This window comes from Carcharodon carcharias, chromosome 30 (assembly GCF_017639515.1).
Source record: "Carcharodon carcharias isolate sCarCar2 chromosome 30, sCarCar2.pri, whole genome shotgun sequence".
Classification (NCBI taxonomy): Eukaryota; Metazoa; Chordata; class Chondrichthyes; order Lamniformes; family Lamnidae; genus Carcharodon; species Carcharodon carcharias.
This window is the reverse complement of record NC_054496.1, coordinates 13,138,145-13,206,774: the sequence shown is the minus strand read 5'-3', so window position 1 is coordinate 13,206,774 and position 68,630 is coordinate 13,138,145. Positions and strand designations below refer to the sequence as shown.

At 43.4% G+C, this 68,630-nt stretch overlaps 3 protein-coding genes across 3 annotated transcripts in view; 1 reads left to right on the top strand and 2 right to left on the bottom strand.

Annotated features, from left to right (window-relative positions):
• Positions 1-7,437, top strand: part of LOC121271382 (synaptonemal complex central element protein 2-like) — a 12,862-nt gene extending 5,425 nt beyond the window's left edge. The window contains exons 3-4 of the mRNA XM_041177356.1: positions 6,014-6,218; positions 6,867-7,437. Coding sequence (XP_041033290.1) covers positions 6,014-6,218; positions 6,867-7,061 — 400 coding nt within the window. The 3' untranslated portion in view covers positions 7,062-7,437. The remainder of the gene's footprint in view (positions 1-6,013; positions 6,219-6,866) is intronic.
• Positions 7,438-13,340: 5,903 nt separating this feature from the next.
• On the bottom strand, positions 13,341-34,013 carry LOC121271370 (glutaryl-CoA dehydrogenase, mitochondrial-like). Its single transcript, XM_041177339.1, has 11 exons — positions 33,693-34,013; positions 28,608-28,646; positions 28,206-28,349; positions 26,415-26,477; positions 26,032-26,202; positions 25,805-25,934; positions 22,690-22,906; positions 21,414-21,517; positions 19,646-19,771; positions 19,057-19,217; positions 13,341-16,250 (listed from the first exon to the last, which is right to left on the bottom strand). Exons 1-11 carry the CDS (start codon positions 33,790-33,792, stop codon positions 16,177-16,179), a joined length of 1,329 nt encoding a protein of 442 aa, XP_041033273.1. The 5' UTR covers positions 33,793-34,013; the 3' UTR covers positions 13,341-16,176.
• Positions 34,014-48,136: 14,123 nt separating this feature from the next.
• LOC121271344 lies at positions 48,137-64,800 on the bottom strand. Its single transcript, XM_041177287.1, has 7 exons — positions 64,728-64,800; positions 63,568-63,696; positions 63,300-63,437; positions 62,099-62,223; positions 61,002-61,227; positions 57,985-58,165; positions 48,137-48,839 (listed from the first exon to the last, which is right to left on the bottom strand). Exons 2-7 carry the CDS (start codon positions 63,694-63,696, stop codon positions 48,598-48,600), a joined length of 1,041 nt encoding a protein of 346 aa, XP_041033221.1. The 5' UTR covers positions 64,728-64,800; the 3' UTR covers positions 48,137-48,597.
• Positions 64,801-68,630: the final 3,830 nt, after the last annotated feature.

Below are 68,630 nucleotides of genomic sequence, written 5' to 3'. Positions count from 1 at the left end.
GTTTCCTGTCACTGATCCAATTTTGGATCCAACTCGTCACCTTTTCCTGCATCCCATGGGATCTCACTTTTCTGACCAGTCTGCCATGTGGGACCTTGTCAAATGCCTTACTAAAATCCATGTAGACACATCCACTGCACTACCCTCATCAATCCTCCTTGTTACTTCCTCAAAAAATTCTATTAAGTTAGTAAGACACGATCTTCCCCTAACAAAACCATGCTGCCCGTCCCTGATCAATCAATACCTTTCTAAGTGACAGTTTATCCTGTCTCTCAGAATTGATTCTAATAATTTGCCCACCACAGAAGTCAGACTGACCGGCCTATGATTTTCTGGCCTATCCCTCGTACCCTTTTTAAATATTGGTACAACGTTCGCAGACCTCCAATCCTCTGGTACCTCACCTGTATCTAGTGAGGATTGGAAAATGATCCTCAGAGCATCTGCTATTTCTTCCCTGGCTTCCTTTAACAACCTGGGACACAATCCATCCAGCCCTGTGATTTGTTCACCTTCAAGGATGTCAGATCCTCCAGCACTTCCTCTCTCATTATGCTTATTTTATCTAATATTTCACACTCTTCCTCTTTAACTAGAATTTCTGCATCCTCCCTCTCCTTAATGAAGACAGAGATAAAGTCCTCATTGAGAACCTTGCCCACATCTTCATCATCAATGCACAAGTTACCATGTACATCTCTGATAGGCCAATCCCTTTCCGTAGTTATCCTTTTGCTCTTAACATACTGGTAAAACATCTTTGGGTTGTCTTTGATTTTACCTGCCAATATTTTTGCTAACCTCTCTTTGCTTTCCTAACTTTTTTTTTTACTCCACCCCTATACTTTCTATACTCCTCTAGGCTTTCTACAGTACTAAGCTTTCTGTGACTGTGATAAGTTTTCTTTTTCGGCTTTATCTTACCCTGTATGCTTCTGGATAACCAAGGGGCTCTAGATTTGGCAGTACCACCCTGTTTCTTTGTGGGGACATGTCTATGTTGTGTCCGTAGAATCTCGCTTTTGAGTACCTCCCACTGACTTGACACTGTTTTCCCTTCTAGCAGCAGTATCTAGTCCACTTTTGCCAGTTCACCTCTCACCTTTGTAAAATTTATCTTTCCCCAATTTAGAACTTTTACTCCTGTTTTACCTTTGTCCTTTTCTATAATTATGTTAAATTTAACTGTATCATGGTCACTATCTCCAAGATAGTCTCCCACTGCTACTTCATCTTTTTGCCAGCTTTATTTCCTAAGACTAAATCTAGAATTGTGCCCCCCTCTCATTGGGCTTGCTACATGCTGGCTGAAAAAGTTCCCTTGAATGCAGTTCAAGAATTTTGTGCCCTCTGTGCCTTTCACACTGTTCGTATCCCAATTGATATTAGGGTAGTTGAAGTCCCCAACTATTACTGCCCTATTGTTTTTGCACTCAGTAATTTGCCTACATTTTTATTCTTCTAACTCCCTTCCACTATTTGGGGGTCTATAGTACACTCCTAGCTATGTGGCTGCCCCTTTTTTATTTCTGAGCTCGACCCACATGGCCTCATTTGCTGCTTCATTTAGCATTATCATCCCTCCTCACAGCTGTAATTGTTTCTTTCACTAATAATGCTACACCTCCACCTTTTTTATCCCTCTCGCTATCCTGCCTGATAATTCTATATCCAGGGATGTTGAGTTGCCATTTGTGGCTCTCTTTAAGCCAAGTTTCCATTACAACGATGATATCATGCTAGCATATATCTATCTGTGCCCTCGGCTCATTGGCTTTATTTGCTATATCCCTTGCATTTACATATACACCTTTTAACACCGCCAAATTCCTGTGCTTCTTCTGTCTTTCAGAGTCAGTCATTAATTCTCCATTTCCCATTCCCTGCTCTGAATTTGCACTCAGGTTCCCACCCCCTGCCAATCTAATTTAAACTCCCCCCCAAAACAGCACTAGCAAATCTCCCTGTGAGGATATTCAACCCAGTCCTGTTCAGTTGTAGACCGTCCGGCTTGTATGGGTCCCACCTTCCCCAGAACCGGTCCCAATGCCTCAGAAATCTAATGCCCCACCTCTTACACCAGCTTTCCAGCCACGTTTTCAATCACTCAATTCTCCTATTTCTATACTCACTTGCACATGGGACTGTGAGTAATCCTGAGATTACTGCTTTAGAGGTCCTGCTTTCCAATCTCCTCCCTGGCTCCTTGAAATCTGCTTTCAGAACTTCATCCCCTTTCCTACCTAAGTCATTGGTACCAATGTGGACCATGACTTCTGGCTGATCGCCCTCTCACAGAAGAATAACCTGCAGCCTCTCCGTGACCTCCTTGACCCTGGCATCAGGGAAGCAACATACCATCCTGGAGTCATGTCTACGGCCACAGAAATGACCATCTGTTCTCCTAACTAACGAATCCCCTATCACTATTCTCTTCCCCTCTTCTTTCGCCCCTCCTGTACAGCAGAGCCACCTGTGGTGCCTCAAACTTGGCTCTGTCTGCACTCATCCGAGGAACCAACACCCTCATCAATGTCCAAAACGGAAAACCGATTGGCAGGTGGGACCCAGGGAACTCCTGCACTACCTGCCTGGTTCTCTTGGATTCCCTTCCTGCCTCCAGGCCCATAAGTTGTGGTGTGACCACCTCTCTGAACGTGCTATCCATGTAGCTCTCCACTCAGGCACAGTGCCACTGCCCGCCATTAATAGAAATAGAAATAGAAATTTACAGCATTGAAGGATGCCATTCAGCCCATGATGTGAACGACAGCTGACAATTAGCCATTCAGCCTACCCCTCTTCCTGGCTCTTGATCCATAGCCTTGTAGTTTACAGCATTTCGTGCATATCTAGGTACTTTTTAAGTGTAACCTCTCCTACCCTTTCAGGCAGTGAGTTCCAAATCCCATCCCCTCCTCACCACTGATTTTTCCCCTCAAATCACCTTTACACTTCCTACCCTTATCCTAAATTTATGGCCGCTGGTTTTGCACCCCTCAACCAAGGGGCATAGGACCTTTCTTCCACTCTCTCTAGAGCCCTCATAATTTTATACACTCCCCCCAGCCTCTTATGTTCAAAGAAAACAGCCCTACTCTATGCAATCTTTCCTCCTGATGAAATTTCTCCAGTCCAGGCAACATCCTTATAAATCTCCTCTGTAACCCCTCCCCCTTTCTCTCTATCTCTCTCTCTCACCCACACTGCTGTCACCCCTTGACTGACTTGCACAAAGTCCAGCACAGTTACCAGTGTCCTTTCCTAGTGCCACAGGCTTTTCATATTTCGGAATGTCAATTTTCAAAACCCTCTGCCCTGTTTTCCAACCTCCCCGGGGCTTTGCTGCACTGTGTTTTCCATTCCCACATTCACCTTCCTGTCCTCGAACACTGCTCTACTGCTGGCAGCTGCTTCTTCAGCTACGGCGCTCCTGCCCTTAGGATCTCCCTGCTCGTTTCCTCCTACTTCCTACCCTGCAATTACCTCCCAGCTTTCCATAACTGCCTCTAATTTTCTGCCTTCTCATACCTTGCACCCATTGTATTCTTCCCCCCATACTGTAGAGCTTCCTTGCAGCATATTTCTGCATAAGAGGAACAAGTTTTTATTGTTATCATGATTACTTGGATCTTCTAGATCATAAATTTATGTAAATATATAACAGACCCTAATTATAAATTCATGTCACCTTCAAGGTGACAGGCAACCGTTAAAAATATCTTAATTGTCACATCTTTTTAACTGTGGCAGTAACAAGCATCAGTGGTCAAGGGCTGGAGAGAGAGGGGGAAAGCAAGCATGACTTGTCCCATCACATTTACTGGCATTGAATGCGATTTATCACTTTGTTTGCCTGTCCCACCATCTTATCAGTATCTCTTTGTACATTTCTTTGGTCATCAGGTATATTAGCTGGGACATCAGCACATGCGTGCCATAATTAGCTGTTTTTTTTGTCATTTCTGCCAGTACAATTGTGTATCAGAAAATGTGTAGGCATTGTTTTGGAGGTCAGCCATTAAATTTGGTAAAATAAGAAGGCGTTGAATCCATTTTTCAGATAAGGAGGCAAATGTTGTCCAGAATGTTCATCATTTCAGGCACAGTACATTAAGTAAAGTTTGGTTATGTACTGTGTGCATGTGTTATACTGCCCAACCCTTGATCATTTGGAATATGGAGCTCTTTAAATATCCAAGACAAAGCAGCCGCTTGATTAGCACCCCATCCATCATCAACATGGACTGCAGTGATTCAAGAAGGCAACTCACCACCATCCTTTCGAGGGCAATTAGGGATGAGCAACAAATGCTGGCCTAACCAGAGGTGCCCACATCCTGAATAAAAAGAAAATGGAGTGCCTGGGACACTGAGACTATTGTGTGTAGGAACAGGTGACTGATGTACAATTATTTATTGCTTTTGATGTGCACTGTATCTATTCTAAACCAGTGTGATTCAATAGTTGGATAAATAGCCAAAGTACTTACTATGGCCTGGAAAGGTGCCCTATGATTGAGAGTGTATTGATGCTTATTGCATTCCATGTGAAATTTTTTTGTTACTTTAATGGAGGTGTCAACCTTACATTTAAGGGAAAGTTAGAAAAGTACATGTGGGAGTAAAGAATAGAAGGATATGCAGATAGAGTTAGATGGAAAAGGGTAGGAGAAGGCTAAGGTGGAGCATAAAAACCAGCATGCAGTCTTTGGGTGGAATGGCCTATTGGTAAATTCAATGTGACCTGTTTTTGTGCAAGGCAAGCCACAATTTTAGCAGGAGAGAGTTCTTCCTCTACTTCCACTGTGAAGACTCAAGGCCCCAGACTTCACATCATGTGTGTACCCTTGAATCAGCAACTGGCTTGTGCTAAATTGCACACTGGAATAGCCTACAATCTTGATGCCGTGTGTGTGATTCAGACTTGCACTCAACTGGGGACATTCAAATTTCAACCATACAGGAAAGTTTTCCTACCAGGAGACAGATTCCAGATTGGGAACCAAAGTGACTGTGAGAATCTACCTCAGTGTGATAGTAAATGATGATCCTTGCAGTTCTACATGCCAGATTGTCCATTGGGTTTATTAGCCTGAGCTTGGCGACGCAATAGTTTATGAAACACTCATCAAGCCTCCTTAAACCAGCATCTTCCAAATCCACGACCACTATCATCTAGAAGGACAAGGGCAGCAGACACATGGGAACACCACCACCTGGAAGTTCCCCTACAAGCCAATCACCATCCAGACTTGGAAATATATCGCTGTTCCTTCACTGTTGCCAGGTCAAAATCCTGGAACTCCCTCCCTAACAACACTGTGTGTGTATCTACACTTCATGGACTGCAGCAGTTCAAGAAGGCAGCTCACCATCACCTTCTCAAGGGCATTTAGGATTGGGCAATAAATGCTGGCCTAGTCAGCCATGCCACATCCCATGAATGACTTTTTAAAAATCTCTCTTACGCTAGGGAGAATGGGCATTAATGGGGATGCTCAGTGATGGAACAAGTCACGTTGGTTGAGTTGCTTTTACCTTTCCTTCTGCCCATGGCTCTTGACTGTTGAAGTTTGGGACAGGGTAATGCATTGGCTGAATATCCTTGGCTGCCATATTGAGCCAAATAAACAGGTTGAACTTGGTGCAGTTTGGTTGACGATTCAATCCTCCCAGTCCAAGTCCAGTCCCTGTTTATGTGTAGTTCTTAAATTGTTCTCTTTTTTGAGAGAACTTCCTGGGTAACTTGAAAATTTCTTGTAATTTTACTCACAGAGAACAAGAACTAAATATGACTGGCTAGAGGTGCCTTTGTACAATACTGGAAGGTGGTATTCCTTCCTCTAAAAGGGACAGATGCTGCAGCCGTATTCTGTACTCTAGCTGGAAGGTTTGGGACATATCTGTGCTTTACCTACCTTCATTTTAATAATGATTTATCAATAGGTGTCGTGGTCACTGACTGATCTGTGATTTTATTTTTTTATTGTATTTTATTTTCCTGTAGTTTAGTTGATGAAGTAACGGCAAACTCAGATTTTGAGGATTCTACACTTGATTTCAGTAGCAAGCCCCCAAACTGTTTTGCGGCATCAGATTCCAGTATTGATGCACTATGTGAACAAACAAAACAGCTGGTAAACGAAATAAACAAAAGTAGGATAAAGGACCACAAGTTGATGAGCAACTTTAAGGACACTCTTATTCTGAAGGTATTTATGCATTTCTGAAGCCAATCAACCATTGAAAAGCTGTAATTTATGTAAGACAGCTTTTTTGTGTGAAGAATGTTGTGTGTTTGTGAGTCAAGATAATTATCTCTTTCACAGGACTTTGCTTTTCATGGAATTCTATAGCTCCTGTGAAGAACAGCCTAGATTACTGACCAGCTGCTCCTTGTGGGTGTCTTATGCAGCAAAGGTTCTAATGCAAACGAAGGGATTTCCATCCATGATCGTTTATCTATATATAGGATTGTGGTTAGGAGATGTGTAGAGCAGTCTGTTCAATTCCAGTTCAGACCAATGCTGAGTTTGCTAATCTTAGCTGTTGCAGATGCTACAGCCTCAGTATTCCTAGCTGAGAGAGAGAAAAAATCAGCCAAATCTATCTCCAGATCATTGTCTAGTGTTTCCCTTCTGGAAAGTTCATGTGTGATTGTTGGATGAAAACTTGACTGGTATCAGCCTTGATGATGGCCACTCACTCACTATCAAGACTCGCATGTGAAGACTTGCCACGTGAGTGAGAGGCACGAGGACTGCTGGCAGGGGTAAAATGATTGCCTAGGCTTTAGTGCTGGCTGTGAGAACTGTGGAGAAAATTGGAGAAAGGATATATAACATTTTGTAATTTTTAAGGTTTCAGAATTTTCGAAGAAGATAGAAGAAGGGTTGTTTGAAATCTACAGCAATGAGAACAAATTGATTGAGGACACGTTGCAGGAGCTGTTGAACATCCTAGATAAGATCAGATGTTTAGAGTCCGAAATTAAACAGACCTGCAGTGCCGTGGCGACAGTCTACAAGGACATGTGTACCCAACCAGAAGTATAAGTGATATCTTACGAAATAATGGGCTCTGCAGATTAAGTATTCACATCTTTTCTTTCCTTTTTTAGAGTTCAGTGTCGTAGGTAGAAAAAGAAGCAATTGCCGATAGATTTCTTGATGGCCAGTTGGCTTTCTATCAATTAATGGATTCTTTTTTTTAGAATGCAGTAGAGTTATGCTCTGGACCACAAACTCTGCAACGATCCAGGGCCATGGATCTCTTTCAAAATCCATCCACTTGCACAGGGTTAAACTTGGGCCCCTGTGCCTGGATATAACTATATTTAACTAGCACTCACTCAGTGTGGAATTATACAATGGTTTCTGCTTGGCAGATTTTCCTGTACCAACAATTGTAAAATAAATTCTTGTTTGAAAACTGCATTAGAGGTAGTTGCATCTAAATGAAATACAGAGGCAGTTGCATTGTTGACTTAAACATTGTGTGCAGTGGAATGGTTGATGCACGATCAGAGCCACGATTCTTGCATGGTCTGGTTCCAATCATGACCATGTTGTCAAGGAGTTGTAGATAAATGGATGGCAGCTACAACACCCACACACACACCAGGTACCATGGTAATTTGGGAATTATAAGGGAGGTTACACATGTTAAACTATATAGTAATGATTATAAATTCTGGTGTGTAGCTTGCTTTAAATTAAAGATGTATTAAGAAGAAACATCTGTGTTTTAGAATATTACACGGTCACTAGGTAGTACAGAACTTGAATGTTGCAGAAAAGAGACATGTTGCTGAAGCTTTTCGTCTTGCACTCAACAGGACAAATGCAAGAATGTCAAACATTTACAACAAATTATACCACAGGAGAAAAGGGCGCTGATTGGTTGGCAAATCAACTCCAATTGCAGAAAACAATGGGGAACTATAGGCTGCCTAAACTCCAGGGCAATTCAAAAAAAGTACAAGGCTTGAACATATTCCATTTATTTGCAGAGAATGGGACCCTGTATATGAATATATGTCACTTTTAGTTAGTGTAAATGAGCTTCATTATGACTTGACTGATTATCTTAAATTGGTTATTAGTGTAGAAGCAACATATTGTCTAGAGTTACCTTGGTGGGTCAGTCTCCATGCAGGTGAGATATGTGATACAAAAAAAATTGGGTAAGACCTCTAGAACAATAACAAAAACAGAATTACCTGGAAAAACTCAGCAGGTCTGGCAGCATCGGCGGAGAAGAAAAGAGTTGACGTTTCGAGTCCTCATGACCCTTCGACAGAACTGACAGAACATGAGGACTCGAAACGTCAACTCTTTTCTTCTCCGCCGATGCTGCCAGACCTGCTGAGTTTTTCCAGGTAATTCTGTTTTTGTTTTGGATTTCCAGCATCCGCAGTTTTTTTGTTTTTATCTCTAGAACAATATCCTATTTCTATATAAAATGAGAGAACATATTAATAGTAATCTCAGTAGATTTTTCTTTCTGTTGCCCTTTCCTCTTCCATTTTCATTTATCGTGTTAAATTCTCTAGCAGTTTAGTTGTGCACATGATAGGAGGAGAGATGCAAGCTGGGTGACAGATTTAATATTGCATTGTAATGATGATCATCATGGATGACTTAACTATTCAGTCTATAAATCTGCTAGCATCATCCAGTGGCAATGGTTGGGTACTACAGAAGCAAACTGTTAATTGACAGAATATTACATAGAATTTACTGCACAGAAAAAGGCCATTCGACCCAACTAGTCTATGTCAATGTTTATGCTCCACACAAGCCTCCTCCCAGCCTATATTGTCGTATCCTATGTTAAACTATCTGCAGTAATACATTAACTTCAGCAGAAGTAATATTAAGAACTGTCCTTATGTTAAAGTCAAATTTGCTCATTGGCCGCTGCACTCAGTAATTGTTTCAAAGCCTGAATGCATGTAGCTAAAGAGTGTGCACTACAGGTGTACTTTTGTCTCATATCATTTATACTTGTCTATCAAATTTTGAGGAACACTTTCCAATGTTCCCTCAGACAATGCACAGCTTTCCCTGTAAGTTGCATCCATGTGATGCCACAGTTTGTGCAGATGAAATGTTCATCTTTTATCCTATTCTATTTTCTCACTCTCCTGAAGGTGCTGACACCATTCCTAGTACAGTTCTACAGAGTCAGTTCCCTATGTTAATAGTTCGTTTCTGTTTTATACTATTTAAATAATGAGAACCTCCTGTTGTGAACTTGCATAGTTCAAAGTGACAGAAACACACCAAGTTAAGTATCTATGCAGAAGTTCATTTAACAGCCTTGAACTTAGTTATTTTTCCAAACCAGTTCTTACTGCTATGCATCTTATCTAAATCTTCAGTATTCACTCCAAAAATGAATGTTATCCTCAAGTTGAAAATAGAATTCCGTCCACCTTTCAAAAGCATTTGGTACAGTTGGATTATTGAATGAGATATTGATACTGATATACATCAACTCTGGTAAAGAGATTCTGGTGAATTATCTGGAGGAGTACCAGTGGAATAATTTAGTCGGTTGGATTTGTAGTTTACAGTATTGAGCACAGTTGCAGCATTGATCTTCCCTATTCCTCCCACTTTTAAATTACAAATCCTACTTGTATTGACATGAGGACGCAGAGCAGAAGCTTGCTCAGTGTGGTACTGGCAGAGACCCAAGAGTCATTTTATCACCTTACCTGCAAGAAATGCAAAACCCAAATGAACCGAGGAGAAAATAGTGGTATGTTGTATTGTTAAACAATTATACTTATGAAATTACTACTTTCTTCGTAAAATAGCATTCTGAGAGTCTGGATCACGGTGCAAGCCCTCATGGATCTGTCGCTTGGAGCTTGTGACATTCTTTGAATTTAAAGTGATTTTGTTTTAAAAGAATTGTCAGTCAGCTGGTTTCAGTTTTGGGTCAGATACAACACAAGATGTAATAATGATCTTCTTTTTCCCTGAGCCACTCTACATATCCTGTTACTGGTGATTCAAGAAGGAAGACCTGCCAGAGATCTACATTTGAGACCACCAGGCTTTAGACTTTGGATCTGAGATGTAACATCAGGCTGTTGGATGATGAACATTGCAAAGTTGAGATGTATTAAACCCATCTTATCCAAGTAAAGCACTACATAATGGTTGGGCACCCAAGTCAGATTTGAAAAGAAGTACAAAGTAGTAAACAACCTATTTTTTGACCTATTACTTCCTCCCCCATTTGATCTAACGACAGACCCAGTGTGGTACTTTGTCTCTTTACCCCCAGAATCTACTCTTGGTCCTTTCCTTCCTGGGCTGTTATGTCACAAGGAGGGGTTGTCATAAAGCAGCTTAGGTGCTATAGTTCCACAAAGGCAAGGTTAAAAATACAGCTCTGATAGTGACATATCTCTCTCAGACACACAATGTTTGTCAATAGGAACTGAAAAACTCAACACCGAAGGCCTGCCCTAGAATAAATTTCCAACCAAAACCCAAGCTCCAGTCAGGCCAACATGAAAAAAGCTTCTTGATGCCATTTTTGGTAATAAATAAGAAATTCATGGGTAAGTTTATTGGAATTGTGTCCATGCCATATACTCAGTGTTAGCTGTGGCTCAGTGGACAGAACTCTAGCCTCTGAATCACAGGTTGTGGGTTGAAGACCCACTCCAGAAACTTGAGCACAAAATCTAGACTGACACCCCATTGCAGTACTGAGGGAGCACCTCACTTTTGGAGGCACCGTCTTTCAAATGAGCTGTTAAACCATTTACTCTCAAAGGGGCATAAAAGATCCCATGGGGCTATTTTGAAAAAGAGCAGGGAAGTTCTCCTTCACGTCGTGATCAGTATTTTCCCCTCAGTCAATATCACAAAATCAGGTGATCTGCTCATTATCATATTGCTATTTGTGAGAATTTCCTGTGTGCTAACTGGCTGCCACGTTTCCTACATTGCAACTGTGATTACACTTCGAAAGTACCTCATTGGCTGTAAAGCATTTTGGGTCATCCCAAGCCATGAAAGGCTAATGCTACCTTTTTTTAAAAAACCTGTGTGGAAGGTAAAGGAATGTGGAGATATTCATGAGCCACATGAGTGATTGGTTTGGTTTCCTGTCATCTGAGAATTTTGATGTTGTGTCTCCGATATCCAAGTCCAGATCGCTTACAAACCAGATACTTTCTGCTGTTTGTGCAAGTGTGGGAAAATACCTCTTTTGTACAGGAAGGAATAGGATCTTTGCACCATACAGTTTGAAGTTTAGTGATGACTGATTCTTGACTTGTGCAATGAAGGCAAATATATGGAGGACAGTTTGTCATTGCCAGGCAAAAACAAATAATGCCAGTACATGTCAATCTAACAATTAAGCATACAAAATACCTCAAAGCACAAGAGCGGCCCCCAAGCTTACTGTACACATTGGTTAAACCATACAAATAGTCCACTGAGATAACCTGACTTCTAAATGACAGATGGGTAATATTCCCTTTTCAGAGGCACATGCTTGTATCACTAGTGGATGTTACTCCTGTTTTTCCCAAATAATCAGAGACTCACCACACAAATAGAAGAGGTTGTTGCAGTTCAGGCTTTCTCCCACTACTTTTCTGTTAATTACAAATTGTAGGAACATAGAAGCAGGGGTATGCCATTCGGCCCCTCGAGCCTGCTCTGCTATTCAATTAGATCATGGCTGATCTTCTTTAATGCCATTTTCCTGCACTTTCCCCATAACCCTTGATATTTTAATATCTATAAATCTATCGATCTCTGTCTTGAATATACTCAACGACTGAGCCTCCACAGCCCACTCGGGTAAAGAATTCCAAAGATTCACCTCCCTCTGACTAAAGAAATTCCTCCTCACCTTAGTCCTAAATGGCCAACTTTTTATTCTAAGACTGTGTCCCCTGGTTCTAGACCCTCCAGTCAGGGGAAACATCCTTCCTGCATCTACTCTAAGAATTTTGTACACTTCAATGAGATCACCTCTCATTCTTCTAAACTCTAGAGAACGCATTCAGTCTCCTCAATCTCCCACCCTAAGAATCAGTCTGGTAAACCTTTGTTGCATTCCCTCAATGGCAAGTATATTCTTCCTTTAAATTGTACACAGTATTTCAGGTGTGGTCACACCAAGGCTCTATACAACTGCAGCAAGACGTCCTTATACCTGTACTCAAATCTTCTTTCAATAAAGGCTAATATACTCTTTGCCTTCTTAATTGCTTGTTGAACTTGCATATTCACTTTCAGTAATTTATGAACAAGGACACCCAGATCCCTTTGGATGTAAACACTTCCCAAGCTCTCACCATTTAAGACATTTTCTGCATTTCCTTTTTCTGTTTTTCCTACCAAAGTGGATAACTTCACACTTTTTCCATATTATATTTAATCTGCCGTGTTCTTGCCCAGTCAGCCTAAGTTTCCTTCAAGTCCCTTTGCATTCTCTACTCATATTCCCACGTCATCAGTAAACTTGGAAATATTATATTTGTTCGCCATATCCAGATCATTGATATAGAAATTGTGAATAGCTGGGGCTCAAGCACTGATGTTTGTGGTACCCCACTCGTAACAGCCTACCATCCTTAGTATGACCTATTTATTCCTACTCAGTTTTCTGTCCATTAACCAATCCTTAATCCATGCCAATATATTACCCCCAATCCTATGTTCTCTAATTTTGCTTACTAACTTCTTGTGTGGGACCTTATTGAAAAAGTCTTCTGAAAATCCAAATATTCCCACATTCCATGGTTCCTCTTATCTATTCTGCTAGTTACATCCTCAAAAAATACTCCCAACAGGTTTGCCAAACATGATTTATTTCCCTTTAATAAAACCACATTGATGCTGCCCAATCCTACCATTATTTTCTAAGTGCCCAGTTAACACATCCTTTATAATAGATTCTAGCATTTTTCCTACTACTGATGTCAGGCTAACAGGTCTGTCTATAGTTTCTTATAAATTGGGGTTACATTTGCAACTTTCCAATCTACGGGAACTGTTCCAAAAATCTGTAGAATTTTGGAAAATGACCACCAATACATCCACTATTTTTAGAAGCAGACAGAGTCTCATACTGAAAGTTGCAGCCTTATTCTTAACTTAACTCTAATTATGGCCATAAGCTATGAAGAACTTGCAGCATCCCTTGTATAACTTTCCTCTCCTTCAAAAGTGGGAAAAGTACCACACAATTGGACTGATGTGTACAGGTTAAAACAAATAGATTTTTTTGCAGAAGCAGTGAGATACAGTGTATAATATTTAGAAAATAAAAGCAGAATTAGCCTGCAATGAGTCAGAATATCCTGTTTATTTCATATACTGCACAATAACCAGCAGCAACTTTGAACAATAGTCTTTTGTTGACCTTCACAGTGTCACGTTGTGCATGGGAGGTCAGCTGAACCCCGTGGAGTTCACGTTGGTAGTCAGAATTATAGAAGAAAATACTCACCAGGGTTCTTTCTCTTCTACGTTCATCAGCTCACACATTTTTCTTCCCATTCATTACAACAATCATCCCCAGCCCACGGAAGCCAAACAGTTCAAATGTCCACATGAATTTCTGACCTGTGCCTGCCTGCTGCCAGCAGGCGAGATACCCGACTGCAAGTCATACTCGTTTATGAATTGAAGGAGAAGTAACTAGAAGAGGTTATTTTCAGGGCAGAAATGGCTGGGGCCACGGGAACAAAGCACAAACATAACACCAATAACACAGTGAACACACCATGTCTACATAGAGAACCCTCATTAATCACTTCTGCAAACCTCCACAAATTATCAAGAAATAGTGTTTCTCATTTTTTTGGGAGGGGCTGGGGAGGGAAAACAAAATAAAACTCAAACTGAAGTAACAAAATCCAAACACGCTAATCCACAGTTCTTAGCAGCATGAGATAGCATGTTAAACTCACGCTGAAATGCACCATGCATTACAACGTTTACAAAAGGACATTTACTTTAGAAACACACGCAAACAGCATATTATTTGTTAGGTTCTTATTTTACTAATAATGCTAACTTTACAAATAACATTTTTGTAACTCAGTGTTGACAAGCTTCTTATAAAGGAAATTGGCACAGCACCATTTGCCATCCTACACCATATGTATAGTCAGTTTTGTTCTTAGTGGGAGGTGCGGGAGGGAATGCCAAATGAGAGAAGCACCTCAACTCTGCAAGGACAGAAGTTTGGAGACAAAGTTTGTAGCTTCTGCACATCTGGGAGAATCTCCTCAGGGCTTATACAGAGTGTCGGGCAGTTGCCAGCAAAGGAACCTTACAGCAAGTTGTGACTCACAAAATTTCTTGGTTAGGGTCAGCCACATAGCAGGGGGGATGGGGGCTTTTTTTTGGTTGTATAAAACAAAATCCAAACATTGAACCCAAAGTGTCAACTCTCCAAGATACAGGTCTTGTCAGTAGGGCAGTCATTCAGACAGTTTTATTTCACATCCAGAAAACTTGCTTTTCTTTTGGTCTGACACAGCCAGAAACATATTATGATGTTAAAAGAGTCTCCAAGGAACGCCATTGTGAAATTCCCACAGGTAGCTTCTGTTTGGAATGTGTACCCTCTTCTCGTTGTAGAGAGACATCCCACTTACCAAATTCCATAGAGTCAAGATTCAAGGACATCTCCGGAAGCTCACTGGAGTTTAACCAACTCAACTCAGTGCCAAGAATTCCAATCGCAAACCTACACCTTCATGTTCTAATACTGAACCTGTCTGGCTCAACAGTAGCACTGTGGAGTACTGAAGACCAGACTGGTTCATTCATCAGAAAAGCTGATCCTGATTTACAAGATCGGATTCTGTAACTTTTAACAGGGTTTTGTTTGGGGGGCAGGGAGTGGGTAGTGTTATTGTGATGTTCCTTGCCCCCCCCCCACCCCCAAAACTGCCAGCTTTACTTACAGACTCTAAAAGCAGAGAACAATAGCCAATGGCAAACCAGGTTTGTTACATGGGATAACAGGGTTGCATGGGGCAGAGGAAAGGGCTGGAATCATATTTGTCTCAATCCTTTGTGGAAACCAGGAACTTGCAATAAGTACTTATCCTATCATTTTATAAATGTTTGCATTGTTAGGAGTGCTGTGGTAAACAGCAAATAGCTTGTGGTTGAGGGCATACCTTTGTGTGGCTTTAAGGCACAGATGAAGAGGCACGAGTGAGAACATTTTAGCTCCTGGCTGATGTAGTGTGAAACCTTCCTCAGATCAGCTAAGTTCAGATACTCTGGGTGATGTTACACATAAATACATGACTTTCTGCACAAGCAAAGCTTAAAATGCATTAATCCAAGTTATTGAGTTTCAATAAAAAAAGGGTCCGGACTGAAATAAAGGATAAGGCGAAAAGGAAAAGATTTTGAAAAACTCTTGAATGGAAAATAGGATTTTTTTTTAAAGAATTGCCCATTTAAATTTTGTTCTCTCACCTCTCAGCATTGAATTGTCAATTCAGAAGCAAAAATAGAACAAATTCATTTCAAATTAAATACTTGAAGCCGATGAGGATATAAAGCAATGGGAAGAGGACATGGCAGTGAGATTAATTCTTAATTGCTCTATCAAAGATCTAAGACAAATGATGGACCTAATGGCTGTCTTCTGCATAATATCCTACTATGACTATTATTCCCCAACCCCTTGTATCTGTGCTGTACCATTAATAGAAGTTTCCATAAATTAACTGTTAAAATGCAACTTAAATTGGCAAAAAAGTTGAGATAAGATTTGTTTTTAAAAACAAGGAGAGTTATGATCTGGAATGCACTGCCCGAAAGGGTGGTGGAAGCAGGTTCTGTAGTAACTTTCAAAAGATACTTGGATAAACATTTGAAAAGGGAAAAAAATTAACAGGGCTATTAACAGGGAGCGGGATTAGTTGAAAACCTCTTTCAAAAATCGGGCACAGGCACGATGGGCCGAACAGCCTCCCTCTGCTGTATGATTCTATAATTAGGAAAACAAGGAGTTTTGAAAGCTGGGGAACCTCAGTACTCAAGTTATTCAAAACGCTGGTTGAGCCATGGACTGATGTGGAATTTGGTTTAAAGCAAACTAACTATAAATCGACAAAGTGCTGATTTTCTGATTTTCAGAAGGCAACTGGGACTATTTCTGTACGGTGAAAGATTGCAGTCCTGTGATAGCTTTGCCAAGGATCAATGCATGGATATCATGGGTACCTGAGGAATGAAATAATAAAGCAGCAAACATTAGTTTTAAGTAGAATGCAGACATTTCAAAAGCATTCAACAGTCCCTTCCATCCTTTATTAAAGAATGCTCTCCTGAACAGTCATTTAACTTGCCATCCGTGTACATATTAAATTTTTTAAAGTCAGAGTCTGCCATAGGGAGTAGTGCTAGACCGCTCAAAGTTAAAGAAGTTAAAGCTCATCCAGCTGGTAAATGGGGAACAACGGATGTGTGACTTATGGGGCCACCAATGGTTATCATGTTGCTCAGTGGCACTACTCCCATAAACTTAACAACCATAACTTTTTCCCCATTTTGCCTTTCACAGTCACTTTAGTTTCAAAATGAATTTTATTTTGGTCACCAAGAAATAAGAGAGACTTGGTAGTGTTAGAGCAAAACCAGGAGATTAATCCCTGTTGTCGGGGGCTTGAGATGCAAGTAAAGACTAGATGCGGTGTTTCCCAACATTACAGCAATGAAAGGCATGTTATAAATGCTTGTTTTATTTCCTTTTTCTTCTCTGGCCTTTCTGTTCAGAGAGGTGATGCCTAAGAGATGAAGAGGGATAAGATATTCCAGGAAAGGGCAAATCTGGAATTATTACCTTCAATAAGTTCAAATATAAACTCAGAAGCAGAAACCAAGAGTTGCTCTTCACAAAGATTGATCAACATGTGAAAATCTAATTCCAGACAATAATGTAAACAAAAGCTCCGAACCATGTTGCAGTGATGGCGAGAGGGGAAATGCAGGGCCTTTTGGGATGGATTAAGATGGGCTGAATGGCCCTCCTCCTTGTGTAATTATCGTATAATTGCAGTGAAAGCAATAATAATCTCAACCCATAATGGTGAATGCAAGAAATAAGTAAGGTTGTTGGGCTGTACAGCAATTTGCTGTCGGAAAGAAAAAGGTGCATATCTATAACACATCATATGGCATGCAGTCATACCTGTAACTGTAGATTTCTTTCACCATAAATGCTATGTCCGTAACTACAAGTATTACCATACAGTCACCCAAAGGAAATTCACCTGTGTGTCTAGACGACACCATAGGAGATCCACTCACAAGGGGAAAGGGAGGAAAGGAATAGAGTGGAGGCAAGCGTCTGGGCCAGCTATTGTTGAGCCTTTTTGATATGCTGCTCCACCATTTCTGTGAGCCAGTACCCTGTATGCTGCTGCGCATTGGGTCAAATGACCCAAAGTGAAGACAGGTGCTAGGACATGCCTCCCACTTTGCATGGTTTAAATAGGCAGAGAAGCCATCTCAAGATTTCTCTGGCCTACGCACTGTAATGGGAATGGGGCAGAATAAAAACTCCTTTGTGACAAATGTGAAGCTTTAAAGCTTAAACCTTTGCTTCTGTTGGTCTGATGTCGAGACCCCATCAAAGAAAAGCAAAGTTGACTGTGTTGGTTCAAACTAAATAATCCTACTTAACAGTTACTTGGTAGTATAGAACTTATTGCTGAAAAGAGAGACATGTCGCTGAAGCTTTTCATTTTGCACTCATCAGGACAAATACAAGAATGCCAAATTTCAAATGATCACAACAAACTGTGAAATGGCCTTATTGGAGGTATGGGCATAGTATTCATGTGTCTGGTGGTAGAAATCTACAGTTACAGGTGTGACTGCATGCCATATGATGTGTTATAGATAGGCATTGTTTTTTTCCCCCCCGATAGCAAATTGCTGTTCAGCCCAACAGGTTCACTTATTTCTTGCATTCACCATTATGGGTTGAGATTATTATTGCTATCACTGCAGTTATACAATAATTACACAAGGAGGAGGGCCATTCAGCCCATCGTAATCCATCCTGAAAGGCCTTGCATTTCCTCTCTCGCCATCACTGCAACATGGTTCAGAGTTTTTATTTCTATTATCCTATCTGGAATTACATATCATAAAGATTGATCAAAATATGTAAAGAGCAACTCTTGGTTATTGCTTCCAAATGTATATTTGAACCTTGTCCCCATCTCTCACAGTTGAATGTAATAATTCCAGATTCACCCTTTCACAAAAAGCTTCAGCAACATGTCTCTCTTTTCAGCAATTCTACTTAAGCTCAGCCCCACAAAGCATGTTCCCATTTAGCGGTGAATGGATTGTAGGTGATTTCTTGTCACTCACAGCTCAAATTTTTATGCCTCTGGTGCATTTTTATTCAAAATTACAGCAAGTGCAGAAATTCCTCAAAATTGGCACAGGATATCATGCTGCGCCAAGTTAAAAGTCTTTCATTGGGAGAGGAGGATGCCAATGAGCCATTTCAACCTGGAGCAAGCTAGTGGAGTGAGAGTCAGGCTGCATAAAGCCTCCTAGCTCGAGAATCATCCTGGCTGAAAACAGCAACAAACTGGGTAGAGAACAACATAGAAGGAAGAGGAACAGGAGAAGGTTATTCAGCCCCTTGAGCCTGTTCCACCATTCAATTGGATCATGGCTGCACCGTATCTTAACTCATTCAACCCTAATCTAACAAAAATTTTATTACTCTCAGTTTTGAAATTTTCTATCGACCCCAGCCTCGAGATTTTTTGGGGGACAGCGTTCCAGATTTCCACTACCTTGCGTCTGAGGAAGTGCTTCCTTACATTACTCTGGAATGGTCTAGCCCTAATTTTAAAGTTACATCCCCCCCCCCCCCCACCTTGTTGTGGTCTCTCCCACCAGGTGAAATATTTCTCTTGGTCCACACTATCAAATCTTTTGATTATCTTATACAACAGCTGGGGGAAGCTTTGAAATCTGTCTGGATCGTGGTAAAATTTCTCACCTTCATAAGTGTTTACAGATTCCAGATTCATGACGTGCCGGATTATGTGGTATTCATCACAAATCCCATTTCCACCCAGTATGTCGCGTGCTTGCCTGGCAATATCCAGAGCCTTGCCACAAGAATTTCGCTTCAGCATAGAGATCATTTCAGGAGCAGCCCTGCAAATATTTTTTTTCAAAAAAAGGAAAACCATTACTTCCAACATCCTACTGGATTGGGTTCTATTCTTACATACTGTGATACAGAATTCCTCCTCCTACTTCAGACACCATGCCCTAAGAGGGCATTGGCGGCCATGGACTTCCATTGGATTGGTCCATGATTATGCCTGGCAAAGTACGTCAGTGGTTTGCTGTTGCCTTCTGCAATATGGCTGACCAGGAAACACTCTCGCTCTTACCAGCTGCCATCAGGCATATTGGAAGGATTTACATAATCAACCTGTTTGGCCAAATTATGAACATGGACATCAAGTTCTGAAGTGGGACTTGAACCCAGAGCTTCTGGCCCAGAGGTAGTAGGAATGCCACCCATTGCACCACACATTTCTCTTGACACAGAGTTAGGAGTTGTATTTGATACGCACTTATCTTCCTCCTTTAATCGCCCCAGCTGGATGCAGGCATGAAGACCCAATGTGATCTCCGTCATCATGTCTGCCATTTTCTTCTGGATGAGTTGGTTTCTAGCGATGGGGACCCCAAACTGAATCCTGCAACAAGATTTTGAGTCAAGACACGGTAAAGAAATGTACTTTTGAGAATAATGCAAGGGAGAAATCCACCTCAGCTGATGTTCTCCTGAATGAAGGGTGGAAAAGAGAACATCTACTCAAAAGGCAAATAAAATCACTTACTTTCCTACTGGGAGGCCTATTTCCCAATTACAGCAAGCCTTAAAAATTCTACACACCTCGGTCTCTGCACAAATCAATTGAGATTGATGGATGCATATCATGGGATTTCTTAACTTTGGCTTTGCATCCACTTTTACAGGGTAAATGCAACATTTCCCAAACATGACAAATGAAGCACTCCATACTAAGAAAATGGAAGCTCTCCCTCACTCTCACTCTCTGGTTGGGTTTGGAGACTTGTATCTCTGCATGCATCAGACCCGACCAAAACAAGAGCATATCCAGTCAGGAAGGTAGGCAGATTGCACGATTATTGTTCCCTGGCATGGCTGCTCAATAACAGACCAATCAGATTGCACGATTATTGTTCCCTGGCATGGCTGCTCAATAACAGACCAATCAGATGGTTGCAAGAACAGGCTGTGTTAACTCTTTCCATCTTCCACAAGAAGTGCCGAGCCTTTGTGCAGAGTGGAGACAAAATGTTAGGAAGTCAATTAAAGAAGTATTCCAGGCTCCACCAGTGGCTGAGTACCAACAGTAGAGCCGTATAGCAAACTGAATGCTTGCCTGCCTTTGGCTTAAAAGCAAACCCCAAATAGCTGAGTCATTTAGACCAGGAAGAGTCCAGGTTTGATGTATCTGTGTAGAAGGTGATTTTACCAGGCAGTTTCATGTTGGTTTGAAGTTGAGACCCCACCAAAGAAAAACAAGGTTGACTGCGTCAGGCCAAAGTAAAAAAAATTCTACTTAATAGTCATTTGGTAATACAGAGCTTGAATATTTCTGAAAAGAGAGACATTTTGCCGAAGTTTTTCATCTTGTACTCATCAGGATAAATACAAGAATGCTAAATTTCAAACGATCACAACAAATCTTTGTGCTAATTTGAAATTTGGTATTCTTGCATTTGTCCTGATGAGTGCAAGATGAAAAACTTCAGCAACATATTTCTCATTTCGGCAATTCCACTTAAAGCTCAGCCCCACAAGACATTTTCCCATTTCATGGTGAATGGATTGCAGGTGATTTCTTGTCACTCACAGCTCAACGTTTTCATGCCTCTGGTGACTTTCTATTCAAGATTTTACAGCAAGTGCAGAAATTCCTCAAAGTTGGCACTACAGGTACTGCAGATGGCCCTTGGGAGGACTGGCACTCCCAGTCGCTGTTGCGTGCTATGGATGCTGGTTGAGGGCAGGATTGGAGTCAGCTGTGACGACCAGTGTAGTCAGCCTGCTGACCATTCGCATCAAGGTTCACAAATACTAACCATTGGATAACCAACACTTATGGAAACTAGCCCAGTGGGGGAGGAGCCAAACGGAAGGTTTGTCTTGCTATCAGACTGTGGGCATTGCCACTCTTAGGCAAAGCAGAGACTTGTGGGTGCCCCCCAGTGACTTGCTCAAACACCTGCAGCCAACAGGTGGTGGAATTTAACAGAAAACTATTTTAATCTAAACTATTGCAACTGTTGATAATCACATTCCATTACCTGTCCAAAGCATACTGCCTGGCCGTTTCCAAACAAAACTCTGCTGCTCCCAGGGCTCCCCAAGCAATTCCGTACCGAGCATTGTTCAGACATCCAAAAGGACCCTGGGTCAGAGGAAAGAGTAAGAGCACACGAGCATTAGGACATTTACAAAACATATTTGAGAACCCTGGAGTACCTAACAAAAGTGGAGTCCGAGACATTTGAAATCTATAGTGCTGGAAAGAGGGAAATTGCAAGTCGTAATTCTTGCCCCCATGGTGACATTTGAAAAGGTAAAGAAAGAGCAAGCTGGTATTTCTGAAGGGTCTTTCATGACCTCAGGCCATCCCAGTGCTTAACAGCAACAAGGGCTTTCTGAAGCATGGTCACAGTTGTAATGTAGGAAATATGCAGACAATTTGCATTCAGCAAGCTCTCACAAACAGCAATTTGACAATGACTACTTTATTTCAGTGTTAGGGGAGAAAATGTCCTACACTATGAAATAGGGCCTTAGGATCTTTATACGTCCACTTGAGAGAGCAGACAGGGGCCTTGGTTTAATGTTTCATCCAGAAGAAAGCACCTCCAAACAAGTTTCTAGCAGGATTGTGGACTTGAAATTGTTCTTGAAGCAGAGTCCATTGTTACAAGGGAGGACCCTGTTCCATAGCAGGATACAGCGTTTATAGGGATTTTTAACCCTTTCTGGTAGGTTTTGACAGAATGGCCCCATACCCACCCAACATGTCCCTTCTCCATAGTTAGCATCAGCTCACCTGACTGAGTAATGCAGACATCCAGACTTTGGACTCATGCAAGGATGACGTGAGGGGGTCTCTGCTTGAAATGGGTCAACTTTTGAGTTATGGTGGGTCAAAAGTGAAGCCAGCGAATGGGAAGGCAACGCACGAGAAAGAGGGTGGGGCGGTGACGTCAGCTGTAATGGGAACTATGCAGGCCGAGTCCCTTATATCAATTACAGTCCACATTGAAACACAATGTACTGATAATGAGTACACACTGTTCTTTTTGGGTCATTCTGCTAATTCCAATATGAACGAAGCTAGTTTTTTTTTAAAACAAGGATGTTCAGTGTCTGAATCTACCCAGTTTTAAGAGAAAACAATTGAAAGAAGATGTACAACGGCCAATAGATCACCCCTTTTTCTCATGCCATTTCTGGCTCCATCAGACTGTACCTCTCTTTGAAGACCGTGAGCAATCAGACAGGTTCAATTCCTTTATGTCCTTTTTTTTCTAAAAAGATGACTGTGCTGTGGTACAAACTTACTGAGAGGCCCACTGCACCGGGCAGGAGGTCTTCTGCTGGCACTTCCACGTCCTCCATCAGGATCATCCCCGTCAAAGAGGCTCGCAGCGAGAACTTCCCTTCGATTTTTGGGGCCGCCAGGCCCTTCATTCCCTTCTCCAGAATAAAACCCCGCACCTTCCCGTCGTCACACTTAGCCCAGACCACAAAGATATCGGCCGCTGGCGAGTTCGTAATCCTAGCCGTGGGATCAGTTTAACATTATTCAGAAAGAAAAGAATTAGTGTAGCGACATTACAAGGTGATCTCTCCCTTCTCCCGGAGGCCTCACTGAGCAAATGAATCACACACCAGGAAGGTCCAGCTTCATTCGGAAGGCTGTGCCACCAATGGTTCGCAGCCAGAGCAGGGCTTAGGGCTATAAGTGACCCCAGAGATCACAGGCAAGGAAAAAGCCTACATTGCTGGTCCTGATCACTGTTATGACTGGATGTACTTGAGTGTTAATGGATTAGACTCCCAAATGAACAATGCATTAAGAACTTTCATTTGTTACGGTGTCTTTCACAACCTCAGGACCCCTCAAAGCTCTTCACAACCAATGAAGTACTTTGAAATCTAGTGACTGCTGTAAGGTAGGAAATGCGGCAGCTGACTTGAACACGGCAAGCTCCCATAAACAGCAAAGTGGAAAATTCAGCAGGTATTTCAGTGATGTTCGTAGAGGGATAAACATTGGCCAGAAGAACTCTTCTGTCGTTCTCAGAATAGTGCATTGGGATCTTTATTGTTCAGCTCAGAAGGCAGACAGGACAAAAGACTGCATCTCTGACAGTGCTGCACTGAAGTGTCAATTGAAATCATTAGTCCACTGATCTATTGGCAGAGCTCGTGACCAAGAAAGCAGCATTCCTCCAAAACTGCAAGTGAAATCACACCACATGGAGCATCTAATCTGGTAAACAATTAAAAATTAAATTCAAAAGTGGTAAAATACTACAGACAGCATCTTGCAAGCCCATGACTTCTACCATTTAAAATGACAAGGGCAGCAGATAGATGGGAACACCACCACCTGGAAGTTCCTCTCCAAGCCACTCACCATCCTGACTTGAAAATATATCGCCGTTCCTTCACTGTCGCTGGGTCAAAATCCTGGAACTCCCTCCCTAACAGCACTGTGGGTGTACCTACACCACATGGACTGCAGCGGTTCAAGAAGGCAGCCCACCACCATCTTCTCAGGGTAACTAAGGATGGGCAATAGAAATGCTGGCCTAGTCAGCAATGCCCACATCCCATGAAAGAATTTTAAAAAAAGGATGCTGGGAATCTGAAATAAAAGCAAAGTGCTGGAAAAAGCAGGTCTGATAGCATCTGTGGAGAGAGAGACAGAGTTAACTTTGAATCAAATATTATTCTTCAGAGGAAGAAACATTAACTTGGTTTCTCTCTCTCTCTCTCCCCATCGATGCTGCCAGACCTGCTGAGTATTTCCTGCACTTAGAATTTAATTTTAAATAAAAGCAAACTCACAAAATAGTTAAGAAAGGAAATATTACACCACTCCCCAGATTGGCTCCACACAGCTTCCAAGTTACTGATTTTCAGTCAGGTTCTCAAAGGCTGAATATGGGTAAACAGGAATATGTTTTCTCACCACCAACGGTTAAATTCAGTTCTTTTGTCCTTTCCTTGCCTGTTTGAAGGCGCCATCACCCGGAATTCCGCCCCTCCACTCCCCTCACAAGTGACCATTAACTGCACTTTAACTCTGTTGCTGGCTATCTGAGAGCAAAAGCATCACAGCCAGCCCAGTCATATCCTTACCCAACATTCAGGAAGGTGGCTCAGTAGCTAGTGCTCCTGCCTCTGAGGCAGAAGCTTCAGGTTTAAATCCTGCTCCAGGATTAGTTGGCCCTGACACAGTTCAAACAGGCTTCCAGCACTTCCCCACTATTCCCCTTTGGGGAATAAGAAGTTGTGTGTGAAGATGTGAAATAAATAAACCCAATGTACAGACACAATTTCTAGTGGAGGTTACTGATTAGTGATCAGATTACCTGACAAAACCATAACCTGAGACCAGCTCACAAATCCAGCATTGAGCCTGGAACTTTTCTATCTGTATAACTTAACAAACAGTGAGCCAGAACACAGGAAGGAACTTATTGCTCCTGTAACCCATTGTATAGGAGAAAATATTTAACAAAAAAAAAGGTGTCATGATATGCAGTGAAAATATCTGATTTACAAGAACACACTGAACAATCTACTCCACAGTAAATGAGCAGAATCGGCAGATCATAACCAATAACTTTCTCTTTTAAATCACAAGTTTGACTTTGGTCAAGTGTTTCAGAACGTTGCTGCTAAAATTGGCCCTACCGGATATTTTACTATACCTATTGGGCAATTAGAGTTCAAACTTTTAGCTCTGAAGAGGAGTCACATGGATTCGAAACATTAACTGTAATTCTCTCCACAGATGCTGTTAGACTTGCTGAGTTTTTCCAGCATTTTCTGTTTTTGTTTCAAATTTCCAGCATCCACAGTATTTTGCTTTTATCTTAAGAGTTCAAACTTTATCCAGTCCAAGAGCACGATCAAATCATTCAGCACAGAAGGTGTCATTAAGTCCATTGTGCCTGTGTTGGTTCTTTGGTAGAACTTTTCAATTAATCCCACTCCCCTACAGCTCTGCAGTTCTTTTCCATTTCAAGTATTTATACAATTCCCTTTGAAAAGTTACTATTTAATCTGCTTCTACCACCCTCTCAGATAGCTCATAACAACTCACTGTCATTTCTGCTACTTTTGCCTGTTAAATCTGCCAGTGGATCCTGTTTGACTCTATCTACTCTGTTAACCATCTTCATTATTTTGAACATGTATCAAATTTCCTCTCGGGCTTCTCTGCTCTAAGAAGAACACCACTAGCTTCTCCATTGTGCCCACTTAGCTGAAGCCCCTGATGCCTGGTACTGTTCTAGGAAGTCTCCTCTGCACACTTTCCAATGCCTTGACATCCTTCTTAAATTGTGGTGCCTAGAATGAATGCAGTACTGCAGCTGGACCTAACCATGTTAAAGGTTTAGCATAACATACTGGCTGGATGAGTCCCTTGTGTACATACCAAGTCTTTGATCCATTTAGTGTGTAGGTGTTGCTGCTTGGGTTGAATCTTGCCTTGGTTTCCATACTTGAAGGGTCACTTCCATGATTTGGTTCTGTTAGACCGAAGCAGCCCAGCAGTTCCCCTTTGGCTGTGAGGACACAAGGGTGGAAACACAAGACGGGTGATCACCTTGCAGCAAGTTACAGCAAAGCTGCTGGACATAGGAGACAGACTTGGTCACTGACCTAGTTTTGGGAGGTACTTTAGCTTCTGTGCTTCCGTACCGTAGGCAGCGATCGGATGCATCACCAGCGAGGACTGGACGCTCATTACTGACCGGTAGCCGCTGTCCACTCGCTCTACTTCCCGCGCAATCAGTCCATAAGATACGTACGTGGTACCAGCGCAGCCGTAGCCTGGAAGCATAGAATCTGTACTGTTTAGACATCCAATTCCTTTGCTGAAAGGAGCAGAATTGTAACAGGACAAACTGCTTTCAAACAAAGAGAGAAACAAGCAGCAAAACACAAGAGGAAGAAGCCACATGAATATAACTTCTATAGTGGACCATTAGCTTTATATCATTTTAAAGATTGTGCAAGGAAAGTATGTCTGAAGAGTGTGTTACCTTTAATTGTTGATCCCAATACACCCAACTCTCCCATCTCCTGTATGATCTCACGATGAAACACTGAAAAGATTTAAAGCATTATCACAGAAATTGTTATAGCACAGAAAGGCCATTCGGCCCATTGTGTACGTAGAAACTAGACCAGAAAATAAGAAAAACTCATTTGGATGCAAACTAAATGTAAATAAATAGAATACTAGACAAACTATAAGTACCTTTCACCTGACAGTCTACCGCTCAACCTAATGAGTAAGGACATCACCTGGTAGATCATCTGATTCAATCCCAGTCTTTGTTGAATTAGCTGATCGCAGTGGGTGTTACAATTGGTCTCAGCTTCTCAAAAGTGGGCAATGATGACAGGATCAGGGACTGACCCTTCCAAACCTCCAGACCCACAAATTTCAAACAGCAAGAAAGAAATATATAGAGATGTCCCACCAATTTCCCTGTGCTCGCTGACCTACATTGGTTCCCAGTGAAGCAAAGCTTAGATTTCAAATTCTCATCCTCACATCAAAATCCTTTTGTGGTTTCGCACCTCCCTCTCTGTAACCTTCCTACGGACACAGACCTCTGTGCGCCTCCAAATCCTGTATCATTTTTAAAATTTAATTCTTTTGTGGGATGTGGGCATCACCAGAAAGGCTAGCGTTTATTGCCCTTGAACTGAACATTTCAGTTAAGAGTCAACCACATTGCTGTGGGTCTGAAGTCACATGTAGGCCAGACCAGGTAAAGGATGGCAGATTTCACTGCCTAAAGGGCATTAGTGAACCAGATGGGTTTTTAAAAATATTCAATGATAGTTTCATGGTCACCATTATGGACATCACACACTAGCTTTTCAATTCCAGCTTTATTAATTGAATTTAAATTCCAGTTGCTGTGGTGGGATTTGAACCTGTGTCCCCGGAGCATTAGCCTAGGCCTCTAGATTACTAGTCTAGTGCCCTGATTTACAGTGCTCCGCCAACTGAAGCTGTACCTTCAACTGCCTAGGCCCCAAGCTCTAGAATTCCCTCCCTAAACCTCGTCACCTCTCCATTTCTCTCCTCCTTTAAAAAGGCATTGATTAAAACTGACCTCTTTGAACAAGTCACCCATCCTATTATTTCCTTCTTCAGATTTCATGTCAATTTTTGTCTGATTAAGCTCCTGTGGAGTACTTTGGCAAGTTTTACTGCATTAAAAGGCATCATATAAATTCAAGTTGTTCATTATACAACAGAGGACTTGTGGTGCAATGGTTAGCGCCCCTGCCTTGGAGCCAGAAGCTCCAGGTTCACGTCCCCACTCCAGGACTTAGATGGCCAGGAGAGGTGCATTCATAATGTGCAAATCTTTCCAACATGCGGGAGAGATTCCTGGTCAGCCATGTGATAGAAAGAAAATTGGAGCCTCTACTATCTCTATCCATAGCTCTATGCTACAACATGCATATAAAATTGTTGTGTTGCGGCAGCAACTTCAGACTTCTGGGATGGGAAAGGGCTAGTTGGATAGATGGCTGGTGTGGATCAGATTGGTGCCATCCGTATGGGGTTCGATCCCTGTTCTGGGTGAGGTGGATTTGGGAGCAGCCTCCTCACCCTGGAGATCATGGGGCTTCAGACAGAGAACTCAAGAAGAAAAATGACAGAACTGAGTTACTGGGGCTTTGGGAGTGGGATTGCTAGACTTTGTGAAGTGCTGCTTCTGAAATGTACAAGATGAATACTTTGGGTGCACATGACACCAAGGAATAATGTAACACAAATAAATCAATAGCCTGGTCAAATTCCATACCTTCATTTCGGTTTGCCATGAGAATCCTTGGCATCAGCTTTGATTGGCAATATGCGCGGAAAGTGTCTCTGATCAGAATTTCTTCCTCAGTCAGCTGGCTCTCCAGGTTCAAGGGATCACGCCAATCAAACTGTACCTTAGCCGCTGTGGAGAGAGTCAACTTTAAAAAAAAATCCAAACGAACCTTGTGACTTGGGATGGACATTAACACAGGGGTTAATTCCCTGCCTGAATGCTATTTTTATCTGCACCACGTTAAGTATCCTTAACCCGTTTAAGTAGCTGCTCAAGTTAAATGGAAATGCAGTGTCCTGAAAAATAGATTGCAGAAAAAAATTAAACTGCAAAGTCCCCAAAAGAATGTCAATGCAGCACAATGAAATATTAAGTCACACAACTTACGTTTTGAAATTTTCCGCTCTTCAAATTTTTCATCTTTCTCTGTAAAGAGGGATAAAAGAGCGGTTTCAATGGTGTCTGTCCCTGTACGGTTAGGAATTCTTAACCTTTATAATAGCTAGGTAGATCAGTGCTCTTCTTTGACTATCTTGGTGAAGCTAGAAGTTTTGCAAAATTTGCCTTGGGATTCCAGTGTGATATAAATGCCCTTTCTTGCATTCTTTGTTCTTGGGATGTGGGCTTCGCTGGCTGGGCCCAGCATTTATTGCACATCCCTAATTGCCCTTGAGAAGGTGGTGGTGAGCTGCCCTCTTGAACCGCTACAGTCCATGTGGTGTAGGTACACCCACAGTGCTGTTAGGGAGGGAGTTCCAGGATTTTGACCCAGGGTCAGTGAAGGAACGGCGATATATTTCCAAATCAGGATGGTGATTGACCCGGAGAGGAACTTGCAGGTGATGGTGTTCCCATGTGTCTGCTGCCCTTGTCCTTCTAGATGCTAGTGGTCATGGGTTTGGAAGGTGCTATCCAAGGAGCCTTGGTGAATTCCTGCAGTGCATCTTGTAGATGGTACACACTGCTGCTACTGTGTTTCGGTGATGAATGGAGTGAATGTTTGTGGATGTGGTGCCAATCAAGCAGGCTGCTTTGTCCTGGACAGTGTCAAGCTTCTTGAGTGTTGTAGGAGCTGCACTCATCCAGGAAAGTGGGGAGTATTCCATCACACTCCTGACCTGTGCCTTGTAGATGGCAGATGGTGGACAGGCTTTGGGGAGCCAGGAGGTGAGTTAGTGGTTGCATGATTCCTAGCCTCTGACCTGCCCTTGTAGTCACAGTATTTATATGGCTAGTCCAGTTCAGTTTCTGGTCAATGGTAACCCCCCGCCCCCAGGATGTTGATAGTGAGGGATTCAGTGATGGTGAGGTAATGCCATTGAATGTCATGGGGCGTTAGTTAGATTCTCTCTAACCCACAGAGAGAATAGGGATGAGAGAATGAGATGGTCATTGCCTGGCACTTGTGTGGCATGAATGTTACTTGCCACTTGTCAGTCCAAGCCTGGATATTGTCCAGGTCTTGCTGCATTTGAACATGGACTCCTTCTGTATCTGAGGAGTTGCGAATGGTGAACATTGCACAATCATCAGCGAACATCCCCATTTCTGACTTTATGATGGGTGGAAGATCATTGATGAAGCAGCTGAAGATGGTGGGGCTGAGGACACTACCCTGAGGAACTCCTGCAGTGATGTCCTGGAACTGAGATGACTGACGTCCAACAACCAGAACCATCTTCCTTTGTGCTAAGTACGACTCCAACCAGTGGAGAGTTTCCCCCCAGTCCCGATTCCTATTGACTCCAGTTTTGCTAGGGCTCCTTGATGTCACACTCAGTCAAATATGGCCTTGACGTCAAGGGCAGTCACTCTCACATCGGGAGTTCAGCTCTTTTGTCCATGTTTGAACCAAGGCTGTAATGAGGTCAGGAGCCAAGTGGCCCTGGCAGAACCCAAACTGCTTCCCCTGCTAGGTACATCTATAAAGACAAGCTTTGCCAACAAATGAAAATGAATAGGTAATTGGCATCCTAAATATTAATAGAACACCCATAAACAATGGGTAAGTTCCAACAAGTTTGCTCCAATTAAACCATCTACAATTAACATTGACTGGCACTATCCCCAATTTAGTTATCTGAGGAAGCTGAATAAACAGCTGAACTTCTAAGGAGGCAACAGCCTTAAATCGTCCTGATGTTGAAACTATCGCATTTCTCTGGCTCTGGGAATTTACTGGTGCTGGTGCAGGACGAACTGGTAACATTCAAATCAAATATAGTCAAGATCACAGATCAACCATGATCTAATTTAATTGAATGGTAGATCATTCTTGAGAGCTGCATGACCTGTTCCAATCAGGATGGTGCAACTTTAAAATCTTCATGTCCTACAAGAACACCACCACTGGCCAAGATGAATTTTCAATAAAAGTTTAAACAGTTGGATTACTCATTCACAAAATAGGTTTTTCTATAACCCAACCAATTAACTGAGCAGCAAAAAAAAAGACAAATCAAAACAGAACTGGCAATTCTTTGTTGCTGCTCTCACTCCCACTTTAGATGACTTGAGACACTGCAATCTCACTGCATGGAGTTACTCCCTTTCACTGACCGACTTCCACGTGCATTGTCTATTTAATCGTCACTTTGAAATTGTCGGGGAATTAGAAATGCTTCCTTTCTGGATGGAAACATGGATTAGAGGGTTTTGAACTTTTGACGTTCTCTATCCCAGAGAGCTATGGAGGCTCGGTCATTGTGTATGTTCAAGGTTGAGACTGATACATTTTTGGACACTAAGGGAATCAAGGGATTGGATGGAAAAGTGACGTTGAGGAAGATGATCAGCCATGATCCTGTTGACCGGTAGGACAGGCTTTTCCCATTTCTTGTCCCTGCACTTCATAGTTTATTATTAAAAGACATATTACCTTTCCTTATTCTGATTTCCCAATTAAATGACGACGTTGTTCTGACACTCATCTGCCTGTTCTGGTCACCTATTGATGTCACCTGCTTTTTTTATGCCATGCCCACTCTTCTTTGCCCATGTACGTGAGGTCACCGCAATGTTGGTTGATCACCCTCTGCAGCAACCATCATTTTTGGATTTGATGGGTGTTGCAGCCGACTGCCCTTTTGCAATCCTCGTCACACAGTTCTGTACCAATTCCAGCTATAAATTTCTACCAATACAGTCTCCTGTAGAACATGACTCCCCACATCTTTTCAGAGTAACTCTTAACTTCTATTGGCCTTTCATCTCTGGGACTTGGTTCAAACCCAGCCAAGACTAATGGAGTAGAAGTCTCCTAGGTTTGTTAGACCCATTCAAAATAAGTCTGGGCAGCCTCAATCTAGTTCCAAGTGAATAAAAAGCTAATGGCACAAAACTGGCCGAGTCAAAGGGGCCACAAGGGTGTGAGACATGGAAAAATATCACTTGTGCCTAGTAGAATGACAGAATGGACAGGGATAGTTCATTCAGCCCATCAGACTTGTGCTAGTATCTGTGTTCACATGAGCCACCTAATATTCTTCTGCTTCAAGTCACTATCTATTATAACAACATTTACGGATGCTGTTTCAACAGTGGTTTGTGGCTGAGAATTCCTTGTTCTGACCACTGTGATTAAATCCCTTTTTTGACTTCCCCTTTCATAATCTACTTTGTTTCCACCAATTGTTGTCTTACTCACTTAACAGTGAAAGAAATCTCTCTCACTTTACAGTATAATAGCTCTTCAAAAACTTGAAGACTTTTTATATTTCTGCTTTCATGGGATGTGGGTGTCACTGGCAATCCATAATTGCCCCTGAACTGAGTGGCTTGTGAGGCCATTTCAGAGGGCAGTTAAGGGTCAACCACATTGCTTTGGATCTGGAGTCACCATCCTGACTTGGAAATATATCGACCGTTCCCTCAGTGTTGCTGTGTCAAAATCCTGGAACTCCCTCCTTAACAGCATTGCAGGTGTACCTGCACCACATGGACTGCAGCGGTTCAAGAAGACAGCTCACCACCACTTTATCAAGGGCAATTAGAGATGGGCAATAAATGCTAGCCTTGCCAACAATCCCCACATCCCATGAGTGAATAAACCAGACCAGGTCAGCAGATTTCCTTCCCCAAAGAACATTAGTGAACCAGATGGGTTTTTACAACAATCAATAACAGTTCCATGGTCACCATTACTGAGGCTAACTTTATAATTGCAGGTTTATTAATTGAATTCAGATTCCATCAGCTGCTGTGGTGGGATTTGAATCCATGTCCCCAGAGCATTAGCCTGGGCTTTTGGATTATTAGCTCTGTGACATTACGACTACGCCACCATCTCCCCTACCTCCAACAGGACACTTCGTAACTTTCTCAATGTGAGTTTGTTTTTTTAAAACACAGGCCTAACTTCTTAGGTTTCTCTTCGTAACTCTAACCCTTAATCCCTGGCAACATCCTAGTGAATCCACATTGTATAAAAACAATGTGCAATCATTAATAGGGTTCCCAAAACTGTAGTCAGGTCGTATGCAATACTCCATTTAAGGCCTATATTTTTGCACTGGTTCAATGTGTGACCTCCTTGCTTTTGTATTCTAGGCTTCCACATACAGAGCCAAAGATTCGGTTTCTCGTTTTTAGTAGACCTATCAATGTATGCTGCCACTTTTACAGCTCACATGCCTGCAGACCACATCAGAGCTTGACAGGGTAGGTATGGAGAGGCTGTTTCCCCTGTTTCGAGAGTCCAGAACTAGGGGGCATAGTCTCAGGATAAGAGGTCGGCCATTTATGTTGGAAACAAAGAGGAATTTCTTCACTCTAAGGGTTGTGAACCTATGGAGTTCTCTACCCCAGAGAGCGGTGGATGCTCAGTCATTGAGTATGCTCAAGGGTGTGACTGATAGATTTTTAGACACTAAGGGAATCAAGGGATTGGAAGGAAAAGTGAATTGGAGGAAGATCAGCCATGATCCTACTGCCTGGCAGTACAGGCTTTTCCCATTTCTTTTGTCCCTGCACTTTTATTAAATTTAGTTTATTATTAAAAGACATATTACCTTCCTCTATTCTGAGTTCCAAATTAAATGACTGAACCTTGTTCTACCTGGAGCTATATCTGACACATCTGCTTTTTCTGGTCACCTATTGATGTCCACCTGCTTTTTTTTAAAAAAAATCCTCGATAGTTTTATGATCACCATTACTGAGACTAGATTTATATTCCAGTTATGAATTCCTGCTGCCCTGTTGGAATTTGAACTCCTGCCCCCAGAGCAGTAACCTCTGGATTAGCAGTCCAGTGAATTCCCACTGCACCACCATCTCCCACCATTGGAAGCAATGATAAAGAGAAATATCATTCCACTTTGGTCGAGGCCTTTCGGATTTATAAAACGCAGAAATACCGTCCCTCCCTCGCCCCAAAAAGTTGCGCAGCTTAGATCTAAGAATAAGCGGCTTCACTTCTTTAACGAGGCGGCACTATAAATAGGTGTTTGATGACATTAAAAGGCCGTCTACCTCGGAAGGCTTTTGCCGTCCCCTGTGTCCTCAAGGAGCTGACGGCTACCGTGCGCCTGGCGGGGCTCAGGAGGCTCAGAGCCGCTTGCCTCAGGGCCATGGCCAGATCGAACAGGTCAAGTGTCCTCCGCCAGCACCTCCTCCGGTATCTAGATTTTCCGCACCGATCCTTTGCACGCCAGCACCTGGAATTGTACAATCAAGCAATAAAAGTCTTTACGAATGAGATTCTTCCCACAGGTAAGGGTGACAACCTGGCGATTGTGTAACAACCAGAAATTGATACAAAACTCGCTACAATGTGTTCCACCGAGACTAACGTCACAATAGGTTGACTGGCAACCACTGTAACCAATCGCTGTCCGGACGTTCCGCACAAAACTGCCGGGAACCAATCAATGCCTTGATTTGGAATCTGCCCCAGTTCTACAAAGCGAACGGGTGTAGGGTTAGGGTCTAATTGGTCAGTGACGAGGGCGTGAACATTAACTATCAGAAAATAATTTTTTTTTAACTGATTTGGGGAATAACGTTTAGGAGTTTTTTGTTTAGCATCGGTCACGAGCTCTTTATTTTCTTTGAAATGCGGTTTGTACGTTTGGAAATGCTTGCAATTAACAACTTGCATTTCAATTCTTTAAAGTAATAAAACGTCCCAAGAAGCGACTATCGAACAACATTTGACCACTGCCACATGTAAGAGGTGACCAAAAGTTTGGTCAAAGAGGTAGATTGCGAGGAGAAACGAGAAGTGGAGAGGCTTATGAAGTATATTCCAGAGTTTAGGATCTTAGCAGTTAAAAGGCAGGGTCGCCAATGGTTGAGCGATTTAGAATCAGGAATGGCCTAAAGCTCAGAATTAGAGGAACATAGAGATTGCAGATAAAAGCAAAAAACTGTGGATGCTGGAAATCCAGTACAAAAATAAAAACTCAGCGGTCTAGCAGCATCTGCGGAGAGGAACACAGTTAACGTTTCGTGTCCGTATGACTCCCCAACAGAACTAAGTAAAAATAGGAGGTGAAATACCCTCCACCCCTGCCTGTTCCTCCGTCCCCACCCTTTCTTCCAATCCCAACCCCAGCCGTGTATTCACTATACCCCCTGACCTTCCCCTCTCCGATGCTGAACGTTCAGTGCTCAGCAAAGGACTTAGTTTCATACCCTTACGCCCTCACCTCAATGAATTTCGGGCTCGGCATGATACTGAACTCTTCTTCTGCCGTCTTCGTCTCCGGGCTCAGTTCCTTGGGCAGGAATCCTCTCCCAGTTCAACGGATCCTTTTACCCATCTCCAATATTCTCCCTCCACCTGGACCCCTCCCTCTGGATTCTTACCTTCTCTCGATCTTTTCATTGAGAACTGTCGGCGCGACATTAGTCGTCTCAATTTCTCTGCTCCTCTCACCCATTCTAACCTGTCTCTCTCTGAACTTACTGCACTCCATTCTCTCAGGTCCAACCCTGACATTGTCATCAAACCCGCTGACAAGGGTGGTGCTGTTGTTGTCTGGCCCTCTGACCTCTACCTCGCGGAAGCTGAGCGTTAACTCGCAGACGCTTCCTCCTACCTCTCCTTGGACCATGACCCCACCACTGAACATCAGGCCATTGTTTCCAGGACTGTCACTGACCTCATCTCCTCTGGGGATCTCCCTCCCACAGCTTCCAACCTGATAGTCGCCCAACCTCGGACGGCCCGCTTCTATCTCCTACCCAAAATCCACAAACAGAACTGCCCCGGTAGACCGATCATCTCAGCTTGCTCCTGCCCCACAGAACTCATTTCTCGTTATCTTGACTCCCTTCTCTCTCCCCTTGTCCAGTCCCTTCCCACCTACATCCGTGATTCCTCTGACACCTTACGTCACATCAACAATTTCCAGTTCCCTGGCCCCAACCACTTCCTCTTCACCATGGACGTCCAATCCCTCTACACCTCCATCCCCCACCAGGATGGTCTGAGGGCCCTTAGCTTCTTCCTCGAACAGAGGCCCGAACAATCCCCATCCACCACTACTCTCCTCCGTCTGGCTGAACTTGTTCTCACGCTGAACAATTTCTCCTTCAACTCCTCTCACTTCCTCCAAATAAAAGGTGTGGCTATGGGTACCCGCATGGGCCCCAGCTATGCCTGTCTCTTTATGGGGTATGTGGAACATTCCTTGTTGCAGTCCTACTCCGACCCCCTTCCACAACTCTTTCTCCGGTACATCGATGATTACTTCGGTGCCGCTTCATGCTCTCGTTGGGACTTGGAAAAATTTATTAATTTTGCTTCCAGTCTCCACCCCTCCATCATTTTCACGTGGTCCATCTCTGACACTTCCCTTCCCTTCCTTGACCTCTCTGTCTCAATCTCTGGTGATAGACTGTCCACCAATATCCATTACAAACCCACCGACTCCCACATCTATCTCGACTACAGCTCCTCACACCCCGCTTCCTGTAAGGACTCCATCCCATTCTCTCAGTTCCTTCGCCTCCGTCGCATCTGTTCCGATGATGCTACATTCAAAAACAGTTCCTCTGACATGTCCTCCTTCTTCCTTAACCGAGGTTTTCCACCCACGGTCGTTGACAGGGCCCTCAACCGTGTCCGGCCCATCTCCAGCGCATCCGTCCTCACGCCTTCTCCTCCCTCCCAGAAACATGATAGGGTCCCCCTTGTCCTCACTTATCACCCCACCAGCCTCCGCATTCAAAGGATCATCCTCCGCCATTTCCGCCAACTCCAGCATGATGCCACCACCAAACACATCTTCCCTTCACCCCCCTTATCGGCATTCCGTAGGGATCGCTCCCTCGGGGACACCCTGGTCCACTCCTCCATCACCCCCTACTCCTCAACCCCCTCCTTTGGCACCACCCCATGCCCACACAAAAGATGCAACACCTGCCCCTTCACTTCCTCTCTCCTCACCGTCCAAGGACCCAAACACTCCTTTCAAGTGAAGCAACATTTCACTTGCATTTCCCCCAACTTAGTCTACAGCATTCGTTGCTCCCAATGTGGTCTCCTCTACATTGGAGAGACCAAATGTAAACTGGGCGACCGCTTTGCAGAACACCTGCGGTCTATCTGCAAGAATGACCCAAACCTCCCTGTCACTTGCCATTTTAACACTCCACCCTGCTCTCTTACCCACATGTCTGTCCTTGGCTTGCTGCATTGTTCCAGTGAAGCCCAACGCAAACTGGAGGAACAACACCTCATCTTCCGACTAGGGACTTTACAGCCTTCCGGACTGAATATTGAATTCAACAACTTTAGGTCGTGAGCTCCCTCCCCCATCCCCACCCCCTTTCTGTTTCCCCCTTCCCTTTTTTTTTGGGCACTCAAGGTATAGCTCTAGTGGGGGTTTTTTTTTTTGTTTTTTTTTTTCTTTTTTTTTATAATGGAAATAGGTGGGAAAAGGAAAATCTTTATAATTTATTGGAAAGAGAGAACCCCCACTAGAGCTATACCTTGAGTGCCCTACCATCCATTCTTAATTAACACATTCTTTTAGATAATATCACCAACTTTAACACCTATGTGTTCTATTGTACTATTGTCGTTGACATCTTTTGATGATCTGCTTCTATCACTGCTTGTTTGTCCCTACAACCACACCCCACCCCCCTCCACCTCTCTGTCTCTCTATCTCTCCGCCCCCCCACACACACACCTTAAACCAGCTTATATTTCAACTCTTTCTTGGACTCGAACTCAAGTTCTGTCGACGGGTCATGAGGACTTGAAACGTCAACTCTTTTCTTCTCCGCCGATGCTGCCAGACCTGCTGAGTTTTTCCAGGTAATTCTATTTTTGTTGAGGTAAAATATAAACTGGTTTAAGGGGGGTGGGACAAGTAGAGCTGGATAGAGGGCCAGTGATAGGTGGAGATAGCCAAAAGATCTCATAGGCAAAAGGACAAAGAGGTGTTTAAGGTGATATTATCTAAGGAATGTGCTAATTAAGGATAGAAAGCAGGACAAGCAAGGTACAGATAGCACTAGTGGGGGTGGGGTGGGGTGAAGGAATGGAAAAAGGCTAAAAGGTAGAGATAAAACAATGGATGGAAATACATTTAAAAATAATGGAAATAGGTGGGAAAAGAAATATCTATATAAATTATTGGAAAAAAAGGGGGGGATCGGAAAGGGGGTGGGGATGGAGGAGAGAGTTCATGATCTAAAATTGTTGAACTCAATATTCAGTCCGGAAGGCTGTAAAGTGCCTAGCTGGAAAATGAGGTGCTGTTCCTCCAATTTGACTCTGGAATATACTTCATAAGCCTCTCCGCTTCTCGTTTCTCCTCGCAATCTACCTCTTTGACCAAGCTTTTGGTCATTTATTCACTGGAACAATGCAGCAGGCCAAGGACGGACATGTGGGCATGAGAGCAGGGTGGTGTGTTGAAATGGCAAGCGACAGGGAGGCCTGGGTAATGCTTGCGGACAGACCGATGGTGTTCTGCAAAACGGTCACTCAGTCTGCGTTTGGTCTCTCCAATGTAGAGGAAACCACAATGGGAGCGACAAATGCAATAGAGTAAATTAAGGGAAGTGCAAGTGAAATGCTGCTTCACTTGAAAGGAGTGTTTGGGCCCTTGGACGGTGAGGAGAGGGGAAGTAAAGGGGAAGTGTTGCACCTTCTGTGGTTGCATGGGAAGGTGCTGTGGGAGGGGGTTGAGGTGTTGGGGGGGATGGAGGAGTGGACCAAGGTGTCCCAGAGGGAACGATCCCTATGGAATGCCGCCGGGGGGGCGGGGGGAGGGGGGGGGTGAAGGGAAGATGTGTTTGGTGGTGGCATCATGCTGGAGTTGGCGGAAATGGCGGAGGATGATCCTTTGAATGTGGAGGCTGGTGGGGTGATAAGTGAGGACAAGGGGGACCCCCTTTAGTTCTGTTGAAGAATCATACTGACTCGAAACATTAACTGTGTTCCTCTCCGCAGATGCTGCCAGACCTGCTGAGTTTTTCCAGGTATTTTTATTTTTGTTTAGATTGCAGAGCCTTGTTAGGGCTGGGGGAGGTTACAGAGATGGGGAAGACAAGGATAAGGTTAAAACAGAGATTTTGCTTAATTGCTGCCACTGTTTATAAAGAAGGAAACAAATCAAAACACCTTTATGTTTATGTATGTAGTAATTATGGTTTTATTTAGTGTGTAATGCACCTTTAAGAGTAATACTTGTTAAAGAAGATCACATGATCTGTAGTAACCAATAGGAGAGTAGTGCAGGCTAACTCAGATGTCAGTGTAGAGATAAGAGTTGGAGTTGAAAGCTATAGGTGTAGTTGTTGCTGCTGAGCATATTGTAAGTAAACTTTATGTTTCCATCCAAGAAGTATCTGCTGATCAGCTCCATCACTAATTGTAGCAACTCAGCCACTCTTAAAACAATGGATGGGTGGTAAGAGGGAAAATTAGTGCTTTTTAAATTAACCCCCCCTGCTGTCCTTAACAACATATTACCAAGTTTCTGATAGTTCTGAAAATATTTTCATTACAATGTTTCAAACAAAGCATAAATTTATTTAACAAATGTAGTTACATGAATTTGTTGCACAATGATAATCGTTAAATGTTTTAGCAATTACAAATAGTTTTTTTCATTTTTATAGGGGTTACAAACTATTTATTATCCCCTGGGATGGATAACCTGACGATGAAAAGTGGATGAGTGACAGTATCACAGGGCTCGCATATTGAGTTAAACATAGAAAAATAGGAGCCAGGAGTAGGTCATTCGGCCCTTCAAGCCTACTCCGCCATTCAGTATGATCATGGCTGATCCTCTTTCTCAATGTCAAACTCCCGCTCTCTCCCCATACCCCTTGATGCCTTAAGAGTCTAAAAATCTATTTCCTTCTTAAATATATTCAGTGACTTGGCCTCCACCGCCCTCTGTGTTAGAGAATTCCACAGGTTCACCACCCTCTGAGTGAAAAAAATTTCTCCTCATCTCAGCCCTACATGGCCTGGCCCATATCCTGAGACTGTGAACCCCTGTTCTAGACACCACCCCCACCCCCACCCCCCCCAACCCCACCCAGAGGAAACATCATCCCTGCATCCAGTCTGTCCAGCCCTGTCAGAATTTTATATGTTTCAATGAGATCCTCTCTCGTTCTTCTAAACTCCAGTGAATACCGGCCTAGTCGGCCCAATCTCTCCTCATGTGGCAATCCTGCCATCCCAGGAATCGGTCTGGTGAACCTTCACTGCACTCCCTCTATAGCAAGTATGTCCTTTCTTAGGTAAGGAGATCAAAGCTGCACACTTGAACATTAGAAGTTATTTCAAGGAAAAGTTCTGGCTGCACTTTGGCTGAGAGCAAACCTGTGCCTTTCTCCAAGCTGAGGAGGTGAATCACCTGAACTTGATCTTTTTTGTTACTTGGTTTCTACCAAGATGGTGGTAGGAGTGCTGCAATTGGCCACAGTGCTCCCTGAACTAGGGAGAGAAAAAGTTCTCGTTCTTTTCTCCTCCTAATTTGCTAATCAACAACCACCCCTGTTGCGGGGGGCAGGGGGGGGTGTTTGTGTGTTGTAAGGACAGGATTGTCCTGTTACAATCAGATGAGGGGGAATGAGCTGGCTCCCCTTTTTTCCTCAACCCCCTTGGTTAGACACAACAAAGGTTTGTTTAAAACTCTTTCCCTGTGGATATTTTTTCCCAATCCATATGTATTCACTTGCTAATAAGGAGCCAGTCAAACCAGGTTTTCTTGAGTCAAAGAAAGAGTAAGTTTTATTGGTTACTAAAGCCTGAGGGAAAATAATTAAAGATGTAATACACACGCAAAAGCACACACACACACAAAACAGAAATAAGAAAGTTGAGTACAAATAAAAGTTAAAAAGAATATACAAATCAGTCCTTGGCTTGTCCATGAGGTATAGATGGCGGTATGTTGCAGCCATGAGTTAGTTGAATTTGTAGAACTCTGGAGCTAACTGCACAGTCCACTGGAGACACTTATTGGCTTGGTTCAGTTTTGTACTCTGCTGAAGATGACACCCTGTTACAACATATCTCCAGTGAGAAAGAGAGGTCCTGCTTCTTTTCCAGCAGTGTTCTTAGAAGGCAGTCATGTTTCTTCTCTGCCAGTGCTAAAACACTGGTCTTCAGCCAGTTTTAACTCATTTTTCTGTCTATTCCTCGGAAGGCTTGCATCCAAAGTCCAATTTGCTTTCATCTCAGAAACCTTCTGACACATTCTAAGATCTAGATCAACAGGAGATGGATTTTGGATGTCTAATCGGGTGTAGCTGGCTGGGGAAAAGTTTCCCTTGTCTTCACAGTCCAGCCTTTTGCATTTTTCATGCCCTCCTTTCAAAAGTCTCTGTTTGAAGTAGGCCTTGACATCTCCTCAGGTGTGAAATTCCATGTCTTTTAAGAACAGGTCTGGCAGTATAAACCCCATTGGAATTTTCCAGAAAGTGGTCACTTCACAGTATCACCATCTTTTGATCAGTGTCCCTTCTTGTATTTTTAAAAAAACACAGGCCTTCTTTAAACAGTTCAATACGTTCGTAGTGAAATTGTAGGTGGTAAGTCGCTCTCGCTCGGACATCGGGTCCATTTTTGTGACAGTGAACCATGTGAATATGATCTTTTGGGTCCAGTACAGGAGGAATATCCGAAACCCGAACAGCCATAATCTAGTGAGCAAGTTATCATCTTCAGGAAATATCTAAGTATGTGTGTCACACTTCAAAACACATTAAAGAAGGTGAAGGAAGGAATGCAAGTCATTTTATGTTGGTCATTGCCTGCTGGGTTCAAAGAAACTTCCTCAGCAGCAGAAAATACTCCTTTTAACCTAGAGATGTTTCTAAGAGTCTAATTATCTTCCAAAATGTCTATTTATAGTAGTAAGGTACTGTGGCGAAAGAAAGATAGCTCAAATTACACTTGGCATCCTTGAAGCAACAGAATATTACACTGTCTTGTTACCTGGTACAATGCTGTAAAAGATTAATTGTGAACTGTGGCTCAGTAGGTGTCACTCTCATCTCTAAATCACAAGGTTCTGGGTTCAGGTCCCACTCCAAGGACTGAGGGAGTGCTGCACTGTCAGAGGTGCAGTCTTTTGGAAGAGATGTTAAACTGAGACCCCATCTGCCCTCTCAGGCAGCTACAAGAGATCCCTTGGCACTATTTTAAAGAATTACAGGGGAGTTATTCTGGTGTCCTGGCCAATATTTATCCCTCAACCAACATCACTAGAAAAATAGATTATCAGGTCATTATCGTGTTGCTGTTTGTGGGAGTTTGCAGTGCACATATTGAAAGCCATGTTTCCTGCTTTACAAGTGACTTCACTTTAAAAGTACTTCAAATGCCTGTAAAACACTTTGAGATGTCTGGTGGTCACGAATAGTGCTATAAAAACGCAAGTCTATCTTTTTATAAAACAGCATTATCATCCAACTCATCATGAGCAATGCCAAAAGGATATTCAACCATCATTAAAATACAGGTACTGTATGCTTCAGGCTGTTGACTATGACATGGGATCCTTTTATGAAGCTGGTTCAGGGGCAGTAAGCGGGGCATTGGAAAGACTAAAAGAAAAGCAAACTACTACAGAAGCTGGAGATCTGAAATAAAAATGAAAAATGCTGGAAAAACTCAATATGACTCGGCTTTGAAACTGGTCATAGAGTCACAGGGACTCGAAATGTTAGCTCTATTTCTCTCTCCACAGATCCTGCCAGGCCTATTGAGTTTTTCCAGCTTTTTTTTTTTGTTTTTATTTCATTGCAAAGACTATCCTTTGATGGACTTAGTTCTGTGGTGCTATGGAAGCTTGCAAGTTGGAAACTCCTTTAAGAAATGTGGCAATGTGCATTTTTTCAATCATCACCAGCCTTCCAGTGCTTCCCTGTTAGTAATGGTCCCTGCTGCAGTTCCATCGCCTGCCCAGGTGTCTGGCGTCACGACCTGGTTTCCTTCCCCTGACCCCTGTGGAGCTGGTGAAGTGACGGTTGCTTGCACTGTGCAGGCGCATTTGTCTAGTGCACGAAGCAGCGATTCCACTTCTGGACACAAAGCATGAACCTCCCACACGATGATGTCAGACACAGCAAGGCACATTACGGCAACCTCCTTCAGCAGGTCGAGGCTGCCTGGCCCCACATCTCTGACGTTGACTTCCCAAATCCTGGTCAGGGCAATATCCGAGAGGTTCCGGGGCGCTGGGCAGCTTTGGCTGTCAAGGGTAACCTGTAGCAACAGCTGGTACTTCAGCAATGCCTCCTCTGCAATTAGAAAGAAACAAGGCTTCAGCAAAGGACAGCAGTCGCCAATGCTTTTGGCTTTTTCCTCCACATTACATTCCTGCAATTTCACCTCAGTTTAAATTTCAGCTGGTTGAATATGGATCAGAAAAAGCTGAATGTCAAAAAGAAACACTTTCCCACTCATTTTTTTCATCAACAGCAAAGGTGTGGGATGATAGACTTGTCCTATGAGGAGGGATAGAGTAGAATGGGCATATATCTCCAGGAGTTTAGAAGAATGAGAGGTGATCTCATTGAAATATATAAAATTCTTGGAGGGTAGATGCTGAGGGGCTATTTCCACTGGCTGGGGAGTTTAGAACTCGAGGGGCAGAATCCCAGGGTAAGGAGATCATCTTTCAGGAATAAGGAGAGATTCTTCACTCGGGGGGGTTGTGAATTTTTTGGAATTGAAAGTGAAGTTGAGTTCCAAGATGGGCTATGATCTTATTGAATAGTGGAGCAGGTTCGAGGGGCTGAATGGCCTTCTCCTGCTTCCAGTCTTATATTCTTAAGGCGAATTTCAGTACGCAAGTTATTTGCAGCAGGACAGGGTGCAACAGAAGGTGGGAAAATGCATTTCATAAAGGAATCAGGCAGATATTTATTTTAAAATTTGTGAATATAAGTACTGTTAATAACACAAAGTACTTATCTGTTATTCCCTTTACATTTGGTATTCTTGTGAATTGCCCTGATGAGTGCAACACGAAAAGCTTCAACATGTCCTACTCTGGGCATGTGAGCATATAATCTGGGCTAACACTCCACTGCAGCACTACTTTGTCAGAGGTGCCACCCTTTGGATAAGAAGGTATACTGAGGCTCTGTCTGTCCTCTAAGGTAAACACAAAAGATCCCATGGAACTATTTGAAAATGAACAGGGAAGTTCTGCTGATATTTATCCCTTAACCAACATTGTTGAAGCTGATTTTCACATGATCACATTCCTGTTTATGGGGCCTCCCTGCGTGCAAATTCACTGCCGTGATCTTTACAACAGTGAGTACACTTCAAAAATAACACACCAGGGAACGGCGCTATATAAATGCGACTCTTTCTTTTTAATTAGATACAAGTGAATGGTGGATTGCTCTAGTGCAGCTCCTACTGATCAGGTGTTGCGTAGGGTTGATGGAGTGGATTTATGGAGCAGGTCAGCACTCAGCCCTCCAGGTCAGGGTTACAGTGCGTCGTCCAGAGAATAAAATAACAGAATTAGAAAAATACCTACCTAAAACTTCAGGCTGCATGGAGCTGAGTATGTCAGCAGATCCATTGGTTGATCCACTTGGTTTAATGCCATTCACTGTTTCAATTGTTAGGAGTTCCTGAATGTAAAAAGAAATCCCATTTAAAACACAAAATCTATATAAATGGAATTACAACTTCCTTAATGGAAGTGGTGTCTCTACCAATATATGGGATTCCCACCATCACCAGAGATTATATTGTGATACTTTATCACGATTTATTACTTTATTTTAGAAAGAAAAATACTGTTCCAGAGTGCAAACGCTATTCCAAGATGCTCTACTTATGATCCTCTCCAGGATGTGCATCTCTTCAGTCACCAATTGTAACCAGAGAATGCTCAGCTATACAAGAGCAACCAACAATCTCTGTTGGGAGGGAGTTGATTACAGAACAGCGTCTCTTAAAGAAGTCTTTGTAGTCTTCAGTAAGTTAACTGTAAGTTTTTATCAACTGCTGGAACTATTTACATATGTACAGTAAAGGGTACAGGCTAAGAGCTATTTAACTCCATGTTTAGATCTTTTCACATCTCTGCTCAACACCACACTGACCCCTGGGTCTGGTCATGTGCCTTCTTACATCACTGTTTGGGTGGTACTACACTCAGTCCCACATTAATCCTATATGTGCCAGCCCCTTATACTGCAGTCTCCCTGCCCAGAGCACACTTTACAATGATCACATCTACACTTGCTAGGGTACCTTTGACAGCACCAATCAATCAGGACTCAATCTGGTAGATCTGAGAGTATCTGGTGGATCTGTGCACAACATTGGGCCTTGTTCTATTGGTCATCTAACTGCCCAATAGCAATGCACGGCTGAAGTAAGTCCAGTGATTGGTGTGCTGTTGAACCCTATAGAGCAGGAAACAAAGGCACTGATGGAAGTACTTCTGTGCCCAATAAATCCGGCAGATCCTAGATTCAACTGAGTCACCCAGTGGGTACTGATCTTATGATGCTCTTATTGGCTTCCTACCTTTAGGTTGGGGAGAAGAAAAGTTCATCCAGGATTCCTGTTGTCGGGCAGTGTCCAGTTAATTTTGCTGAAAGTGTCAATAACCAGGAGGACACTCAGTCTTACAAGAGGAACTGTCCAGAGCACACTTTACAATAACCACATCTATACTTGCCAGAGTGCTTTTGACAGGAACCAGGACTCAATCTGGTGAATAGGGTGGGGCTTAAATGTAATGCTGCTATGATGAAGGAGGCCTGTTCATTCTCATCTACGTAAAATGATTACTTGGTTTTGGTACCAAGGGCTCCTGTATTACAACCTTAGGAGAGGAGAAAAAAACTGGGCGAACCAATCATTAACCCACTTATCAAATATAAAGAACCTCATGCCTGAGATTATTTTCTAATCAGTGCCTTCGAATCTCTTTCTCATAAAAAGGAATGTTCCTTGGGGGTAGTGAGGCTGACCTGAATGGTTTCATTGAGTCCATTGAGATGCTGAAGTTGAGCTGCTACACTGTGCAACATTCACCAACATGCTGGGATAATGTCGTAGCACTGATCAATCAGACACTTGACCGCTGCTAACCTAAGCCAATGAAAAGGTTCATTATTGACCTGTAGAAACATAGTAACAGAGAATTAAATAGTGTCTGCAACACAGAGATAGGTCATTTGGCCCAAATACCCTTGGCTGGTGCTTATGTTAGGCACAAGCCTCCCCTCTTCATCTCCCCCTCATGCATTTTCCATCCTCTTAAAGAATCTGTTATTTGCCACAGCAACTCCATCAGGCAACAAATTCCTCATTCTCACCATTCTCTGGGTGAAGAATACCCTCCTGGTGACTGATATTTATGACTCCCAGTTTTGGTCTCCCCATAAAAGTGGAGACATCATCTCCATGTCGTCCCTATCCAAACCCCTGCACAGTCTTAAAGACCTCAGTTGGGTCACCCTCTTGGTCTCTCATATCTCTTTTGTTTGAAGGGTGGCGCAGTACTACAGCAACATTATGAGGTATTTAAAAGGCTCCCTGGTAATAACTAAATAGTTTGCCAGGAACGGATAAGAAGACTGTTTTGCTGGTAAACTGTTGGAGCCCACGGTGTTGAAGAGTTCCACATGCCGAGTTCCTTAGCTCAGTTTTGTTGCATGGAAGGAAGGTCAGCCAAAAAAGGTCACCCTGCCTTACACCTTGTGAATCTCAAATTAGCCAATCTCAGAGTGGCAATAGAAAGAAAGCCTTGCATTTATATAGCGCTTTTCACAATGTCAGATGTTCTAAAGCACTTTATAACCAATGAAGTACTTTTTAAAGTGTACCCGCTGTTGTAATGTAGAAAACACAGAAGCAAATTTTCACACAGCAAGCTCCCACAAACAGCAGTGTGATAATAACCATATAATCTGTTTTTTTCTGAGGTTGATTGAGGGGTAAACATAGGCTAGGGCACCAGGGATAACCCCGCCCCCCCCTACATTTCTACAAAATAATGGCATGAGATCATTTGCTTCCACCCAAGCAGGGAAATGGGGCCTTGGTTTAACATCCAAAAGATAGCACCTCCAACAATGCAGCACTCCCTCAGTCCTGCACTGGATTGTCTGCCTTAATTTTTCTGCTCAAGTCCTAATTGGGATTTGAATCCTTAACGCTGTGATAGAGAGGCAAGAGCACTACCAGCTAAGCTATGGCTGACAGACAGAAATCTGGGGCTAATTTACCCTCCCTGTTGGTATTGAAGTTACATTGAGCTCATGTCTTAAAATAATCAGCAAAGAGGTTTCAGACAAATAGGCTAATGGATTTACTATTAATATTGAGTAAGATCATTTCAATGCATCGGCTAACATGGATGGACTGTGATACAGAAATACCATGATTAAAAAATCTAATGGAAAAAACATGGGGAAAGAGCAGAGTAATGGGACTAATTGGGTAGCTCTGCTAAAAAGCCAGCATTGGTACAATGGGCCGAATAGCCTCATGTGCTGTAAGGATCTATGACTCTTAGGAAATCCTAGCCTTGCCAACGATGCCCACATCCCGAGCACAAATTTTAAAAAAGTCCAGCACCCTGTTTACCCAAATTAAATGGGAAATATAAGAAGCTGTGTACTCTGTGGGTAAAGGCAGGGACTGTGCAAAAATCGTGAAGGCTCTGGAGAGAGTGGTGGTGGTGTTTTAGTTCATTCACGGAGTCCAAGTTGCTTTGGCAACATGCACTTTTACATGCATGTTGTAGTCTGGAACTATGGCTAGTGATGCTCGAGGATCCACCATAGGGCTGACCAGAAATCTCTCCTGCTCTTACCACCTGCCATTGGTGGCAAGGATTTACAGGTTGACCGACACTCAATCTGTTTGGCATGTAATGACGCACATTCCTTGGCCATCAAGTCCTAGGATGGGACTCAAACCTGGAGCTTCTAGCTCAGAGGCAGGAATGCTACCCACTGCACCACAAGAACTCCTGGACAGAGTAGATAAGGAGAAACTGATCCCATTGACAGAAGGCTTGCAAATAAAAGAACTCCAATTTAAGATGATTGGCAAAAAAACCAGAGGCGACATGAGAAAATACATTTCCGATGCAGTGATTGGCTAGAACCTGGAATGCACTGCTTGTAACAGCTAGTGTAAGTGTGTGCAGGCAGATTCAAATGTGGCTTTCAAAGGGGAATTGGAAAATTATCTGAACAGAAAGAAAATGCAGGGCTGTGAGGTAAGGGTAGGGGAGTGGACTAACTGAGCAGCTCTTACAAAGAGCCAGTATGGAAATGATGGGCCAAATGGCCTCATTCTGTGCTGTTACCATTCTATGATTCTGTGCAGCACATTATCATTGTTATAATGAAGTTCCTGCTCACTTCTAACAAGATAAAAACAGAGTGTATATAAAGCCTTTGTGCAACTTTAGACTTGAATAACTTTGGACATACATAGGGTAGAAGCAAATTGTAAATGGCACACATTGGCAAAGTTTTAATACAATGCAGTTTAAATTTCTAGGCTTCAACATGGATGCCATCTTTTGTGGTACATTGTTCAGTCCAATTTTCCAACTTGTTTGTAAACATTTTCCAGTTCCTACTGGGTGATTTTATAGACATTAACACAGCATTAACAACATTAAGAACACTTAACATTAAAACAAAACATGAATTATGCTTCAATAATCCATTTACAGTTTTACATGTGCACAAAGTTATTGAAGTTTAAAGTTGCACAAGGACTTTCCAAATACCCAGTATAATTGGGAGGCTGCTGCTGGCAGAAGGGACTCTCAAGCCTGTGAGTTCCTGCTTAAACTGATTCCATTGGGTCCGAATACACATGCAGCCTGAGCAGGAGTTCAACTGAAAGAGCAGGATTACCTGGTTACACATACACTCCCAGAACCTAAAGACAACCAAGGTTAATTTTAGCTGCCTGGCTGCTGGGACCAGCTAAACAATTCCCGCGCCCCCTTCTAACTGTTGAGTCGATGGTGAACTTTTCTGGAATTGGCACAAGGCAGCAGATATAGATAGACCTATAGGTACTGAGAAGATCATTCTTCAAGAAACTCTCGAGAATTTGAGGATCCAACGATGTCATCGCTTTTTGCTGGTTAGCACCATTGAAAGGATCTCCAGCTGGACCTAGGACACAGCACATTCTAAGTTAGTAAGTTCACTGAAACAGTCAAAATCTTTGATAGATTTTTAAAGATAATTAAAATGATTATCATAAAAGCCACTTGGCCTGTTGTGCCTATGCCAGCCCTCTGGAAGATATCTCCACTTAATCCCATGGCCCTTAAAGTGCTTTTTTTTTGCCCTCCCCACTATTTCTACGTGCTAACAACCCTCTGCTTAAATGTTTCCCTACCTCAGATGAAGGTGATTGTGGGCCATTTGCTTACAAACGATCCCGAGTACCAGCTCTACTGTCTTCCCATTCAAGCCTCTGGTTGTTACTTCAAACTTGTCCTGACCTCAAATATCCTTTTTGACAGAGCACTCCCATTCTACTTAATATTTGGTGCTCGCACAATTTAATCAATATTTGCTCTCAATCAGCAAGTCTCACTATATCATTATAACAATGATAATGTGCTGCACAGAATCATAGAATGGTAACAGCACAGAAGGAGGCCATTTGGCCCATCATTTCCATACTGGCTCTTTGTAAGAGCTGCTCAGTTAGTCCACTCCCCTACCCTTACATCACAGCCCTGCATTTTCTTTCTGTTCAGATAATTTTCCAATTCCCCTTTGAAAGCCACAAGACGCACAAAAATGGTTGAATAATTAATGGGTGAAGTTCACTTTGCTTCTTCCTGCAGCATGTGCACCAAGCTCATACTTCTCATGTCAATGATTAAGGTGACCGTCGCACAAACGTGTTCAAAGAGTCAATGGGCCAAGTGGCCTCCTCCTGTGTTGTAATGACTCCATGACTGTGGATAGCTTGTTTTTGTTGGTGATTAGTTTTCAAAGGCTGGATGCATTTAAAGGGAAGCTAAACAGGTACGGGAAAAAGGAATAGAAGTATATGTTGATAGGATTAGATGAAGAGGAGTGAGAGGAGGCTGATAAAGAGCATGACAGCTGGCATAGATCAATTGTCCTGTTTCTGTGCTGTAGACTTAATTCCATGGAATGGTGCCAAGAAATGGAATATCGCTTTCTACTTTTCTCAGTCGGTACAGTGTCAACATACAAATTACGAACGTATGGATTAGGAGCAGGAGTAGGCCATTCGGCCCCTTCGAGCCTGCTCCTCCATTTAATAAGATCATGGCTGATTCGACTGGGGCCTCAATGCCACATTCCCGCATTCAACACCCTACTCAGGCTGGAGGCAGGGATATACTCCTTCTTACCTCAATTCCAACCTCTTTCATCACTTTGGCATAGCCATGACCACACCCATCCTCCCTGTGGCCTCGGAATTAAATTGCCAACTGAGCGGGTGCCCTAATTACGGCCAGTTTTGTGATGCGCAATTGTGCCCATTAGCAAACTACAGTTGGTTTAATTACTGTCGGGTGAGACTACTTGTGGCCTTTCTTTTCGATCCACCCTGTCCCATTAACATTCCAATTTTTTTTTACTCTGAACGCAGAAAAACGACAGAATTTGTTACCATGCATAGCAGAAGGGAATAGGAGGTACCCACAAATTGAAGCCATGAAGTGCACAATTTATGGGTGGAATTTTCTGCTCTTGCTGCGAGTTTGCGGGCGGGAAGGACACTTAGTTAGGTAGGATGGTGGCATACCAGAACTCCGCCGCCTTCCCACCTCCGCCAGAATTAAGATCTGGGCGGGAAAGCCCATGGTTGCCCTTCCCGCCCCACAGCCAATCGAGGCCCTGAAGTAGCCAATTAATGACCACTTAAGGACCTCATCCTGCCCGCTGCTGGCATTGACCCAATGGCGGGCAGGCCTGTTGCCATGCAGTGTGCACGGCAGCTAAAACCGTGAGACCAGCTTGTCACCTTCAGGAGCAGGGGGGTGGGGGGGGTGGAGTTGGTCATAGAATCATACAGCACAATAGGAAGCCATTTGGCCCATCGTGTTTGTGCTGGTTCTTTGAAAGAGCCATCCAAGTAATCCCACTCTCCTAATCTTTCCCCATAACATTGCAAACTTCCACTTCCGCCTTCAAAGGCATTTCAGTGCCTGATAGAGGGACTGTACATCAGGCATTGAGAGCCACCCCTCTGCCCTTGCTGCCAACCAGCCCTGCACCCCTCTCCCCATGACCCCCAACCCGCAAACCCCACCCCCCACATTACTTAACCTGCAGCCTGGGTTGCTCCACGATCCTGGGACTCAGGTACCTGACCTTTCAGTAGCAGCTACGGCCTCCCCGTTGGCACTGCTGAGCACAAGAGCTGCGAGCGTCTGATTGACTGGCAGCTCTTGGTAGGCGAGAGTCACGCCCCCGTGGCCTTGATTCCAGGGGAAAGCCTCACCACTGCCTGATTGATGTGTGGTTCGGTGGGCCTTCCCAACAGTGAGGCAGCGTGGGTCTCCCACCAGCTCTCCAGCCGAAAGGCAAGACCCCCCCCACCACCCCCCCGCCCTTCCCCTCACCCCCTTCCCCCCCAGCCAGCCACCCCCAACCCCCACCGAGACCTCAACAAGATTCTGCCCCAAAAGGCTGTTGCTGGGAGGCTGCAAGGTACAGGAGATGCAACCACATGCCCTCACTCAATACAACCACTTCAGGTCAGCATATATCCCGTGCTGAAATACTTAGCAAAAAAATTATGGAGAAGTGTATTCTTTACAACTTAATATATTGTAGCCAAATATAGGGTGCAGTATTAATTCACATAATCTCTTTGCCTGACTAGCTTTATTTCCAGTGGGTAGAGGCTCTATTACCTGTGCGACAGAACCATACAGACTGGAAGGTCCCCGGCTCGTTTCTCAGTCTTCACTGAGTTAGCTGATTTCTGCCAGGCAGGCTGTCACAATTAACTTCATTACTGGTCTCTCCTCCTAAAAGGCACTGTCTTACTATAATGGAGTTTGAATATTGCTGAGAAGACAGGCATGTTGCCTAAGGCTTTTGTCTTGCACTCTTCAGGACAAATGCAAGAATGTCACATTTCAAATGATCACAACAATTTATACTAAAGGAGAAAAGGATGCTGATTGGTTGGCAAGTTGATTCGTTTGAAACTTGGCATTCTTGCATTTCTCCTGATGAGTACAGCTTCGGTAACAAGGCCCTATTTATGATGGAATTCCAGCAACTTTCTCAGTACTTCACTATTTCTGCTGTTCTTCCTGTGTGAAATTGGATGGTGAGGGTCATAGGAACAGGTGTAGGCCATTCAGCCCCTCCAGCCTGTTCCAGGATTGATTCATTTGCCCACATAGGTTTTTATAAGGTATGAAGGACTAGGAAACCTATCAATCTCAGTTTCATTTTCAACTGGTTCCTAGTCTCAAAGCTTTTTGGGGAAGAGTGTCCTAGATTTCCACTGCCTTTTATGCGAGGAAGTGCTTCCTGATGTCATCCCTGAACAGCCCAGCTCTAATTTTAAAATTTTGCCCCCTTGATCTGGGCACCGCCCTACACCCCCACCCACAACCCCCCCCCCCCCCCCCCCCCCCCCCAACCCACCACCACTTGAGGGAATAGTTTATTTCTACTTTTTCAAATTCCTTCAGCATCTTAAGCACCTCAATTAGATCATCCCCTTAATCTGCTATACTTAAGGGAATATTAGCCTAAGGCTATGCAACATCCTCATAATGCCACCATTTTATGCCTGGTAGTGAATGTCGGCACATTATTTGGTATCACAGACTGCTTTCACACAGCATCCACGCACAAGAACGTTCAAAAGGGTTGGGGGGACGTTGTCACTGAATATCCCAGAAGCTCCAAGGTTTGATTGCTAGTCTGGGCTGCATTAAATGACCTTAGCCAAGTTGCGGAGGAAATGCAACCATGATTGGCAATTCTGAGCACCAAGGGCAAGGGTAACTCAGTTAAAGATGCCACCCCTTAATTGCCACTGGATAACTCTTGGTGGAAAAGGGCAATTGTGCGAGTGCTAGGATTAGTCTCTGCTTTGGTGCCAATCCTCAACTGGCATGTAGCAACCTGGGGTAAAAAACTGATGGAAGATCCACGCCCCCACTCTTAAAGAGTTGGAACTGGCAGGAGGGAGAGAGAAAACTGAGACAAAAGACACACAACTCTTCTCTCACTTTACTAGATAAGTTGGACCTTTTAGAAATCTGTTGAACAGCAGTTTGATTTTCTGGCAAAGACACTGTGCGTTTAAAAGCTGAGAAAGTCTTTCAAAGAGTTAGTCAGGAAACTGGCTTGGTTTCGAGAGGGTTTGTGGACTGCCTCTGTTACTGCTTCTTGAGGAGCCTCATCGACACGATTCATTATAGAACATAGCCCTCCTGCATTCATGCTCAATTCTGTCCAACTTGATTGCGATATCTGAAGGTACCTCAGGAACGGCCATACGAAGGAACTTTTGGACACCCAAAAAGCCATGTTCTATTGCCACAGCGAGTAAGAAATAGTGAAGGTCAGGGAGGTCAGCAAAGAGTTGCCTGAATTCTGTTGACAAGCTTATGAGTCCACAGTTGGTCATTATTGCTAGCGTGGTGAGATATTCAAAAGCCATCTGCCAGGCTCCAATATTAGCAGAAGGGACTGGGAATTGCCTCTGTAAAACCTTGCTGAATTTCATGCTTTCTAGCTTAATTCCCAGTAAGTTGTTTAGGAAACTGAAGGAACCAGCAAGTGGGTAGGCGCTTGAGAAAAGGGTCACGTAGCCAAACTTTATGAACAGTTCCAGATATTCCTCCAGCAGGCCTTCTGATGAATCCTTGAGGTTGCCTTCCGTTTCAATCAGCTGGAGTCCAATGTTGGCTGGGTGCGGAAACATTTTATTTAACTTGAGTTGTGTCTTCCAGTAGGGAAGCACTGTGTCAAAAAACTGCCCCATGATTTGGTGAACCAGGAGCTGGGTAGAAAGGGTGTCTGCAAGCTGCTTCATATCTCTCAGGTAGAAGGCAAAGTAATAGTGAATGGCAAAGTTGTTGATTAGGTAGAAGATAAGAACCTTGGCTAACAAGTGGCTTTCATGGATGGAAACTAAGCGATGGTTCTCCCTTTCTGTCAAGTGTTTGGCTAAGATAAGGTACACCTTGTTCAGTACTTCCACAGTAACACTGTATAAAAGTAGAGGGGCGTATGTCAACAGCAGACTCTGGACTGATTGCTCCTTTAAGTCATTCTCTTTAGCCCCTTTATATGCGTCAAGGAATGTTACCATGAGCAAGGAAGTGACCAACAAGCAGCCAACTAAGAATGGCATTGACTTCATCATTATCTTGAAGGAGCGTTGCTGGTCGAGTAATGAAGCGTCTTTGACATCCTTGTTCAAACCCAGTTTCTCCTCAAAGCCAGCCCTGACCTTCTCAAAGCTGTCCATCTGCCGAAGGGTTCCCCATTTAAATGTCAGCTCTGAGCTGCGACGCTTCCATCCCTCAAGAAACACTGTGGACCAAATGATATTGTACAGAGCACAAAGAACACACCCACCAGAATCTTTCAGGTTTGTGATGTAGAAAAAGAGTTCCAAAAGAGTCCGAAATGCAAGACCCCATGTGAAGTAGCCAAGAAAACCAAAGTACAAGGCAATTGATTCACCGAAATAGTCTCTCAAAGCTTGAACAGGTTGGCTAATGAGGTAAGAGTGTTTCTTCCATTGTTCTTTCAGTTTCTCTAGTTCTTCTCTATTGTGCATTGGGTACATTTTGGTTAGAAGTTTGGCACCCCATAGCTCCTGGAAGATGAGTTTCCCCTGATAGAGTTTGGCACTGGGCTCACCAGGAATGTGCTCTTCATCCTTTGCCCGGAGGTTATCCAGCACAAATTTGATGATGTACAGCATTTCGGCCGTGGTCAGCAGTTGGCCCTCCGCTTCCCGAAAGTTGTGCCTGTCTTTGAAATAGAACGGCTTGAAGTTCCCGTCCCCGTACACCTTCATCAGCGCTGCCTCCTCTGCTCCGCGCAGTAACCTCTCCAAGGTGGCTCCGATCAGCAAGACCACTTTGCTTTCCGACCGCTCAACCATTTTGACCTTCAGCTCCGCCCCGCCTAATGATTTTAGCACCTCGATGCGAGACATCAGCCATTCTACAGTCTCCTGCTTTATCTGTGGGGCAAGATCCAGAACCACCAGGGCCAATGGGAAAGCAGCGCTGCTTTTTGAGTCATCCTCCATCAATTGACGTAATTATCACAAATACCGACCCAATCGCTTCCCTATTGCTAAGTACTTGGATGTCCCTTCTTTTTAAAAAAAAAATCACCTCATGTGTGAAAAAGCAATCTACGTTATTCTATACACTTAGTGGAGTTGAAACGTTTTTATACCTAGCTTTAGTGTACATTGCAGTTTAGTTCAACTGCATTTGGTCTAAGTTTGAGTGAAGGCTGTGCAAACATTAACTGGTAAGCTTTGTGATGTCGCTAGCTATGTCATGAGATGACAAGCAGTTCGCTTTTTATCTGAGGCAATTTTAATGTAAATATGGCAGCATCTTCACACCTCCCCCTGGCCACCTTTTTCTCTCTGAGCTAATTCCTTTATTCGTAATATGATGACAGAATGGGGAAGGGAGAGAGAGAGAGATTGGGCAAAGACAGAGTGGCACAGAGAAGAAGGCCCCCTTCAAACAATTCAAATTGATGCCATAAATCTAAGATAGTCACCAGTAAATCCACTAGGGAATTCAAGAGAAACTTCATGGAATTGTTATAGCACAGAAAGAGACTATTCAGCCCATCATGTCTGCACCAGCTCTCCAAATGAGCAATTCACTTCGTGCCATTCTCCTGCCTTCTCCCCATAACCTGCACATTCTTCCTTTTCAGATAACAGTCTAATTCCCTGTTGAATGCCTTGATTGAATCTGCCTCCACCACACTCAAGCACTGCATTCCATAAGACCATAAGACATAGGAGCAGAAATTAGGCCATTCAGTCCATCGAGTCTGCTCCACCATTCAATCATGGCTGATAAGTTTCTCAACCCCATTCTCCCGCCTTCTCCCCGTAACCTTTGATCCCCTTACCAATCAAGAACCTATCTATCTTGGTCTTAAATACACTCAATGACCTGGCCTCCACAGCCTTCTGTGGCAATGAATTCCATAGATTCACTACTCTCTGGCTAAAGAAGTTTCTCCTCATCTCTGTTCTAAAAGTTCTTCCCTTTACTCTGAGTATTCCAAACCCTGACCACCCGCTGTGTGAAAAGGTTTGTCCTCATGTTGCCATTGTTTCCTTTGCCAATTTCCTGAAATCTGTGCCCTCTTGTTCTTCATCCTTTCACCAATGCGAGCAGTTTTTCCCTATCTACTCTGTCCAGACCCCCATGATTTTAAATGCTTCTATCAAATCTCCTCTTAGCCTTCTCTCCTTCAAGGAAAACAGTCCCAACTTCTCCAATCTATGTACTGAAGTTCCTCGTCCCTGGAACCATTCTCCTGAGTCTTTACTGTGCTCTCTCTAATGCCTTCACCCAAAATCTTCTTTACCCAGAGAGCGGTCAGAATGTGGAACTCGCTAACACAGGGAATAATTGGAGCGAATAGTACAGATACATTTAAGGGGAGGCTAGATAAGCAGATGAGAGAAAGGAATAGAAGGATATGCAGATAGGGTGGGATGAAGAACAAAGGGAAGAGGCTTGAGTGGGACATGAACACAGGCACAGACAGTTGGGCCAAATACCCTGTTTCAGTGTTACACACTCAATGTTGGAAAAAAAGTAGAACTTATATATAATAATCACACCCATGTACAACACCTATGATGATTAAAGTCATCCAGACTGGCATCACAGTGACCCAGGAGATATCACAAACATGCTTCACTTTTATCTTCTAGTTCTGGGAAAATTCAGCTTTGCTTTGTTTGAAAACTGAACTGAAGTGTTACAAATGGAATGGAGTGAGGTCTGTGGAGAGTTGATAGCTTGTGTTACTCTCTAGCCCAACCCTCCCCAGTAATAGCCACATGCAGGAGATGATCTGAGAATCGCTCATCTCTTGCACATGTGGAGAACAGTCCGTCCTTGCCAGCAACTTTGGACATTTATCTTATGAGAGAATGACAGGGTGAGAGGGAATGAGAGAACATATGCAAGACACAGAGTGATCCCAGCGTCCCTAGCACTGGTGAAACCCTGGTGAAATGGGCAGGAACTGAATGACATTTCGGGTCATCAAGCCTGTCCCAGTTTCTGATGTCTGGAGCATCATGACCAGACACTTCTTATCTATCCCCTTAGCAGCCATACAATCGTCTGGGAAAGGCAAAAAAAAACAACTCAGGAAAAGAAACTCAAGGTAATAAGGAGAAAATAAATATGGAGTATCACACAGCAAAGGTTAAATATAATTAAGAAAGACTCGCGGTTTATTTGCATTGCATTTCTGTAGCACTTTACGCGACTTCTGGATACTGCAGTACCTTTGAACTGTAGTCATTGTTACAGTGGCAGCCAATTTGTGCACAGCAAGCTCCCACAAACTGCAACATCCAGATCATCTGTTTTTGTGATGTTGATTGAAGGATAAATATTGGTAGGATTACCAGGGATAATTCCCCTGCTTTCCTTCCAGATAGTGCCATGGGATCTTTTACAGGCAGATGACTTAGGTTTAGAAGGCTTCCCATGTCTAGAGATGCATGAGGCAGACAAAGCTTTTCCATTACTTGTTTTTACTGGAACAGCTTGAGGGCAGAGGCTACTTAGCTCGAGGTGGTGGGGCACCACTTCACATCACATATGGCTGACCAGGAGTCCACCCCACTATTACCACCTGCCATTGGCATGTGTTGGAAGGGTTTGCAGGTTGATACCGCAACCTGTTTGGCCACTTTATGAACGCACCTTCCTTGGCCATCAAGTCCTGGAGTGCGACTCGAACCTAGAGCTTTTGGCTCAGAGGCAGGGACGTTACCAACTGCGCCACAAGATCTCCCTAGGAACATCAGTTTAATATCTCATTTGAACGATGGCACCTCCAACAATGCAGCGTTCTCTCAGTACCTCACTGGAGTGTCTGCCTGGATTTTTGTACTCAAGCTCTGGGGTGGGACTTGAACCCAGAACTTTGTGACTCAGAGACAAGAGTGCTACCAACTGAACCACAGTTGACATTCATTTAATTCTTCAGTGTTCTCAGCCTCACCCCATTGCCAGTGACAGGATAGTATCTCCTCAAAGTGACTCACCTACTCTCTGGCAGTGAAACACTGCAGCCTCCTTGGAAAGGAAAACGTCTTGGTAAACGGCAATGGGATCATGCTGGGGAAAACACAGCCAGCTTTCCTCTTGATCCTCAAAATAATACAGCACAAAATATTTAACGATGGGGAGGTACTGCCATGACGAGCCAGCGGAAGACTGAAGCACCTTTAATGGAAACAGAAAACAGTTAACTAAGAACAGCACAGGCTAACATTAAGACAAAAACCCAATATGCAAACCAAGCTCGCAAAGCCTCACTTATTTAGAATGAAACATGCCTCCGTTGTTCTTTGATAACATAGAAATCCATTTTACAAATGAGCTTTCCGAGCACAGAACTCAGGATCAAAAGTCAGTAATCCCCACGTGTCCCATTAGAACTAATGGGCCGTGAACTGAGCAGAGCATTCTGACCTCTGCACTGAAGTCAAGACAGATGTAAGAAGACACTTAAAGATCCTAATATATATGCATTTAAGGGGAAGTTAGATAAACATATGAGGGAGAAAGGAGTAAAAGGATATGTTGATAGGGTCAGATGTGGATGAGGAGTTGGAGGAGACTTGTGCGGAGCATAAACATTAGCATGGACCATAAACACTGGCATGGACCAGTAACTCATCCCCTGATTCCCCAAAGTCCATCTACAAGGCACAAGTCAGGTGTGTGATGGAATACTCTCCACTTGCTTGGATGAGTGCAGCTCTCACAACACTCAAAAAGCTCGATACAATCCAGGACAAGGTTTGCCTGCTTGAGTGTCACCCCTGCCACCACCTTAAACATCCACTTCCCCCACCATCGACGCACAGTCGCAGCAGTGTGTACCATCTACAAGATGCACTGCAGCACCTCCCAAACCCATGACCTTTATCACTTAGAGGGACAAGAGCAGCAGATAGATGGGAACACCACCACCTGCAAGTTCCCCTCCAAGCCACACACCATCCTGACTTGGAACTATATCGCCGCTCCTTCACTGTCGCTGGGTCAAAATCTTTGAACTCCCTTCCTAACAGCACTGTGGGTGTACCTACACCACGTGGACTGCAGCGGTTCAAGAAGGCAGCTCACCACCACCTTCAGATGGGTAATTAGGGATGAGCAATAAACGTTGCCCTAGCCAACGACACCCACATCCCATGGAGAATAAAAGGAAAAAATGGGCCGATTGGCCTGTTTCTGTACTGTAGGATACTTTGTACAAAGTAATATTTCCAGGGGGATCGAGACAGAAAGGGCAAGGAAAAGACACAGAGACAAGGTTGGGGGTAGTTAATGTAACTCACATGGCGGGAAACTGACTGCATTGGGAGCATGGCTGGATTTACACCCTGTCTGATGCCTAAGTCAACAGAGGGTAAAATCAGGATGTAAAAATCAGTTAGGATCTAAAAATTGGTGATGCACCCAATTCCATCAGTTTCCCGACCAGCTAGGTTAAAATTGCGCCCTGCCCCAATTGTTATCTACTCTGTCACAGCCCTTCATCATTTTAAACACCTCCGTAAAAATCACTGTGAGGATAACTGCACCCCAAGGACTGTCTGTTTCATCCTTGGGAGGGCAGTGGTACAGGGCTGGCACTGTGGTGGCTAAGCAGTAGGAGAAAGTAGCTAAGCAAGTGATGAATGATGGTGCCTGGTATATGGTGCCTGGTATATGGTGCCTGGTATAGTGATGAATGAAGTAGCTAAGCAAGTGATGAATGATGGTGCCTGGTATAGTGGGTTGGCAGTGGTTTGACTCTGAACCTCTCCTTTAGCTCAGGGTGGCAGGGAGCTGGTCAGTACAGATCAGGCATAAACCTTCATGGTCTAATGCACACATGGGGCATTCATCTACTGAATCATATGATGGCCATCATGTTCCTATCGGTGGAAGTTTCTTACCTATTTTAGCATAAGCCTGAAGTGCTTCTCTGTCACATCCTAATGGGCCTTTCAGGTAGTAGAACTCAGTCAGTTCCAAAACATTAAGGAATGGACTTAATGAACCAAACCAGGTGGCTGAAGATTTCACTCCCAGACCAGTCGCCACCTGGGAGATTGGGCAAAAGGAAACATCAGTAAAGTACAGAAGGGCTTGATTGAATAATTATTTAACATAAACTAAAATCTGGCTGTCCCATTGCCCTCACAGCTGAGATTTTAGAGCATTTGGGAGAATGATCCTACATCATGTTGCATAGAGGTGGCTTGCTTTAGTTCATTAGCAAACTTTGCCAATGGGCTATAATCATTAGCCACTGCACTACCAATATCAACAACAACTTGCATTTATATTGCACTTTTACTAATAAAGTGCCCCAAGGCACTTCGCTCGAGTGTAATCAAACTATATACACTTGGCCACATAAGGAGATATTAGTACAGATGATCAAAAGTTTAGTCAATAGGTTTTAAGGAGCATCTTAAAGGAAGAGAGTGAGGCAAAGAGATTTATATGAGCATTGGCAGATAGGAAAAAAGCTCTCTGGTCCATCCAGCCTGTCCTACACCACTGTCATACCTAGGGAATCACAATATATAGACCCCACATCCCAGCCAAAAGCCACGCAGTCTCCCAGGAGAGCTGAACATCCAAAGCAACTCAGGCCAATAACGGAGAAAAAAATCTGGGAAATTCCTTTGTGAAACCCCCCTCTTAGGCTGATAGAAACTAGTGCAATTCATGGAACTATGATTACAAAAACTACATAGCAATCATACAAGAAGAGACAAATTGCAGTCTGTCTTTGTTTCAGTCTTTCAGACAATTGAAGATTAATTGTGACATTCTGTGGATTATTTCATCTGAGGATAAAAGAGAATCAGCTAAACTAATTTGGTAGCATGCCTGCCTTGGGGTTCAAGGCCCACTACCGCTAGCACTTGAGCACATCATCTACATGGACCTCTAGTGCCGCGGTAAGAATCTTCTCCCTCATTGGAATGCAATGTGCCATTGTGAGTCACAGAATTCCGTATTAGATTAACCTTCCAGTTGGAATTGGCTGTACCTTGAAGTCTTGATATCGATGCAGGATGTCCTTGTTTCGTATCAAAGTAACCAGTCCAAGTACAGTCTGAAATGTGTTTGGACTCAATAGGCATAGGGCATTCTTCAACCCAAACACCGCTAAGCCTGGAACCTGGAAGATGTAGTGCTCACAGTCAATGAGTTTTGATGTAAGCTGAAGTGTCTGACGGATAATTTCCTCGTCTCTCTTCTGCCAGAGGTCCATCCTGTTAGAAGGGGAGTTGATAATATAAAATGTTAGAATAGATAAACAATACTGTTGCTTGGGAAATCTTGAGATATGCTTGAAATATCTTCAATATAATATTAGTCTTATAAGCTTCATATTTGTAACATTTTGGAGAGAGCGCTGCGTTGTCTTCAGAATGAAATGTTCAAACAAGATGTCTTGCCCTCTCAAGTTTAAGTAAAAGATCCCATGGCACTATTCAAAGAAGATTTCTATCCAGTGTCTCGGTCAATATTTTTCCTTAACTGACACCAATAAAGTAGAGCATTTGGTCACTTATCACATCACTATGTAATATATTACACAATGTATTTTTCCATATTACAATAGTGACTACACTTTATTAGCTGTGAAATGATTTGGAACATCATGACATTGAGAAAAGGAGCTCATAAATTCAAGTTCTATCTCACCTTCCATTTCCTTCATCCTTATTGAAAGAATGAACATTTTGGGACTGTTGTCCTAGTGAGTCTCAGAACTGGATTAAAGCAGTCAATATTCATATCATCGAAGACCCATAGAGCTGGCGGAGGGGAGACTTAGCTGGATTTTAACCCAGGTAACAGGTTAAAATACTGAACAACCTACAACATTATCCCATCCTTCTCCAGACATATCATTTGTGACCTAAAATTTGAAAGGTAAATTCTAACGTTTTTCTCAACCTTGGTAAGGCATGACCTATGATCTTCCTAAACATTTTGTGATCTCTCTTTTGTTTTAACAAGCTAATGTTTTCATTTCTACTGTTTAATTTCTACCAAATGAGTTTCTCCAGATTTTTATCAACCTAATATTAAATGCACAGAAATACACAGAAGTCACAGTATTTTTTTATATCTTACCTTAGGGAAGCCTTTATGAATTCTGAAGCTACGGTTGGGTAAGGATTTGGGGGGAGAGGTGATTCCGACAGGATTCCCTGCAAACACTGCTCCCAGTGCCAATCCAGCCGGCAGTCAATACAGTACTACAAAGGATAGGGGAGAGAACATCAGTCTCTGTATCTTACACACACATTAATAAGGGAACTATAGAGGTTGAAAATTGAGAAAGTTGGTTCCTCCTCTCTTTGTCTTCAGCCTAGCTCAGTGATCTGAGTCAGAAGGTTGTGGGTTGAAGATCCACTTCAGAGACTTGAGCACAAAAATTTAAACTGAAACTCCAGTGCAGTACCGTGGGACTGCAGCACTGTCAGAGGTGCCGTCTTTTGGATGAGGCGTTAAACTGAGGTCCATGTCTGCCTTCTGACGTGGACGTTAAAGATCTCATGGAACTATTTCGAAGAAGAGCAGGAGAGTTCTCCCTGTTCTCCTGGCCCATATTCACCCTGCAACCAAAATTACTAAAAGGTATTATCTGGTCATTATCACATTGCTGTGAGTGGGAGTTTGCTGTGCACAAAATGGGCTGCTGTGTTTTCTACAGTGACTTCACTTCAAAAGTACGTAATTGGCTAGAGCGCTTTGAGATATCGCGCAATTTTAAAAGGTGCAAGTCTTTTTCTTCATCCACCATGCCATTTGTTTTGACCTTAGTTAAGGAAACCATAAACATTTCAACCCATGTATCATATGGAAGGATATAACTACCCCAGAACATTCTTAAACCAATGCAAAATTATTCCCTTTTTTTTGTGTGTTGTACATTAATGGAAATTGTTTTAGTTCTTAAACTTGTATGAACTTTAGGAATAGGACTAATCCGTTTAAATTTGCTTCATCTTTCAATTGGATTATGGCTAATCTGTACCTCAACTCCATTTACCAGCCTTCGCTCCATATGATGTGACATTCTTGCTTGACAAAAATCTATGGAGCTCAGTCTTAAAAGCTCTATTTAACCCTCTGCATCCACGGCCAACTTAGGATGATAATTACGAGTTTCAGGGTTTGGCTCACCTCTGATTTCAACCCTCAAACCTCTAAATCTCAGTCAGACTATGCTGTCCGGCTATACCCAGTGTTTCAAGTGTTTTGATGCTGCATTTCCACAAGCTTGCCCCACTTGAAGCTCCTCAAATATGATACTTCAGAAGCCACTTACCTTTGTGAGGACAACCTCTGGTTGACTGAGTCCAGGAACGTTTACATTAGAAACACTTTTGGCCACATTAATGTACCCTTCCCTGTTGTATAGAAGTCCTGGTGTGTCAAGGGGAGAATATTTACCGTTACCAGTAACCTGCGGTTAAAAATAGAAAGGATCAGTCACGAGCTAGCTTTGACACTGGGGAAACAGGGAGGAGCCACTGCTCACCCAGTGTGAGCATTTAACAGGTAACATACAGATATTCATTCCAGTCCTTCCTTACCCGATTGTTCCTTGGGCTTGTTGTGCGGAAGGTAGTTTCTGCTTGTCTCTTCATGTCAGTTAGTGCTGGAACCCAGGGTAGTGAATCCTCAACTGATTGAATCAGCAACACTGTCCCATACCACAACATCTAAAGGGGAGACACGGGGTTGACTCTGCATTAAAGGAATAATCCTGAAAGGCTGCTACCTGCTCCTTACCCTGCATTACCACTACAGGACGTGCTGTAGAGAATGCAGGGCAGATTCCGAACCGCAGAAATTAAGCACAGAAAGTAAGAGAGGACATTCGGTCCTTTGCATTAATGTTGCTGCTAGCTCTTCGACCAGATCTGTCTGTTTTAATCCCATTTATCCTATATCTTTTTTTATATTTTCAATTTTCAAATACTTATCCAATTCTCTTTTAAATAATGCTGAAGTGTCTTTCTCAATAGCCAGTTGTGGTGAAACGTTTCCTGCCCTAATAACCCTTGGTATGAACATTATTCTCCTAACTTCCCTATTTGTTCTAGTGAGGAACCTGACTCTACTGCTGATTCACCAACCAGTAGAAACAATCTTTCACCATTTGTCCTTTCATCAGTTTGGTCCAATCTTAACCTGCTCTGTTCCATTGTGGAAAAAAAATCCAGCTCTGGGATCGCTCACATTTTATTCTGTGCCCCGTTACACAGAGGCCAGAATTTTACACTCCACCCTCCTCCCCTACCCTTTCGCCCCCTCCACCCCGCACCCCCCCCCACCCAGCTGGTTCAGAGGCGGGGCAGGAGCTTGAAATTGCATGGACAGGATTCCCTCCGGGTTCCCACCTGCTCCAACCTCAGGGCGATTTTACGCTGGGGCAGGCAGGGCCTTGGATGGGAAGTCCACCCTTGCCCCAGTTAGGGTCCTTAAGGGCCTTTTCCTGCCCAGCCTAAATCCTTAGGCTGGCGGGCACATGACTTCCCAGGGAGAGAAGGCAGGAAATAAAGATAGTTGGATCTTGAGCGGGAAGGGGCTGGGGGAGGGGATGCACCTCCATCTGAAGCCCCCTATTGACGGGGGGCACTCTCCCCTGAATGCCTAGTGATCTTCGGACCCCCTGACATATCCCCGGAGACCCTGACTGTCTCCCTCGCGGTGTTCCCTAACCTCCCCGCCCTGGACCCCTGCCACTTACCTTGTCCTCCGGGTACCCAAGCAACTCTCTGCAGTGACTCTTACAGCCACTGCAGCACTTGTGCCTGGAGGGACTGGAGGGCTGCCGGCCAATCTGATTGCCTAGCAGCTCTCCAAGGCGGGACTTCCTCCTGAGTGAGGGGCGGAAGTTCTGCCCTATTCCAATCAACGCGCGTTAGAGGGTAATATGGCATTGGGGGTGCTGGGGTTGGCGAGAGTGTGTTCCCTGTGGACTCTTTGGATGGCTTGGGCCATCAAAATGACCACAGCAACTTAGTATTCGTTAGTACGGCACATGCCAGCAACCAGTTTAATGGCATGTCGAAAAGACAGCACCTTTGACCATGTAGCACTCCCTCAGTACTGCACTGTGAAACGCCAATCTAGAACCCGGGCTGATTTGTGGGCAGTTCCTTTCTAGTGCTCATTTTGAAGCTTAGTTGAACTGACAGAGTGGGCCGAATGGCCTCCTTCTGTGTTGTTCCATTCTATGAGAGCCGTGGAAGAAAAGAAAACTGCCTCACATCAACTTGGAATGAACCAAATTACCAGAATGGAAAATACCTGGTGATGTTGATTCCATTCACGGAATCCCCGTACTCACCCAAAAGTACATACAGACCCCAAAGCATATAGTGGGCACATTTATGCCAATGTAATTTGCCTAATAGTAATGAAATAACTCCCATAGTTTGAACAATTGGTTGAAGACATGTCCTGAATTTTTAAAATCAGAGAGCATTTGAACTGCATGCTTAATATGGTTTAAGTGGCATTTTTTAAATTCATTCATGGCATCACTGGCTAGGCTAGGCCAGCATTTATTGCCCACCCCTAATTGCCCTTGTTCAGAGAGCATTTAAGAGTCATCCAAATTGATGTGGTTGAGGTCAGTAGATTTCCTTCCTTAACCAGATGGGTTTTTACAACAATCAACAATGGTCATTTTCAAACTTTTAATTCCAGATTTTTATTGGATTCAAGTTTCACCATTTGCTCTGGTGGGATTCAAACCCAGGTCCCCAGAGCATTGCCCTGGGTCTCTGGAATACTAGTCAGTTTCGATACCACAAGGCCACCACTTCCCCTTATGGTGATGGCAAGTAGTTAGGGTCATTTGCTAAACATTGCTGGACACCCAAATAAGCAAGGATGGTGTAACTGCTTGGGACTGTGTCGCTTTAACTCTGCCCACCGTTTTGAAGTTGTCCAGGGATTTACTGTGGGGTGTTTCAGATAAACCATCCAAGGCCGACTCCAACCCCTTCTTCAAAGCTTTACTGAGAATCCTGAAATCGGACGAAACATTCCAGTAATCCAATCTCAGAAAATCCGAAATCAGTTTCCTGATTTTTTCTGCTAAGATTGAGTAGATCTCCCCACATTCGACCTGAAATAGCGGAAAGGCCCAATTACACACTGCTACAGCGAGAGCAGCTCTAAACTGTGATGAAGCCGTTAAATCTGGTATAAAGTTAATTCTGTTTTCAGTTTCTCAACACTAACCACTTGCATTTATATAGCACCTTTAACATAATAAAGCATCCCAAGGTGTACAAGACTGTGTCCAAGGCTGAGTCGGATAGATTCTTGATTGACAAGGGAATCAAAGGGTAGAACGGGGGGGAACAGGAAAGTGGAGTTAAGGCCACGATCAGATCAGCCACGATCTTATCAAATGATGGAGCAAGTTAGAGGGGCAAAATGGCCTACTCTTGCTCCTAATTCTACGTTCATATGTATGTTCACAGGAGCACTCTCAAAGAAATATGAACACCGAGCCAAGTAAGGAGATATTAGGTCAGTTAAGCAAAGACTTGGTTAAAGGTGTAGGTTTTAAGGAGCACGTTAAAGAAGAAGTGAGAGGTAGAGAGGTGGTGAGGTTTGCAGACGGAATTCCAGAGCTTAGGGCCCAGGCAACTGGAGGCACGGCCGCCAGTGGTGGAGCAATAGAAATTGGGGAACACAGAGATCTTGGAGGGCTGGATGAAGTAGAGAGGGACAACGCGAGCTCAAGAGTTTCAAAAGCGAGTTGCTGCCAAATCAGGGGCTAAAATAGGCCAGTGAACTCAGGAATGATGGGTGAAGGGGACTTGTTAAGGTGCAGGCTGTGCAGAGTTTCAGATGAGGTCAAGACTACGGAGGGTACAAGGTGAGACGCCAGCAGGAGAATTCTCTAACCTTGAGAATATTCAGCCTAGGTAAACCTTTCAACTAGTACTTAAACATTTTACTGTATTTATTCATTCCTCCCGACTCCAAACTATTACCCTCTCTCCTGAGGCACTGATTCGGGTACAATTCTGTAGAAATGTGGGTGGATGTCTAGTAAGGATCAGTCTCGATTAACTCTAGTTGTCCCCTGTAACCAAGTTGCTCCTCAATATCAAATGTTGCAAATGTAAATGTAGTTCCTTGGGTGAAATATTAGGACTTCTGATGATCCAGGAACTATATCCCACCCTGCAAGTGCACCCCAGCAACAATCAGTGCCTTCAGGAGGGGAGAAAACTGAAGAGGAACAGAAATCAATTGCATTACGTCAATTCCTTCAGTGCATATATTTAAAAAATTGATTTTTGAAGTTCTATTAAAGTAATATTTAAAGTGCCTTTACCTCCATGTTGTCAGATTCCAGTAGCATGCAGATGGTTTGAGTTAGGCCTAGGATTTTCCACATTTGAGAGGCAGAGCCATGTAAGAACCTATGAAGCTGCATCAAAGCCTGGGGAATAAGGGAAAGACAACATGGGCATTAACCGGTCCATGCAATCTGGTGTTTAACTCATTCCAGTAAAAATATGTGGCTTTTTATCTGTTAAGCACTTTTTTTTGGAAGGTGGGAGGGAGCTTACGCCCCATTGGAGGGATTCCGTGTCAACGCCAAGAGTGCCAGCCCATGTCAGATGTAACACCAGCTAGAATCACAGATCGAAGCTCCCTCTACTCTGCCCCAACTTTGAAGATTGACCCTGACTGCACCTGGTATGAAGCTTTGCATCTTCCACAGCAGCCAGCCTCACATCTCTCCAATTCATTGTGTAGCCAGCGGGACTTTTTTAAAATTATTTTTTTTTGTGAAAGATCCCATGGCACTAAAAGAAGAAAAGGGAGTTCTCACCAGTGTCCCAGCCAATATTTATCTCTCACCTAACATCGTTAAAAAGCAGATGATCTGGTCATTATCACATTGCTGTTGTTGGAATTTGCTGTGTACAAAATTGGCTGCCACATTTCTTACATTACAACAGTGACCACACTTCAAAAATGAATTTGTTGGCTGTAAAATGCTTTGGAAAGACTTGAGGCACTATATAAATGCACATCTTTCTCTTTTTTTTCTAAATACAGAGGAGCGGGTCATTCCATAGACTGCCTCTTACCTCCTGTAGGCCTTGGTCTTTGTCTGTCATTTGAGGTCCGTGTTCCTGATTCCCAGCATTGCCCAGCTCTGTGAGAATGATCAGTATGGAGAGGTAAGTAATGTCGAACGCTCCCGTGATCAAGGGGGTGCAGGCAATTCTTTGCATCATACTCCCTCTGACAGGCTCCAGGATGGTGCTGGAGTCTGGAGTATCTTTGCCTCGCACTGTGTACTGAAACCCGTCAAGCGGCACCTTGGAAGGAGTTGAAATATGTTGCAGAGCGTTCCTCCTCGCCCGTTCATCAGCTCGAGCTATTGGTACACAAAACGCAACAAACAAGCCAAGTGAATATTGACATGGCTGTGTCAGCCAACGTGCACAATCTCCAAGTGTGATTGACGGGAAAGTGGCCAATCATCACCATTCTGGTCTGACTCCAAGCAGCTATAAAATAAAACGGTTGACAAAGTACAACAGCAAGGAATAATGATAATCCCATATATAAGAAATAGGGGCAGGAGTCAATAAGATCATGGCTG

Bases quoted from the DNA above. Each gene is read 5' to 3' on its own strand.
- LOC121271370 (XM_041177339.1), bottom strand. From the start codon at position 33,792: ATGGCCCTGAGGCAAGCGGCTCTGAGCCTCCTGAGCCCCGCCAGGCGC. The intron at 28,350-28,607 runs GTAAGTTGTGTG...CTCTCTCCACAG, and splicing joins AGAGCGGAAAATTTCAAAAC to CGGCTAAGGTACAGTTTGAT. The intron at 16,251-19,056 runs GTGAGAAATTTT...TTCATTCCTCAG, and splicing joins ATCTGTAAACACTTATGAAG to GTACCCATGATATCCATGCA.
- LOC121271344 (XM_041177287.1), bottom strand. From the start codon at position 63,696: ATGTTGTGGTATGGGACAGTGTTGCTGATTCAATCAGTTGAGGATTCA. The intron at 63,438-63,567 runs GTAAGGAAGGAC...TTTTAACCGCAG, and splicing joins CAAGCCCAAGGAACAATCGG to GTTACTGGTAACGGTAAATA. The intron at 62,224-63,299 runs GTAAGTGGCTTC...TATCCTTTGTAG, and splicing joins CAGAGGTTGTCCTCACAAAG to TACTGTATTGACTGCCGGCT.